The 71,191-nt window shown below is 40.9% G+C and overlaps 3 protein-coding genes, 1 non-coding gene and 3 pseudogenes across 11 annotated transcripts in view; 4 read left to right on the top strand and 3 right to left on the bottom strand.

The window, feature by feature from the left end:
- Window positions 1-5,217, bottom strand: part of LOC103724279 (two-component response regulator ARR2-like) — a 6,249-nt gene extending 1,032 nt beyond the window's left edge. The window contains exons 1-5 of the mRNA XM_008815493.6: window positions 4,699-5,217; window positions 4,434-4,586; window positions 3,943-4,341; window positions 3,452-3,528; window positions 1-1,278 (exon numbers count right to left, since the gene is read on the bottom strand). The exon at window positions 1-1,278 is cut by the window's left edge and continues 72 nt beyond it. Coding sequence (XP_008813715.3) covers window positions 1-1,278; window positions 3,452-3,528; window positions 3,943-4,341; window positions 4,434-4,586; window positions 4,699-4,864 — 2,073 coding nt within the window. The 5' untranslated portion in view covers window positions 4,865-5,217. The remainder of the gene's footprint in view (window positions 1,279-3,451; window positions 3,529-3,942; window positions 4,342-4,433; window positions 4,587-4,698) is intronic.
- A 15,531-nt stretch (window positions 5,218-20,748) lies between these two features.
- Window positions 20,749-26,137, bottom strand: LOC120104027 (coatomer subunit alpha-3-like; annotated as a pseudogene). Its single transcript, XR_015967895.2, has 3 exons — window positions 25,697-26,137; window positions 24,449-24,923; window positions 20,749-23,976 (listed from the first exon to the last, which is right to left on the bottom strand). The product of XR_015967895.2 is annotated as a coatomer subunit alpha-3-like (transcript).
- An 18,072-nt stretch (window positions 26,138-44,209) lies between these two features.
- Window positions 44,210-49,730, top strand: DPD1 (Polynucleotidyl transferase, ribonuclease H-like superfamily protein). 5 transcript variants are annotated; one of them, XR_015967894.2, is made up of 5 exons: window positions 44,219-44,582; window positions 46,296-46,939; window positions 47,628-47,833; window positions 49,054-49,195; window positions 49,331-49,468. XR_015967894.2 is itself a non-coding variant. In XM_039118362.3 (5 exons), exons 3-5 carry the CDS (start codon window positions 46,398-46,400, stop codon window positions 49,534-49,536), a joined length of 954 nt encoding a protein of 317 aa, XP_038974290.2. In that variant the 5' UTR covers window positions 44,228-44,582; window positions 45,444-45,531; window positions 46,296-46,397; the 3' UTR covers window positions 49,537-49,730. The 5 variants fall into 5 exon arrangements, 4 of the variants coding, with proteins under 4 accessions (XP_038974291.1, XP_038974290.2, XP_089780861.1 ...); XM_039118362.3 differs by lacking the exon at window positions 49,054-49,195 and adding an exon at window positions 45,444-45,531 and having other exon boundaries at window positions 44,228-44,582; window positions 49,331-49,730; XM_089924735.1 differs by lacking the exon at window positions 49,054-49,195 and adding an exon at window positions 44,673-44,760 and having other exon boundaries at window positions 44,228-44,582; window positions 49,331-49,730.
- Window positions 49,731-49,870: 140 nt separating this feature from the next.
- TRNAT-AGU (transfer RNA threonine (anticodon AGU)) lies at window positions 49,871-49,944 on the bottom strand. Its single transcript has one exon. It is a non-coding gene; the product is annotated as a tRNA-Thr (tRNA).
- Window positions 49,945-50,506: 562 nt separating this feature from the next.
- LOC120105683 (putative zinc finger CCCH domain-containing protein 21) lies at window positions 50,507-51,752 on the top strand (annotated as a pseudogene).
- A 2,850-nt stretch (window positions 51,753-54,602) lies between these two features.
- Window positions 54,603-65,219, top strand: LOC103720018 (protein DEHYDRATION-INDUCED 19 homolog 2-like). 2 transcript variants are annotated; one of them, XM_088702681.2, is made up of 6 exons: window positions 54,603-54,685; window positions 54,777-54,939; window positions 55,052-55,197; window positions 57,772-57,851; window positions 58,009-58,275; window positions 64,887-65,219. In XM_088702681.2, exons 2-6 carry the CDS (start codon window positions 54,864-54,866, stop codon window positions 64,987-64,989), a joined length of 672 nt encoding a protein of 223 aa, XP_088558807.2. In that variant the 5' UTR covers window positions 54,603-54,685; window positions 54,777-54,863; the 3' UTR covers window positions 64,990-65,219. The 2 variants fall into 2 exon arrangements, with proteins under 2 accessions (XP_088558807.2, XP_089780860.1); XM_089924734.1 differs by lacking the exon at window positions 54,603-54,685 and having other exon boundaries at window positions 54,706-54,939.
- A 128-nt stretch (window positions 65,220-65,347) lies between these two features.
- On the top strand, window positions 65,348-68,976 carry LOC103720019 (UDP-glycosyltransferase 91C1 pseudogene; annotated as a pseudogene). Its single transcript, XR_015967893.2, has one exon. The product of XR_015967893.2 is annotated as a UDP-glycosyltransferase 91C1 pseudogene (transcript).
- The last annotated feature ends 2,215 nt before the right edge of the window (window positions 68,977-71,191 follow it).

Raw genomic sequence — 71,191 nt, 5'->3', positions numbered from 1 at the left:
ATCTGACATGCCTTCAGACTTTAGTCTGACAGAATTTTCAACAAGAATGGTTCTATTGCGCTGAGCAATGCGCTCTCCTTTCTCATGTCCAATTTCTGTTCTTACTGAAAATATCTCCTTCCTAACAGTGCGCGTATTCCTGCTACTCCCATCTTTTACAGTAGCACTTGAATCTTGATGAGCCAATGATGGAGAACCAAAGGCAATATTGCTTTGCTTGGAGCCAAGGTGTTGGTCTGAGGGGTAAGAAACATTTATATTCTGTAGCTTCCAGTCTTGACTTTTACTTTGATGAAGTTCACTAAATAGATCATAATTTGGAACAAAGTCCTTCGCCCCTCTTAGGCCAGTGGAATTACCTAATGCTTCGACATCTCCCACTGGAGGCATAGCAGTTGAAGTGAGACTGGTTGCTCCTACACTACGTGCAAGAGGATAGCAACTTCCTGTTGATTCATTCATGCAGCTATTAGGAAAATCGGCATACAAAGCATGAGAAACTGCACCATATGAAGAAGCATTCATGTAGCCTCCAGGCAATGAAGTGTCCACATTCATATTACTCCCACTTCTTCCTGAGATATGACTTGAAACCTCATTTGAAAGAATTTGTCCGATGGTTGTCGGGAGCCTTGAATCATGTTCACCTGCAATTCCATTTAGTATCAGTCCCCTTGTTTGTGGCAGTTGTGGCATACTAGCATGTATTTGATTCCGTTGCTGAGATAGAGAAAATTGCTGTCCTCGATGAGTCATTTGCATAACTGAAGAATTACTCAGGTTTGCATTAATGGAGCCTCCAGGGAATGAGGTGCTTGTTCTTAGTAAAGATGGTAGGTTCAAAAGAACTGATGCTCCTTCACTGGCTTGCAGTCCCATATTTCCATATGATTGGATCAGTTGTTGTGACTGACCAAGCTGCCTTGACTCCATGCTGGTGGAGGGTCCAGAAGGGAAGTTCATTTGCTGCTTGTTAATTTGTTGCATCAACGGAGGCCTTATGTTTGAAGCATTAGATATTTGTGCACTAGAATTGAAGAAACCCATTTGATCAACGGAAGACATGCCTATGCTAGTATTTGTAACTCTTCTAGGCGCTGAATGTAGAGTAGTAAGACTTTGTGGTGAAAGCTGACTCGAAACAGCAAGAGAATGAAGATCAAACCCATCAAATGAATCAACTGAACGAAATGTTGCTTCTGAACTCCCTGTATATGGTGTATCAAGTCTGCCCTGATGTTGCGGTACACTTACTCTCCTCATATATAATCGGTACTTCTGTTGTGCATCATTAGATTTGTCAATGTACTATCGCTGAATGACTTTTCGTATAATGACACAAAAAAGGGAACTTTGTACATCAAGAAGATGCCATTAACTAAATAGACATGCTGAATATCAAGAATTGGTAACAAATGTATAAAAACGCTCATGCAGAATGAAATGATCATAAGTGAAGCATGTGACTCAACGTGCTCCGGATAGAGAATATCAAAGAGAGATTTTTTTAATAAAAAAAGCAACAATTTCGCACAAACAACACCAACCATCTATATAAATAATTAGCACAAATATTCTTGCAGTTCTATGGAGTTATCTTGATTGACCTAATAAAACAATTCAGTGTATATGATATTATCACTAGAATTCCGCCCTTGATACCATGATATGACAGGTTTCACTGCAAATATGAAGATAAAAATGAGAAATACACATCCAAATACATGATTGGAGAAAGAGTTCATGCTAAAGATTTTTTTAAAAAAATTGTCTTTATTCATATATTGGCGGCTAAAAGACAAGCATTCAACTACTGGTTGGATAGACCAAATGTACAATGGTAGCATGCTTTGCATATCTATATTTAGAAAGATGAATTATGAAGGAGGGGATTTGGGAGGTAAATAAACTTTTTATCTTCGATTACATCTACAGGGTCTAGGATACCAGAAATTGAAGGTGGGGAGTTAATGGTTTATGTTTTCTTATTCTTTATGAAGGCTCTTAGCATAAGAGGGGTCTCGATGTTCCTCACAGAAAAAGTTGGATTTCAATGGTATTGCGTAAGATCCAACTCAACTATTCTGGAAAGGATAATCCAAGCAGAAAACCTTCCAAGATGATGGTTGATCGAGAGTACGCCATTTGTCTTATCAAGGAACAAACAGAAAATCACTGATCTCTTTTAGAAGTCCACATAAACATTTAGGGTTTGTAAAATCTCTGACCAACTATGTATGGAGATATATGCGTGACTTTTTTCCTCAACCACCCCCCTCAAAGAAAAAACGAAAAATAGTCTAAATCATTGCAGCGCCTTTTCCAGATGCAAGCTATAAAATGTTTGGAAACAGATTAAATTATTTTTTTAGGGAATCTTAATGAATCAAAGTTTTTGGATATTCATCAGAAGAAGCACTAGTCTTACAGTTAATGGGTGTCCTCTGTATTCTCATTGGGATCCTTTCGCTACATTTGAAATTCTTTCTTGTCTTTCATTTTGTTCCTTGCACTTCTCTGTGGGTTTAAAGCGACTCTTTCTCTCCTCATCACATTAATAAGGTGTTTACCAAGTTTCCTTGATCTTAAATGTGCATATGCACTGCATCTCAAAAATATCAGAAAATCAATTGATCCACACCTATTTTCTTTTGATGTATCTAGAGAAACTCTTAAGATAATTACTAAACCAACCAAAATACCATTATAAGATGGTGAAAATTTTGCCAAACGGTCATATGAGCAATACCTATGGTCTCCTATAAACCTTTTGAGATTATTAAACAAATTTGATATAACAAGTAGCTTAGCACTATTTTTATGATGAGATTGTTCGGTGTCCAGGAGTGGAAGAAAATTCCTATATATCTTCATCAGAGAAATTAGTAAACCAATGTTGTTTCATGAACTAGAAATTGCTGATGGTATCTCTGCTATGCCTTCATTAAATGGCAAAAGATAGAACAGTTTATATTTTATGGGACAATAGCAGCTGGATTTTTCAATAAGTTCAGTTACAAACAGTCATGCAACATGCAAGAGCATTAAGTAGACGAATCTAGTTGCATCCAATTCAATCCATATGCCAGATGTTTAAAGTCATTTTTATGCAGACGACATTTGGCCCTTTTTTCATTAACTCTGTAATACTCTCTTATCAAATATCAGAAAAAAAAATATTGAATTTATACTGAATAGCAAAACATTACATCCACTGAATTCATAAAATTAGTTTACTGAAGGCACTTTGATGATTTTAGTAATCTTAAAATTGACCATATATGCAAATCAATATCTGCAAGTCAGAACATAAGCATCTGAAGTCCTACATGCTAGTCCATGAGAGAGATGCAAGTAAAGTCGAGCTTAAAAACAGGTAAAATATATGTGAAGAAGTTTGACTATCACATACAAAATGTATTAGTTCAAGCTTCTGAACTAGCTACTGTACCTGCAGGTGGCTCGCAACATTTTCTCTAGTAAGTCCATGAACATGCATCAACTCAAGGATTTTTTTGGGAACAGCCTCTGCATGATACCGGGCATGATAAAAAAGAATGTAGAACAATGAAGCCGGAAAAATTAGGAAGACTGAACAGTCACATGGTAAGAAGGGAAGCTTTTTAAGCATCTGAATACACTAATTAAACTGAAACTTGGAAAAGAATCTCTTTTCATCTTCACGAAGGTCTCCTCCCTATAAGTGCATTTAAGAGAACTTCTATTGTAGATTCTTTTCAAAGTTTCAGCTGAATTAGTGTATTTAAGAGAACTTCTCATTCTAGAATCCATAATTACCCTAATTAATTTCCAATGATGAAATCTAATATCACGGATAATTTAATAATTTTCACTATCTAAAATTGGATTGACCCGTAGAAAGGAAAACCAATTAGTACATCAAATGTCAAATAGGAACAAAGAAAAAAAAAAATTTCTTACTGTCGACGCCCAATTGGTTCACGGCAGCGACAAACTGTCGGTGGAGGTCGACAGACCAAACCACCCTTGGTTTCTTCAATGTCGAATGATCTTCGCGCTCCTCGACCTCCTCCTGCACCACCACTTCCCCCTCCTCGTCCCTCCTCCTCTTCACGTTCTTCCAACTCCCCTCGTTCCCCGAGGATGCATTGTCCCCTTCTTCCGGAGCTCTTTTCTTCCTGTCATTCTCCTCTGCACTTCCCGAGTGCTCCAACTCCTTCAACTCGTTCCTCCTCTTCCTCACCACGTGCTGCCATATATTCTTCAGCGCCTCCATACTCAGCGGCTTTATAAGGTAATCGCAGGCGCCGTGAGTAACTCCCTTCATGACCGCATCCTTCCCGTCATCAGCCGACATCACTGGGCATCGATGAAAACAAGAAAGACCAATCAAAAACCCGCCTGCGACTTCGCAAAAAACCTCGAGCTAATCCGCATACAAGGCTACTTACTGATAACGGGAAGGTCCATCTCCAAGCCTATGTGCTCGAGCAGCTTGAAACCATCCATGTCCGGCATGTACACATCGCTCAGAACCAGATCGAACTCTCCCTTCTTCTCCCGCAGCATCGCCAGCGCCGCCGCCGCCCCCGAGCAAACTGTCACTGCATCAAATCACTTCGAATCATAAAGAGAGCACAAACCATGTCGGCGCATAAAGTACCGAATCAGAGAATTAGATTGATATCGATGAACAAAAAGAGCCGGTAGCGATACCGTCGTAGAGGCATTTGCGAAGCATTCTGTCGATGATTTTTAGACAGGTAAGATCGTCGTCGACGACCAGCACCCGGAGGCCAGCCGGGAAGTCAGACAGAGGCCTGAGGGCGTTCCTCGGCCTCCCCGAGCTCGCCGTGGATGCGGCTGCTCTGCTGGGTTCCATCGTTCCGAATCCAGCATCCGAGAAACCCAGATTCCAGAGGATATCCGTGAGAGAATACTACGAAGAAGACTTTGGAGGTGGATTTAAGATCCAAGGAGAGAGAGAGAGAGAGAGAGAGAGAGAGAGAGAGAAAAGAGGGGCGCTTGTTGGACTGATTGCTCCGCTCGGTTGGACTTGTTCTGTTTGATTGCTCTCTCTCTCTCTCTCTCTCTCTCTCTCAGCTTTTTTTTTTTATCGACTCTCTCTCTCTTCTAGACTCCAACCTCTATCCCCGATAAGAGGGGAGGAGCCAGCTCGCTTCTCTCAACCGGCCAACCGTATTCGCTCTTCTCTCTCCCTTCTCTCTCCAATTTGTGAAACGAAACGCCGTTACTTTAGATAAGAATGGTTCCACCAAAAAAAAAAAGAAAGATAAGAATGGCTTAATATTTCCAATCCTACGGGTCGTCAGAGGTGGGAATTATTCGTTTCCATTTGCTCCCTACTCTACGTCTAAAAATATGCTTTTTACATTTAACTCCTTTATCTTGGAGGTGCCGTCTCCACTCGGATTCAAGCCTGAGCTCAGCTATTATCGGGCTCGAGTTCAAAACAAATAATTTTGATAATTTTTCAAGTCTAGCTCAAGCAACCAAATACTTAATTCGAAGGCTTCCAAACCTAATCAAATATATATATATATATATATATATATATATATATATATATATATATATATATATATATATATATATATATATGTATATATTAATAATAATAATAATATATTTTATTTTATATTATAATATTAATTTAATATTTTAAATATAATATTTTGTTATATTTTGTTTTAGCTGTATTTTTAATTATGGCCAAGAATCAAATTCGAGCAGCTTGGTTCGAGTCAAATCAAATCGATCTAGAGTATTATTTTTTTTTTATCGAGTCGAGTCGAGTTAAGTATTAAAGCTTGATCGATCTCGTGTTAAATTTTGAGCTCGAGTATTTTGAATTAAGTCAAATTTAAGCCTCTAGCTCATTTCAATTACATCCCTACCCTCGTGCACCATTTATAGCATGTGGTGAATTGACCATATCAGCAAATTTCTTGGCATCTTGGAGAATTGGCACATGCAGCCCCCTTCATAAATAATCAAATTTGTTATGAGCAAATGAATGCGAAAGAAATTAATAGTCATAAGAAAGTGTACCCATTGGTGATATCGTAAAAGCAAGTGAATCATGATGCATAGAAGGATGATATACTTAAATATTCTAATATTTTATTACTTATCTTTATTTTATAATTTTTATAGTGATATATATTTTTTATAGGGGATGCATGTGAAAACTGCGATAACATAAAGTTCCATGGTGCGTGCACATTTGGTAACTGATGCAGATTTTTTTTTAAAAAAAAGAGAGAAACTAATGCAAGTTTAAATATTGTAATTTCTAAGAGTTGGCTTATTGAGACTTTACATAAGAGCAAATTTCAATGGTCCTTGACATCAATTTAGGCAATGAGTTGACAATTAATGATTCTCTAAATGGTAATTTGCTGCTCAATTTACTTGTGGGTTGATAATTGATTTGGTCTTCATAAGACAAATTCTAGAACGCCCTTTCCCTTTGAACACCTCCAAGATAATTTTATAAGCACGAAGACAACTTTGTTTTATAAAACGATCTGTCAATATATGTTATTATAGGAAGATTGATAAAAATCAAAGGAATGCAGTAGTGGCTAAAATACTTAGCCCCATTTTTCCTTTTCAAATTGGCATAAATTAAGGAGGCATTTGGTAATCTCAACAGGATCACCACGATCATCTAAGTTCTCAAGTGATCCGAATGCTGGAGTGATTTGATCCCCAGTGATCTAAGATCAATGTGTTTGATAGGCCATAGTCATGTGATTAAAAATCTCCGAATATCCATAAGTAACTTATTTAGCATGGTACGGAAATCTAAGATCACCGACCATATAATATCACAAATACCCCTGATATATCTTAGATGGATTTTTTATGTGTTTTTAATTCTCATAAATCAAAAATATAAGTCAATATGCTAATTCCGCTTCATAGTTTTGTCACATATTCTACTTTTAGTATCCCTTATCATATGTTTATTAATCATATAAAATATATTATAATAAAATATTAATATATTTATCAATATATTAATTATTAATATATTCTATAACAATATATTTATTACTCCTATAAATTATTAATCTTATAAAAATATGTTATTTTTATTATAGAATTAATATTTTTATTTATACTTATAATAGATTTTTTTAATACTAATAATTATTTTGACTAGAAAAATAAAATAAATAGGAGTAATATATTAGATATTTTCATTATATAAATATAAAATATAATAATATATTTCTACTATAATTTAGAATTATCCTTCAATAATAATAGGATAATAATATGATTAGTAATATATTATAATATATATAACATTGACATAATATATTGATGGTATATTGATATATCAATTTTTTTGCTAAATTGAGGAGTATTTTTGTCTTTAATTTTCAACCTAGGATTATTGCCCTAGGATGATCTTGGATTTCTGACCTCAAGGACGGATATCCCATCACCGAGTTGAGCGGTGATTTGAGGAGTGAAGATGATTTAGGGTCGCCGCTGCATAAGATCACCATGGTGCAACCAAACGGGGTGATCTTATCACCTCCACCCATATCATCCTTGATTCTAGGACAATCACCCTATACCAAACGTCTCCTAATTGATGAGGCTTTCACTATGAGCTTCCATCTTAAGTTTGACATAAACAAACTACTATATAGTTTAACAAATGAATATGATATAAGTGAAAAAAAAATGCAATGCCAATGGGTTACGGCGGGCCAACTAAGTCTATTTTTTTTAAAAAAACTTGAATTCTGCTCCAAATCCGGTGTCCAACTCTCCCCTCAATGTCATGTTGATATAGTAATCCTTCCCTTAATATCATGATTAATCAATCTATTTTCCAAAATTTGAGTCCTCCATATATTTATTTACTTTCTAGAAAATACTTGCTTATAGTTTTAAACCATACAGGTTAGTCAATGGCAGCAATCACAAACTCGCTTTAGCTTTAGGAAACTAATTTAGCTTGTAAGCGTGGTAAAAGTGAAAGGAAGGTAAAAATTTTAAAATAAGAAAAAGTTATTACCGTGACGCCCACGGTGTCAACGGAACTGACCATATCCAGGTCCAGATATCCGCTCTCCTTTTTACGCCCCTCTCCACTTACCGCGGCGCACTCTAACGAACGACTCCGAACCTCAATCGCCGGCCTTGCGAGGGCTCGAACGCACCCGCGGCGACTCTAAGTTGGACACGTGGCACCTCCAGGGTTCCTCAACCCGAGACCAACGATTCGCCGCGGTACATCATACTGGGAGCAGTATATTCTCTCTTTTTCCTCCCGGCTCGCTCTCCGTGGGTTCTTGCGGAAAGCGCTCGCCATTTACACGTGCCAACATCTGACGCGCTTCATTTCCGTAAACTTTCCGTATATTTTCTGTTAGTTTGATAAGACGAACAGATCATTTATTTCTAATATAAATATATCCAATATATTGAAAAAAATAAAGTACCATAAAGCACAATAAAAATTCTAACAATTGGGTCTAAAGTATCCTTCCAAAATACTCCATCATAAAAATAAAAATAAAAATCACTTAATAGTACTATTCATTTTACAATAGACATATGAAGTCATCCAAAAATTATATTTTTTTAAATTTCTCGAAACATCAAACAAGAACAGATAAATTTATTAGCACCTAGTTAACTCTAAATCTAACCGATCATTATTACTGGATCTCTTTCAATGATAATATAGTCGACCTTCAAAGCTTAATATTCTATCAGAGATAATATGATCACCGTGTTTGGTATATTTGCTCAACTTATTTCGCGCTCAAACCTCCCTATGGAGATTGTAGTAGATTTAGTTTTTTAAAGGAAAAAAAAAAAAAGGAGGAATGTTTGGAATGCATATTTTGGTGTAGAAGTGGGGGTGTTTTATGGTGTTCGTTATATTTTGTTACTTTTTTACTGGTGCGGTGCAGGGGTGAACCTAAGGGAATCGAATATGTGCGAGTGTGCGCATTGATTCACGCGTGTACTGAATGATGGCTAAAAAACTGGGAGTACGAACTGACAAGGCTATCCAAGTGGGAACTGACGTCCAGTCGCAGGACCGTATATTGGGCTACTACGGGTGGGACCGAATTGGTTGGGAGGAGCCGATCCATTGAAGGATTGAATGAGTATGAGGGTGACCTTGGACAAAATCATGAGACATATGTGAAGGACATAGAAGAAAAATTTGTTCAGTTTGTTACTAATAAACTTTTTAAACCACTTAGGCTGCATTTAGTTTATAATTAAAAGCATAGAAATGGTAAAAGTCATGCTTGTGAAAATGGGTGTACATTGAACTATGCCATTGTTTGTTTGATTACACTTTCGAATAGCAAAAAAAAAATCATCTTTTGAAAATAACACTTTGTGTCCATGAAAAAAAAAAAGAAGAAGTAAAAGTATGCATATCAAATGCCTTTCTACCGACGAATGGCTTATGACAGCTACCTTCTACGATGGTTATGCCTGTCGTAAGCAAGTTTAGCCGGTATAGTTATTCTTTGGTTATGCTTTCTTGAATACTGTTTCATAGACGCAAGAGTTATTCCAAGCTTCATACCTATTCACACTTGATTGAAGATTTCTATAAGGTGTTTGGAGTGAGCTTGGATTGGTAAAATCAATAGAAGTTGATCATGGCGCTAGCTACCTCCACTGGAAGGTCACTATTATGAGTACCTCTAGGGGGCGTTTGGTAACCCCAACAGGATCACCATGGTGATCTAAGATTCCTGATGATTTGATCCCCGGTGATCTAAGATTAATATGTTTGGTAGGCCATGATCCAGTGATTAAAAATTCTCAGATATCCATGAGTAACTTAGTTGGTATGATATAGAGATTCAAGATCACTGACCACATAATACCACAAATACCTTTGATATATCTTAGATAAATTTTTTATATATTTTTAAGTCTCATGAATTAAAAATGTAAGTCAATATACTAATTCCTATAATAGCTCCATAATTATGTCACATATTCTACTTTTAGTAGCCCTTATCATATATTTATTAATCATATAAAATATATTATAATATAGATATTAATATATTTATCAATATATTAATTATTAATATATTCTATAAAAATATATTTATTACTCCTTTAAATTATTAATCTTACAAACATATGTTATTTTTCATTATAGAATTAATATTTTTATTTATACTTATAATAGATTTTTTTAATACTAATAATTATTTTGATTAGAAAAATAAGGTGAATAGAAGTAATATAGTAATATATTAAATATTTTCATTATATAAATATAAAATATAATAATATATTTCTACTAGAATTTAAAATTATCCTTCAATAATAATAGGATAATAATATGATTAGTAATATATTATAATATAATATATATCGTTAATATAATATATAACATCAACATAATATATATATATATATAACATTGACATAATATATTGATGGTATATTGATATATCAATTTTTCTACTACTTGAGGGGTATTTTTGTCTTTAACCTTTAACCCAGTATCACTGCTCTGGGGTGATCTTGGATTTTCGACCTCAAGGATGGGTATCCTATTACCAAGTTGGAGGGTGATTTGAGAAGTGGAGGTGATTTAAGATCACCGCCACGTAGGATCACCATGGTGCAACCAAACGCGGTGATCTCATCACCTCCATCCACATCACCCTTGATCCTAGGACGATCACCCCATACCATATATATATATATATCATGAAAAATCTGATTTCTTTGTCCAAATTGAATAAACTATGAGTGCCCGGGAATGTTGTATAAATATGAGGATCTTTTTAGGCATTTGTTATTGAGCTCCAAGGCCAGTTATAGAGACCGTAGCCATGTCAACCAGACAAAATTTAGTAAACCATTTAGGTAGCTAGAGTAGGTTGCTCTCAATGAAATCTAAGGACTCTCTTAATTCGTGAAAAAAAAATTCTCATTAGAATATTTTTAAAAAAATTTAATTTGAGAAAATATGATGCATGAAAAAATAATTTTGGCGTGTTTAGTTGACCATGAAAAAATGGTACATTTCAAAGTAGCATAGCATAGTTTGGTTGGGCATTTACTTTCGTAGAAAGTTGTCTAAAATATCTATTATACCCTCAATAAAGAAAAAGATCTTATTCATGATTTTGATGGCTAAATAGTAGTTTTGGAAAAAGAATCCTAATTCCTATCTGATGGAAAAGTAACTTTTCCATATCCCTTATGAGTTTTTTTTTTTTCATGGAACATGAGAATCTTATTTCTTGAGGAATACTACTTTTCCATCCCTCTTATTTTAAAACTTCAACCAAATAAGAAGCCTTTCTTTATTTTTTCATTGACCACACTTTTTTTTCTTCTTTGTCTGCGAACCAAACGAGTCCTAAATGTCACATATCGAACCAAGCAAACTCCAGTTGGCAATGGATGGCTAACCCAAACATTTAGGCTTAGTGGCTTGTTCCTTGGAATCATCCATTCTTATTTATCTCACCCTTGATAGACGGAGGGTTCCACTGGTGCTAGTGCTAGTATCCAATTAATACAATAGAGCAATAGATTATTTTGAATGGTTTCAACCTAAAGACTAGCATCATTTGAACAAAACAAAGCTTGTCCAAAGCACTTGCATAGTATGTGATGCCTTGCTTGATTAGAGTGACTCTTAGGTTGCTTCCCCGGAAGAGACAGGAAGCAGACCCTCCATCTCCCAAGTTCGAAGAACCTCATATAACACCCTGCTCCCAAAAAATTAAAACAAAATTTAAAAACCAAAGATCTTTTAGTAAATTGCATAAGCTCCGAGTAGTGCAGCAAATAAAAATCTGTTACTTACCTTGTTTGCAGAAAGTTTGGTAATTTATTTTAGAAACATAAAAATTTCTATAACTGATGAGATTGATGACAATAACTCTCCAAAAGTTGGACAAGGCGTGCTGCAAAGTCATTGATTATGGAATGAGTGGAACATGCGTATTAAATTATGGTGATAATTAACAATTTTAAATAGATAAACGAAAAATAACATGTTAAAAAGACTTTACTAATTAAAGTATTTGACACATTTGAAAGGATTGGTGTTTCCACAGTTTTTTGGGCAATACTACGGAAACCTCATGAATTGTTTAAAAAAATAATTTTTAAATATTGAAAGTGAAAAGGGTTTCATCTCTCATAGCATTCTTTCTATGGTCATTAACTATCAGACATACTTTTGTGTAGCATCTAAAGATTTTTTTTTACTTTTTCTGAATAAATCAATCAATGACAAATGTGATAACCATCAAAATACTTCACTAATTATACTCTCTAAAAACTGCCAATGTGTAAAAATTGTGCAACGGAGCAATCATACTCTAGCTAAATGATGAGAAATGATTTGGGAACATATTCCTAGTTAATCAATATCTTTCAACAAAAGAATTTAGAAGATAAAAATTAGCCATTCAAACTTGTTTAGTAAATATATAAATTTTAGTATACACACACACATAACATATCTATATTTATCTATCTATATATGTGTGCATGTGTATGTATATGCATGTATATATATACGTATGTATGTATATATGTATGTATGTATGCATGTTTATATTTCTCATTTACTGCATAGTTCGATAAGACTTTAAATAAATGATTAGATATCTATTAGTTAGGATCTAAACGGACGTGTGTTTAGTCCCACATTGATTATTTACCGAGAAGATCTTGGATACTAATATAAGACAAATAAACCTAAAAAAATAATTTCTAGGTAGCCTTTTTAGGTAAAGTCCTAGGTTATTACAAGTTTTCTCTTATATATTGATGATTTGATGGTAATTACAATATGGTAGTCAAATGAATTAAAAAAGGAATATTATCTTTTAGAAAGCAAAAGATACTAGGGATGGGAAATTATCATTTAAGTTTCTTTGTAGATAAAATATCCTTAAATTAGATGATTTAGGAATACCTAATCCATCTCGTGAAAAAGTATCTCAGCTACGCAATTTACACCAAAAGTAGTCCATAAAAAAACGTGAGTGGTATTTAATTTTTAGCTCTTGCTTTTACATTTGAGTGCGCTAGCTTACCACTAGCTTAGCGCCTTAGTTATATGACCCCAATAAATAGATAATATTGTAAATGATGAAATAATTAACTTATTGATTGAGGTGTTATAGGCGCATGACATAGACTCTAGAAGTGCTTTTATCAGCATTTTGAAAAATTGAACGGTCAAATAGTTTATAGTAGATCGACAAATAATTATTTATAAATAACCATAATTTAAGATTTTGGCAAGAAAAAAAATGTAAAAAAGTAATCAAATTTAACTACAAGAAGCACATATCAATATATATTATAGTCCGCCACACATAACCTCTATATACAAAGCAAAAGACACAACAATTAGATTGTATGATATGACTGGTCGCATGACAAGAATGGACATCTTTGGCAAAAATTCAGAAGACTTTTTTCTAATTATTTTTTGGAGTTCTTTATAAATGGGTTCAAAAAAAGAAGGTCGTTTTCCGGGAGAACCAAAAGGAACTTATGCTTCCATTTCCCAAATTGTAAAAAAACAAAAAAAAAAATTTAAGGAAAATGTCTTTGAGAAGTGACTGCACCAAAATTTGCTCAGCCTTATAATGGTTATGTAGGATACGCTCAACATGCCACATTTTCACACTCCTGTTAGGAGAACATAATCAATTGCTGCTAAAATTCTTACAACAAATGTTCATACAAAAGTTGTCAATCCCAATCAACACATGCAGTTTTACTCCCACCCTTTTGTCCATGAAGTTGACGCGTCTTTAGGTGCATGTATTGTAACAGAAGAAAAAAAAAAAAATAGAAGCAAGTGCATGCATGATCTTTATATAAAGCTATACTTTTAAAAATAACATACATGAATCCTTCAGCGTGTTCTAAGGGAGAAAACTAAGAAGCACCCTTCCAAATTACTAAAAAGAGAGTAAGTTAAAGAAAAAGGACAGAGAAAGGAACCTAGTCACATCCGAAAACAATGCTATCTTGAGTAATTTAGCACAACTCTTCCTTAGTTGACATTCATAAAAAGTATCAAGCAAATTATGTGTTCAATAGATTCTATTTAGCAGAAAAATAGGTATTGCTTGATCATTATCAATAATTATTTATTCATAAACACCTTATACGGTGATAGTAGAAAAGTCTTTTTTCTTTTTTTTAGCCCTATCCTTTTATAGAAATATTTTAGTTATAAATTTTATAGAAACTCGACGGCTGTGTTTGGACAAATACATAATGACAAAATTCTATGTTTCTTCCAATATGGTATTTATAGACAAGTTTCTAGATGATAAATCTAATATACATATATGCCTGCATGCATGCATGCATGCATGCATGCATACATACATACATACATACATACATACATACATACATACATACATACATACATACATACATACATATATATATATATATATATATATATATATATATATATATATATATATATATATATATTCATGCATACTTATATATCTATATACATATATACATGCATGCATGTATGCATCCATACTTGTATATGCGCGCGCGCGTGCGTGCGTGTGTGACGTTGTTACTCAACGCCCACGCGGTGCCCGCCAGTACGTCGCCTCGAGGGCGGGCCAACCACTGGGTTGGTGGGTGCCCCACGAACGGGCTTCGAAGCCACTAGGGTTGCTCCACGCGACCATGCAGGCCGGCATGTCTTGAATGGACGAAAAGTAGGTGCTAATTAGGTTAGAGTGGACAAGTAAATGCAGGTCCCATGGGTTGGTGTCGACCTTCTCTCCAGTTCTCCCACTTGATTAGTTAGTGTTTTGAACTAGTCTGGATTAGGCAAGGATAAGAACTGCCCACCTAGAAATTAGTCAAGATTTTCGGAAACTAGAGGTATCAGTTATCTGGGTGGGTGATCCAAGACCGAGATGGATTGAAATTTTGGTTTACCAAGTTGAGAAGGAAAGCGAGGATTTTTTACAAAGGATCAAGAATTTTTAAGATCTCTGCCTATATGATGAACCCAAATATCAAAATCTAGGCCGATATGACATTAATGATCACTGTTAGCCATCAATATTAAATTATGTATTCAAAAAAGTAGAAAGGGACGATCGAAGAATGGTATCCAATGCATTCATATTGTATTAGTTGATATCACAGGATGTATTTATATACATCAATTGAGATAATATATCTTTACATACGAGCGTGATACGAATACAAATAGAGATCTTGAGATTCATTCAAACTATATAATTTGGTTGGACTCATGTTTGCAAGCACCAGATAGGTATATATTTAAAAAAATATGATATAGTATCATCATTCTGTGCTCACCTAATGCCATAAAATAGGGCTATTTGTTTGCTTGTCTTTTTTTTTTATTTTTTAAAATAATTTTTTTGATAAATAGAAGATTTGTTTTCCTTTCATGAAACTTTTTTTTATTATTATTTTCTAAGTTACCAGAATTAGCAAAACATATTTCCGAGAAATAACTAAGATACTTTTCATAAATTTATTTAGTTAATGTATAATCTTTTTAAAACCCCTTTTTTTAAAAAAAATAATTTTACATTGAACCGATATATAATTTAAGACTTTTTAAATTATTATAATTAAATTTAAAAGATTGGCTGGCCAGTATAGACTCTGGAAATCATGTCATGAACGGCCCCAGCAGCCGTCACCTGCCATTCTAAGTCTTCGGAACATTGAATTTGAGAACATTATGATAGGTTTCAACTAATAAATTATTTTATATAAAGGGAAGCTTCTAACTTCTTGCATGAAAGCTCCATATAACTAGCCATTATTTTAAGCAACTAGTTACAATGCACGTATAGATCAACGTGACTGCTCAAAATTTTAAATTTAGAATAATTTTATTAAATCTAAATTCTTAAAACCTAAAGTAGTTAATTTATGATTATTTTACATTTTCTTTCACCTACCGTTCAAAAACTAGCATGCAATGAGTGATTCTTTTCCCTACAATTAGTCTCTACTTTTTCTTTTCTTATTCTATTAGAATCTTTCATTTATAGAAGTGTAGCACGTCTCAAATATTTTAAGAAAGAAATCTAATTAGAACTATCATTATTCATAAAGTTTAACCGTATTAGAATCCATATCTTTTATAGCAGTCGAGCATATTTTAAATATTTTTTTTTAAAAAATCTAATAGAAGTTATCAGAGGAAGATTATTTTTGAATATTAAATTGTGTTTATATAGTTTGAGAATGATAATGATAATAGTGATAATAATAATGATAATGATAATAGCAGCAGCTACGCGGGTGAAATATAATTTCTAGTTTTTTGTCTTATCCAATTTGTGGAAGAAGATTTGCTTCTTTGCTCTAATTATTTTTTCTAACATTATATAGTGTATTGGTAATGGTATATCTATTGATGTGCTTCATGATTTATGGTAAAAGAACTTATAATTACCAGAGAAAGGAGATAGAATCTGCCATTTATCTTTCAGCTATTTGCAAAAGGATTAGAAGATAAAATCTTGTCTATTGCAATCTCAGGCAACAATAGTAGTGACAGATTGGGATGGGGTCTATATTCTATTATGTGAAAGTTTCTGATTTTTATAGACTCTTTTTATTTAAACTCCAACTAAATCATAGCAATGTTTGAATGTGCATGATAGGTGGGATCGCTCTATTTATATAAAAAATTGCTTGAGATATTTTACATCAGTATGAGTTTCAAATACCGAGCTATTGTGATTTATACCTTGGTGTGGAGGAGTGTGCTCCTCATGTCATACTTCAATGTAGAATAGCAGCCTAGAAATGGAAGCAAGCTCCTCTCTAGGATCTTCTACCTTCCCAAATCTCTCATTGGATGCCAAACTATTAGAAAAAAAATTTCTAGTAATAATAGTAAAAATGAAGCAATTTTGATTTATTACATTGCTTATCATATCTAGGTGGCTAGAGATGACCATATTTTCCAAAGTATAAGACAGAGTGGTAAATTGATTATGTTAAAAGCTTCTACCTAAGATCTAGGTTTGCAAGTTTCTCCAGCTAACTATTTCAAAGAGTGTGTTGATAATAAGGGCAACCTGTAATTCTTTTTATGCAATTTCTGCATCTTTATAGATGACTTATGTTTTTGAGAGCCACTACCTTTCTGCTTCTTCAAAGTCAATTTTAATAGCATCGTACAAGCAAAAGGTGCATTTAGTGGTGCATGCTTTATTATTAGGAGTGCTAATAGTGCCTTATTACATAGGTGATGTCAGAATCTTTGATATGACAATTCTAATAATGTAATTACGTGCGAAATGGGAGTGGTTAACTTTCACAAACATTGAGAGCTTTCCACATTCGGTTGGAGGGAGACTTTCCGATAGTGATTAGATAGCTTTCAAATCCTCTTCTAGAAGCTTGCTAGCTAATGATGTGCGCATTACTTTCTACCAAGACTTTACACACACACACACACACATATATATATATATATATATATATAAGCTAATAGTGTAATCAATTAGATGGCGTCTTATGTGGCTAACCACATTGGAACTGAACTATGGGATTTGTCCACAAATCTTCCCATTCAATTGTCAAATATTTTATTTTCTGATTTTCACGTATGCATCTATACTCCAATGATTTAATCTATCTATTTTACCAAAAAAAAGAAAATAAAAAATCAAGGCAGAATGAAGCCAAATAAGCCCACACGCTCAGCAGCCGAATTGGTTCAGTATTTTTTTTTCCAACACTGGTGGCACCAAAACCTGTCCCCTTGATGAGATTCTTCGCGGAAGCAAGCTGTTAGAAGCCGGAAGTGGGCTTGCTGCTCCCTCCCATCCGACCTCCCATATTACAAAAAAGAGAGGCCCCACGCTCCTAAGGACGGTGAGGCACGGAACTTGTGATGTAGTACTTGGAATTGGCTTATTTTAATTGCTTCGGGTGACGTTATCTCTTAAGTGCACACGGAGCCTATCTTGTCGTCGGCCCTCTGTCTATACTTTAGAACTGACGTGGATACATGGATGGAAGCCCACATGAGTTACCTCATCACTGATCTAATTGGAGCTCTTCTATTTGACTCCTTCCAACCGAGGGTTCTACCACGCAAGGGTAGATGGAAACATCAAATGAAAGCAAACCAAGTGTTAGGTTAACTTGGGATGTCGTAGAACTTTGATGTTTCTATAATATTAAATCAAAATAAAAGGAGCAATGCTGAACCCATGCACTTGGTTGTGATTTGAAAGAGGGCTTAAGCATATACCACAAAACGTAAGTTTAAGTTCTTTAAAAACTCTTGGACCCTCGAGCAGCATCTTTAGGTAAATTATAGTTTCTTATGTGCATCATGGCCTCGCCAAGCCCTTGTCAGGATAAGGTGTGAGAATGTATACGAGTGTGTGTTTAGTTTAACATCGACTATGCATTAGGTAGATTTTAGGCACTTATATAAGACCAAAAGATTTAAATAATACCTTTTGATTAACTTTTTTGAATAAAATTCTGAGCTGTAACAAATAGTATTAGAATGTATCCAGCCTATGACTTATGCGGACTAAGAGTACTACAACACAGGTTCATTAGGGATAGCCATTGGCCGATTATGGCGCTTGTAATTAGATTGAATGAATTTGAACCATTTGCATGGCAAGGATGCCGGAGCTTAAATGGAAGAAGTATGTGAGAATCAATGCAATCGTGTATTTAGTCTCATATTGATTATACACTAAGTATCTACATTGGGTATTTATATAGAATCAAGAAATACAAATAATATCTTCCGATAAATTTTTGGATGAGGTCTTGAATTATGACACAGAGCTTGGCCCATGAAATAGAGCCGTGATTTACCTCCCGGTACTTGTAAAATTAATTGCATCTTCTTGCTAGGTGGCAAGGGGGGATTTTTGTGGAGGTCACCTATTTGATGCCAAACACATACCTGCATGCCATTCCCACTTATCTGAAAGTCGGATCCAAGAACTATGAGCATTAGTCAGCTTCACATAATAGATATGTAGGGCTTTTCCCATTTGGTTCTGGAAAAAGAAAAAGAGAGGCGAACTACGGCCAAGCATTGAAATATGCAATCTTCCTTGCATAAAATTATCATAAACTTTCTGGAGAAGAAAGATGCAACAAATCAAACAACAGAAGCAATCGACAATAATATAAAGATTGTCAATGCTCTACATGGATGAGTATCGCAAAGACTACTATTTTTCAGTAAATTAAAAAAAAAAATAGAGCATTACTTAAGAATTGTTCATGTCATTAAATTTGTTAGATGTTGGATGCCAATGATTTAGCTTTAAACCCAACCTCATCTAATTCAAAGATCTCAAAAGAGCATGTCCTCCCCGCGTAGGAACCGCTCTAAACTTCTCTACATCATTCCAATCAAAGATCCCAAATTTACTTTAAGACCTAAAAAGGAAATCTCAGTAAGGGAGTGTTTGGGTCATCCCGCCCTACAGGAAGATCTTCTAGGATGGGCCCCAATCAGGGAGACGAGCAGAATTTAGGATTCGTACATAGGCCTGGGCCCATTGGGTTTTGGACCGTGCCACCGATTCAAATTTTATAAGATTTCCATGTAGCAGGCTCCAAAATATGTCATACTATCAAGTTATGGCCTAATGTGATTCCTATTGCAACTAAATGTATGTTAATAACTGAATTAATTGTGGCAGTAATCTCACTCGACTTTGCTCCAGAAAAAATATACTTCATTCTAGAATACGCTTTTAGTCTTCTTTGGAATTTCAAGTCAAGGATTTTCATTTAGTCGCTGTGATTACGGTTGTCAGAAGAAATATATACTCTAGACCAATGTTATACCTAAAACTTACGCAATGCTCCATGACGAAGCATCCTCTACCTAGTGGCCCATTTACCAAGTCTCAGCATTTATCATGAATAGGTAGGATTAAGAGAGAAAATTGTTCGTTATTTTTTAAACATAAATTTTTATAGGTCTTTTTCTTTTTTTGTCACTATCCACAAGAAAGCTTTAAAGTAAATAGCTGTTGCCTTAATAATCCTAAGTTGCAGCATTTGAATAATAGAAATAGGTGACCATATTTGGCCATCACAAGCATCTAAGCTTTAGTCTGATATTTTTCAACTTCCACATTTTAACTTTTCTAAGTTCCTAGCTCATTTTTCATCAGAAAGACAAAAAAAGGTGCCTAATTAATCAGAGTTGCAGGGACCCATCACTCGATATAGAGGAAGTTGAGGCTATAGGAGGCACGAGCCCCAATAGCACAAGCCATGTATCCAAAGTTCAACTTGCTGGAAAACAAAACTCTAAATTTATTTGTCAAGCTAAGAGATAATAGCTATGAAGCCAGGAATTCAAGTTAAGTAATGGATTGGCGCATCACCTCTACTGCTATGTGAACACTCACAACTAAACCTGAGCAACAGTGGAAAGGTACACAGCCCAATTAGATCAGGTCAGGCCCAGGCTCAAGGATGCAAGAGCCTAATACATTGGACCTTAAGGAGCCACCACACAAGTTGTTCTGACTGAAAATAAAGCCATGTAATCTAGAAGTTTACTTGAAATGAAAAGTATAAGCATCTATTTCATGCACGACACAGTAACTAATTTACCGCACAAAGCAAAGGCAATTTTTTGTGTTGTTTCGTAGAGGCAGCGTGGCAGAATCAACTTCTTTCAATGAAACCTGAATAAAAATCACTAGTATCACTTCCAGTTATTTCCTCACAAAATTAATGAGCCATGATTGCATTGTCTTTCATTTTTTAGCCATTGTTTAGTCATTCCACCAAACATAAGAATTTCAGACAAAATATATATGGTGCTTGAACAAGAGTTGTAACATGCCCAAAACAGGTCTTCACTAGGAACTTTAAACAAGTTTCGCCAAAGACCAAATGTATTCCTTATTCCATCTCTAAATCAAATGAACCTTCTCTGCACAGATTGCCTACACGGAAGGGAGCCCAGGGGGCTCAAAGAACCAGTGGAACCAAAAAGAACAACTTAAGATAGCAACATTTCCACGTATCTTATTGCATTACTTTCTACCTAATCAATATTCCAGCCAAAGACAAAAGCTCCAAGATAAAGGCCACAGTGAAAAAGATTATGTATAGTATGATAAATACCTTTCCTCATCTTGTCTGAGTTGGAGAACATAACAGACCAGATGCGTCAGCTCACACCTCAGCTCACACCACTGCTAGTTCGCAGACAGCACAAATTTGCCCTTCAGTGGCTGGAACAAATCGTGCCCCACAGTAAAGGCAGGACACATCCTCCTCCCCTCGGTAAATTGGAAAAAAAATTGCCCCACAAACAATACAAGGATTCCTAAAATCATAATTCGGCTGGCTTGTATCTTTCCTATCACCACATGCCTGCAGCACTTGTCTAGCCTTTTTTGCATGAGTTTTGGTTGGGCTGTTCTCCAGAAGCATCCTTGCAAAGTTGGCTGCAGTCCTGTAGTTCCCTCCCTTGAAGCAGGTGGTCATGGCACTGGTTAGCATAGCCCCATACGAATTTTCTGAAGTTTGCAGTTGGTGAAAGAGGCCACCAACTCCTGCAGCCGAACCGAGTTGTCCTTCATTTCTTTTCTTTTTACCTCCATCTTAAAGCCCAACACATACTCTTTGTCTATTTCGATCAGCACTTTGACTTCATCAACCTCTCTCCTGGAGTCCACAACAATAAGTGGGATAGTATGCAAGATGTTGAGAAAGAACCATAAAGCTTCTGATAACTTCCCTTCTGTTGTGGCCCAATATGCTGTTTTAAATTTCTCATCCAGCTGAGATAATTCATACACAAGTCCAGGAGGCCCTCACATTCAGGCTAGCTGACTCACCCCAACCCTTCTCAACAGCAACCGATATAACAGGAGCTGAAGTAAAAGCATCTAAGTCCATGTGACTTCTGATATCTAGATCCACGAACAAGGGCTTCAAGGGAGCAAAGTTTTTGATGCCTAATTGTCAGCTAAGCAAGGTATCAAAATTTCCAACTGCTGCATGCTCCCTAGAGAGAGATGATTTTTGAATCCAGATCTGGCTCACAGGCATGCCTGGAGTAGGGGCAACAAATAAAAAGATGTGAGCATTACCTGTAGAATTTGGAGTATTAACATCGGGTGGTAATGCCAAATCTTCAAGGTCCCATCAACCTTCCTCATCATTCCTTTCATTTGCCTCACCGTCCTCAACTTCCAAAACACCATTCTGCATCACAACCACTACATCAACCAGTTCCAAATCATCATCACCCCAATCAGCCCCAGTAGCTTCCTCTTCTTCCTCCTGTCCTGTTCTTCTTCCACTATCTAAACCACCTTCAAATATTCCTCTCATGACCCTCAACAATAGCCAATCACCACTGCACGTGAGGGGACTAGGTGGCACTAGAAAAGAATGGCCTCTACCTTCAGGTAGAGAGGGAAGAGTGAACATTATCTCCAAACTCAGTTGCAAGCCTATCTGCAACCCCCGTAAGACCATGAACAGTAGCCGTGACATATGCTAGAGGCAAATGACCTGCATTCTCCAAGAGTTTGACACATTCCTCTATATCACCCAGATGGCATTGTGGAACTGAACCATCACAGCATTTTTAATCTTGGCAATCCTGGCATTTTGGAAAGCTTTTCTATACTTACTGTTACAAGATACAAGAAAGATAGTCTTTGAAAGTTCTTTGTTCTCTCGTATGCATATTCCACAACACTGGTATTTCCCTACAGAAGGGCCTCGATGCCTAGCCTATGCCAGTAGTCTTTCTCATCTATCTCATTTGCAGAAGCAACAGCTATCTCGATGTTTCCACTTTCAAGAGCCAGACTGAACCATGTCTTCTCATCTTCGACAGATTGGAGAGCAGCTTCTGGAAACCCTTTCTGTTGCAAATAAGCAATCACAGCCTGTCCACACAGCATTGAACATATACTCTGTTTCATCAATTGGTATGACCCTGTTCTTCCCATCACGATCCAAACAATAGATATTGTTCCCAGAAACCTTGGTTAAGTATATTGGGACATCAAATGTTCTGACGATTCCATTGTCCCCATTTGGAAGGCAATTCTTGATGTGGTTCAGGGTTGTATATATGAATACACCATTCTCATCCCACGCAAAAATGTTCACACGGATAGTCTCATGCAAAGTACATCGATGCACAAGTTTCTTACTAGCAAGAACGATCACATGCTTGCTGAGCAATGCAACAGTCTCCATGTCACCCGACCAAATGACATACTTAACAAAAGGAGTCTGAAGTTCTCCAAGAATAATCCTCTGCTGGAGATTGAATACGACCACCCTATCCTCAGCCCTGCAGAATATATTGCCTATCCCAGCATAATAGATAGCATCAGTGACAATACGAAGAAGAGACTTCTTCACAGTTTCATTCTTAAGATTTATTGCTACTCCTATCGAGACTGCAAATCTATTGTGAGCAACAAAAACTGCTGATCCACCACTACCCTTTTTTGCTTCGATAAAATCACCTTTTCCAACTATATAATTTGGAATCATATAGAGCTCATAAGACCCACCATAAGCATCAGACAGAATAATACAGCATTTTCTGTGGGACTAAATGACAGTGTTCTAGGTCCCTGATTCAAGATAACAGAACCAGGTATTCTTATAGGACACACTTGATTTTCCTTCTGTGATAAAAACTCATAAAACCGCAGGACGTTCTCTCTCCAATTTGAACAAAATCATACCACTGTCATGACCTGCTGCAAGAAAGTTCATCTCAGGATGTACAGCGAGAATCTAGAAACTGTCATGCTCATGCCGAATTGTCTGAAGAGCAGTACACTTTGCAGCATCCCAAATGCGAGTGCTTTAACATAACACAAGATACATTACTTATGTGCCCTCTTAATGTGCCTACTTCCTAAGCCTTTGCATCTACGGAGTAAAAGAGCAGATCAGGTTAGATCCCTTGTATGTGTTATTCCTTCAATTGAAAATGCTTCTAAGTTTCAAGAACCAAACTTCTTCATGCAGTTATTTATTTAGGTAGAAAAAGTGTAGAAGATGCTGATTGCTAACATGCACAGAAGCATTCAACAAATGAATATGACAATTCTAGTTCTATGATCTTTCAAGCAATTTTTGATTCACTTAAACCTAACCAAACAGAATTGGTAAGGCCATAAGTTATCCAGCCATTGCCATGCAAAATAACAAATGATATTAAATTTTTGGTACATCCAAAAGCTCATACCAGTTGTTTTAGAGCTGAAATTCCACTTCTATTTTTTTTAAAAAAAGGTTGAGCAGTCTTCTTTTACTTTACTCATTTTAAATACGAATTATCAAAATCATCATATTGACACGGTAAAGGCAGAAAGATAGTCATAGAGGATTTTAGAATTACCATTCATCCGCCACAACTTCACTTGCCCATCATCAGCTCCAGAAACAATAAGAGGAAGGATTGGATGGACGATCATGACCTTCCAACACATACTTGACTATAACTTCAACTCCCCCAAACAAATCTGTGTTCATCTTGCTCAGACGCAAGACATCATCGACTGGAGCCACCATCTTCTTCCTCAGTGCACTGATATCCCAAACTCAGATGATCTGATCCAAGGAAGCTGATACAACCAAGTCCCCCATTGGATGGAATGATGCACACATGTCATAGTGGTTGTGCCCAGTTAGCACTAAAATGCAAGTCCTTGACAGTCAGTTCCAGATCCTAATTATCTGGTCATCACTCGCACTAATGATCCAAGGGTATTCATCATGGTATTCAACCGTACGGATGTAATCAAGGTGTCCGAAAAGAGTAAACAGGCACCGGTGTGTCTTATAATTCCAAACCTTGATCTTGCAGTCAACTCCTGAAAATTGCAGCTTGAAAAATTACATAGGACTAAAACAAGAAAAAATCAAAGTTTGGATTCCATTATTTATGATATATGACTCATCAATCCAGTCAGATCCAGTACAGATACAGAAAATTATTTCACAAAGAATGAGAGATGCCAACCACGTATGCATGCATGCATGAATGTAATTAACCGCATACTGACCCATTAAATCAGTCACATCAAATGTAATATGCTGAAAAAGTATAATTGTCGAGAACCACCACATTAAAAAAAAAAAAAACTTTATAGCAATTTTCTTAAGGCCGTGTCATCTAAAGCCATTTTTTATGCACACATGCAAAATCTGATCAAGTACTGACCAAAAGTTTCAAACTTTAAACAAAAAAAAAAAAAAAAAAAGTACCGGCAAGAAATGCAAAGCATCACATCGCCAATTGTTATGATATTTCCTAAGGGACGCATGGAGATCTAAAGCCAATATTTTAAGAAAATGAAAACTAAAATGTAGTGCAATAAAGAAGAAAAAAACATACAGATCTGAAAAGCCAATCATTTTCAGGCAGAATTACAAAATTCTACCCACCACTGACCAAAAGGCTTTAAACCTTAAAAAAAAAAAAGGAAAAAAAAAAAGAAAAAAAAGACAACTAAAACGAGAAGCAATGCATCGCCAATTGGTATGATATTTCCTAAAAGATGCTCATAGATCTAAAACAATCTCCTAAGAAAACCAAACTTAGAAAAGATGAAGTGGAAATCGGAAGAGAGAATGAAGATAAAACCTCGGGAGACGAAGAGGGGTTGAGAGTTGGGGAAGTGGACACCGCGGACGGGGCCGTCGTGCTCATCGAAGCGGTCGAGTAGGGTGCCCAACCGGCAGTCCCATAGCTGAATCACGCCGCTGTGAAGGCTGGCGGGGATCCACAACCGCTTGCTGTGGAAGCTCAGCCCCTTCACCCGATTGCTCTTGGTGTCGAACTTGGTCAGCATCTCTCCTCCCTTTCCCACCGACGGATCTCTCTCCCAACCCTAGGACGGTCCGGCGCTAGGGTTAGGGTTCAGATCTCGGAGGGAGAAATCACGAAGGGATTGGTGAAGAATAGTTTGGATCTCGGGGTCCCAGATATGGGGAGTGTTGCTGGAAATTGGACCCGGGGGCGATCTTCGGTCGAAGAGAGGGAGCAGCAGGTTCTCACAGGGGAGCGGCGATCCGTCGGCGGGCGGCGTCCTCCGTCCGAGTGCCTGCAGACAGACCGGTGGCCGGGTTTTCCGGCGCCGGCCCTCCGACGCTCAAGTCAGAAGGGGGGCAAAATGTATGAGAAGAGGAAGAACAGTGTTTGTAGAGTGCTGAATCTCCCCCCCTGAGAAGCAAAGCCTCCCTTTTATAGGGGGGTCGGTTTACCTGTGATGTGATGGGGCGAGGCCATAGTACGACTCGGCATGTTGTTCGGATCGGCGTACGATCGGATGAATTATTGTGCTGATGTCGGAGGTGAGGTCGTCGTACGACCCGAGCTGGCACGCGATCGGGCGAATTATTGCATCGGTGTCGGAGGTAAGGCCGAGATCAGAGACTTATCATAGTCGATTGGACTCTGCTGGGCTGACTTGCCGTGGAGAGCTAAGGGTCCGTAGATGACAGGAGCCATGCGCATTAATTGTGGAGTAAGCCGGAGATCCGCATTAATTGTGGAGTAAGCCGGAGATCCGCATTAATTGTGGAGTGAACTGGAGGTTTGCAGGGGTCATGCGCAATAAATGCTGGGGCAGTGGCAGGATATGGGCCTTGGCCGGACCTCGGAGGGGTACGGTCGTAGTAGGTGGCTGACAAGGATAGACCTCGGGTGTCAAGATTTTTTCAGGTCGGAGGTTCTGAGGTCGGATGTCTTGAGGTCGGACGCCGACTCCGACTATCCAAGGTCGGCGGTTGTGCGACTTCTTAGGGGTACTTGTGTCACTGGGGGAAAAACCTTATTCCCCCAACACTACCCCCCGACTTCCGAGTTCGAGCGGCTCGCAGGCTCGGATGTGGGAAGTAGAGACTATCATTAAAGTTGGAGGGAATCACGTCCGCACCCTTACGCTTCTCGGAGCCTTTATGACGGAACCTGCGCCCTTTGGTGCTTCGAGGTCGCTTTATTCAGCGAACTTATGATGGGCTTGTATCCTTACGTTTTTCGAAGCAGCTGTAATGGGGGTGGCGCCTCTTGGATCTCCGAGATCGCTTCGTGCGGCGAACCCATGATGAGGGTCCCTGGGCCCGATGAGGCGGCGCCTCGATTTCGTGGTCGAGGCTCCCTGCTCATCAATGAGTATGCCGTTCCGTGCTTCAAAATGGACACGCGGCATGATCTGAGGTCGGACGTTTCTGATCTCGTATTAGCGGATCATTGATCTGGGGAGGTGGAGGCTACATCGGTGCTCCACGTGTCCCAGGGCCTTATTAAATGAGGGGAGCGGGGGTGACGTCCGCTCGTTCTTCAAGGTGATCTGATCCTGCGGACCCATAATGAGGCCCCGAGATCCGATGGGACAGCATTTCGATTTCGTACCTGATTCATTGATCCGGAGTGAATGTGGTGCCTCGGCTTCCGAGGTCGACACGTGGCGCAATCCGGTCGGGAGATGGGAACCGACCCTGTCGATCTGGGCTGTCAGGGGGGTCTATATAAACCCCACGAGTCTGCCCTAAGAGTTCTATTTGGTTGCCTTGTTTTTTCGCCGTCTCCTTCCTTGCTCCACCCTTCGACCAAATTTTGCCGACGGTGCCCGGAGCGATTTCCGGCGATGTCCCGTAGGTTCCCACCCTATACTAGCTAGGGTTCCTTTTCCCCCTTCCTCCTTTATCTTTAGTTTCATTTCATTTTTCTGTAAGAATGGGTCTCGGTTCTGAGGAAGTTGGGTCGAGTCTGTCAGGGGAGGAGTTGGAGTTAATCCGCTCCCGGTTCTTCTTCCAGCCCGGGTTTCGTCTTGAAACGGCGGGACCGGAAGATAGGACGACACGGCCGCCCCCAGGTCGGATCGCGGTTCACCGCGAGACACTCTGGGCCGGCTTGCGGTTTTCTGTTCACGAGTTCGTAAACAACTTGCTGGTCGAGTACCAGCTCGTCCCGGCACAGTTGGCTCCGAACTCGTGGAGGACCATAATCGGATTTCTGTCCCTGTGTCTCGGTCATGGAATCTCGATCACCGTGAGCGTCTTCCGCCGGTGTTTTCTATTAAAGAAAAACCCGGCGGACGCAGGGTGGCTATACTTCGCCTTTCGGGGCGGTATGTCACTCTTCCAGGGTGCTCCTTCCTCTATTCATGAGTGGAAGGGGAAGTTTTTCTTTCTTGCGTCCGAGGCACCGTAGGGGTTCAACCCGAGGTGGGGGAACCCTCGGTTGAAGACTCTCAACAGGCTTTCCGAGCCCTCGGGGAGGGAGTTGAGGGTCTTGGACTCTTTATGGGCCCTCGGAAAGGGGTACGACCTGACCGAGCTCCTACGGGAGGACGCCCTGGCGAGCGTGGGTCTGAGTTCGGCGCGCCCCGAGGGTAAGAGTAGTTGCATTACCTTCTTTTTTGTCTGTTTTTTCTTCTTACTAACGTTGATCTGATACTTAGGAGAATTTTTGATTTCAGATATTCCTCATATGCCGACCAGCAACGTGTCGCCCTTCTCCCGCCTGAAGAGGCGGGAGGCCGAGGCCGGGGGGGCCGTTCCCCAGCCTCGAAAGAAGGCGAGGTCGGCCGGTGCTTCCACATCGGTCGGGACGAGAGGCCCAGAGGTGGGGGCCTCCGCAGCCGACCTGGGGCGGACGCGGGCCGCCAGTGACGCGGGCCCAGCGGCCCCGCTTTGTCCTACCCCCATCGCCCAGCGGGAGGAGCCGGCGGTGACCCGACTACGGCGCCCGGGGCCTAAGCCAACCCGAGGCCCTGAAGCGGGCGGCCCCGCAATCCCAAGCTCGGGCGAGCCAAGCTCTTCTAGGGCTTTCCGAGAGGAGTCGGCCGAGCCGGACTCCCCTATTCCCGAGGGGAGTTCGGCTATCCACGACGCCGAAGTCGCACGCGCCGTATTTCGTCGTGCGATGCTTCCAGCGGACCGGGCCGAGTTTCGGAACTTGCCGCTGGAAGAGGTCGTTGACGGTACTTACCGCAACACCGCCCGGGTAAGTCCTCTTCTTGATTTCCTTGAAGTTATTAGCGAACCTATATGTTTTTCAACTCACGATCATTTTGTTCCTTTCTTTGCAGCACATTCATGAACTTGACACCCTGGTATTCATCGCTCAGGGGTGTCAAGAGGAGGCTCGGCAGCTCGGCCAGCAATTGGAGCCGGCTAAGAGAAGAATTGCCGAGCTGGAGGCGGCTCTGGCCGAGGCCGAGGCACGGAGGGAGGCCACTGAGGCCGGGCGTCTAGCTACGGTCGAGGTGCTCGAGGAGGAAAGGGCCGCCCACGCCTTGACCAAGTCGGCTTTGCGCGCTTCGGAGGCGCACCTGGGGGAGGCCCAATCCGAGGTCTCGGGCCTCAAGTACGAGTGCGGGGTCTTCCGCCTCAAGATTGAGCAGCTTGAGGCTCAGGAGAAGAAGGCACTCGAGCGGGCCGAGAATGCCGTGGATCTCTTCAAGGGGTCGGAGGAGTTCCGCGACATGTTGGAGGAGGAGACTGTGGACGGGTTTCTCCGGAGTTTCGATAACTTCCGGAAGCAGATGGCTCGGATCTGCCCCCAGTTCGATCTTTCCATAATTCGTCCGAGGATGAACCTGGGCTACGGGTCTGATACAGACGACATCCCCGCCATCCTGACATCCGAGGCGGGGTTGTATGAGTCGGACGCCGCCGAGCCTGCAACGGCGGTGGCCGAATCGGAAGCACCCGCCGAGGCCCCCGCTACAGACCCCGAGCCCGCGCCTGCCGAAGGTCCCCAGGTCATCACCGTGGACGACCCCGAGGGTGACGCGGATGCCGGTGCCGCCCCTTAGGACTTGGGTGTGTATATATTTTTTTTCTTTTTCATTGTAACCGAGGTCGGCACTTCCCAACTTTTGGAGGGCCGACCTTCAATTTTGTACTTAGCCTTTTGGCCTTTTACTAATGAAAAATCTCTTTTATCACATTGTGTTTATCTTTCCTTCTCTTGTCGTAAATGAAGCCGGAATCTTGAATTCTCCGACTTTTAATTTTATATCTTGGCTTTCTCAAGTTCTGGTCATACCAACTAGAGGGAGCTCCAAGCTTAGGCTTTTAGAAAATTTCTCTAAGTCCTACAGCTCGGATCTTAAAATTGCAGAAATTGCCATGTTTGGCCTTTAGGTTCTTAAGGCATCGAGGTCGGGCCTTAGTCTTTCGAGTAAGATCGCACTAGATTTGTATGTGCCGCTATTCGAGGGGTCTAGTCGGGTTTCCGAATTCGACCCCCGGATCCTTCGTAGGGAGCGTGAGCTAATAATCGAGTTGTCGCCAAGGGTTTCCATAGTTATCGTTCTCGGACTTTGCCGAGGTTTCGGTAAGCAGGACCGGGACTTTTAAGGAATGCCTCGGCATCTTTGTGTTCGATCGGTACGCCCGCGGCCGAGGTCATTTTCACAGCTAGACATCGGAGTCCACGTACGGGGGCCAAGTTGGGCCTTAATTTATGAGGACTTGCATAAGTTGTGGAGATTTAACGGACGGAGTATGCATAATGTTGGTGGGAGATCGGTCTTATGCCGACTCATAGGAGTAGTCCGACTTTGGGCGAAATAAGGTTCCGACTTTGACTGAGATTCCGCTAGCAGCGCGTAGATAAAATTTGACAAGGAGGACGTTGAGTTAGATGTACCTTTTGTATTCCCAGAATTGTGTCCTTCATAGCGGAGCGGGTTGCTTCGTTTCCTCGTCGGCTTTCGGAGTCATTCTTTGACTTGTCAGAGGGCTCGGGCTTCTCACGAACCCGATGACGCCCACCGAAGTTGAGAGGATCTGGGAAGGCTTCATTGATCTGCGGCCCTTCTCGAGGTCGAGGGAGTTTGAGACTCTACGGTCGAACCTCGGGGCATCCCGACCTCGGTCGAGGGATCTTATGCCAGGTCGGTAGTTCTGGGAACACTCTGCTGACCTGCGATACTTCCCGAGGTCGAGGGAGTTTGAGACTCTACGGTCGACCCTCGGGGCATCCCGACCTTAGTCGAGGAATCGTCCGTCAGGTCGGTGGGTCTGGGCACGCTCTATCGACCTGCGACGATTTTCGAGGTCGAGGGAGTTTGGGACTCTACGGTCGGCCCTCGGGGCATCCCGACCTTAGTCGAGGAATCGTTCGTCAGGTCGATGGGTCTGGGCACGCTCTATCGACCTGCGACGCTTTCCGAGGTCGAGGGAGTTTGGGACTCTACGGTCGGCCCTCGAGGCATCCCGACCTTAGTCGAGGAATCGTTCGTCAGGTCGATGGGTCTGGGCACGCTCTATCGACCTGCGACGCTTTCCGAGGTCGAGGGAGTTTGGGACTCTACGGTCGACCCTCGGGGCCTCCCGACCTTAGTCGAGGAATCGTTCGTCAGGTCGATGGGTCTGGGTACGCTCTATCGACCTGCGACGCTTCCCGAGGTGAGGGAGTTTGGGACTCTACGGTCGACCCTCGGGGCATCCCAACCTTAGTCGAGGAATCGTTCGTCAGGTCGATGGGTCTGGGCACGCTCTATCGACCTGCGACGCTTTCCGAGGTCGAGGGAGTTTGGAACTCTACGGTCGACCCTCGAGGCATTCCGACCTTAGTCGAGGAATCGTTCGTCAGGTCGATGGGTCTGAGCACGCTCTATCGACCTGCGACGCTTTCCGAGGTCGGAGGAGTTTGGGACTCTATGGTCGAGCCTCGAGGCATCCCGATTTTAGTCGAGAAATCTGAGGATCATAGACGACCCAACATTAGAAGAGAGTTATAATCATTGAAATAGGCAAATCACTTGCAGAAAAGAGACTTGAGTCCATAATCCTGATTGTCTTGAACCCCTAGGAGTTTCATTGGTAGTACATTCGTAGATTCTCGGAGTTCCAGCTTCGCGGAATTAGAGTCCCCTCTAGGGACTTCAATTTGTATGCTCCGGGTCGTTGTACTCGGGCGATTTGATACGGCCCTTCCCAATTTGGGGCGAGCTTTCCTTGATCGGTCGGTTGAGAAGCCTCGGCTCTCCTGAGGACGAGGTCCCCTACTTTGAAGAGCTTGGGCTTGACTCTGGAGTTGTAGTATTGGGCCGTCCTCCGTTGATATCTCGCCATAAGGACCCTAGCGACCTCTCGGGTCTGCTCAACAAGGTCCAAGTTGTTCCTGAGCCAGAAAGAATTGGTGTCGGGGTCGTAATGCTCCACCCTTGAAGAAGGGAGGCCAATTTCCAACGGGATGACAGCTTCAGTGCCGTACGCTAGGTTGAAGGGGGTCTCTCCCGTGGACAATCGGAACGTAGTCCGATACGCCCAGAGGACGTTGTACAAGTCCTCGACCCACTGTCCTTTGGACCGATCAAGCCTAGCCTTGAGCCCCTACAAAATAGTACGGTTAGTTACCTCAGTTTCTCCGTTTGTCTGGGGATGGGCAACCGAGGTGAAGCGGTGGTCAATGCCGAGCTCAGAGCAAAATTCTCTGAAGTGGACATTGTCGAACTGCCGACCATTGTCGGATATAAGAATACGGGGTAGTCCGAATCTGCAAATTATGGACTTCCACATGAAGTCCCGCATCTTTTGCTCGGTGATCCGGGCTACAGGTTCGGCTTCGACCCATTTGGTGAAGTAATCGATGGAGACGATCAGGAACTTTCTTTGTCCGGTGGCCAGAGGAAAGGGCCCCAGAATGTCGATCCCCCATTGGGCAAACGGCCAGGGGGCGATGATGGAAGTCAGCAGGGCTGAAGGTCGGCACTGGATATTAGCGTTCCGTTGACACCGGTCACACTTTCGGACGAAATCCGTCGCATCTTTCTAGAGCGTGGGCCAGTAATATTCTTGCCGCAGGATCTTATGAGCTAATGCCCGACCCCCCAAGTGATTTCCGCAGATTCCTTCATGGACCTCTCGGAGGGCATAGTCCGCCTCAGAGGGGCGGAGGCATCTGAGAAGAGAAGAAGTAAATGATCGACGATAAAGTCTATTTTCGTACAAGACATACCGGGGAGCTTGGCGCTTGATTCGACGAGCTTCTGTCTCATCATAGGGTAGGGTTCCGTCCTGAAGGTAGCAGACGAACCCGTCGATCCAACTCGGTTCAAAGTCGATACACATGGTAGGTTCTGGTTCCTCCGTACTGGGAGCCTGTAGATACTCGAGCGTTGTCCCTTTGGGAAGCTCGCTCATGCGGGAGGTTGCCAGCTTGGACAACTGGTCTGCCTTGAAATTCTCCGCTCTGGGAATGTGCTGAATATCAAAAGAGTTCAGAGTAGACGTAAATTTCCGCACCTTTTGGAGGTATTTCTGCATGGATGGCTCTTTTGCTTCAAAGTCTCCCTGGATCTGGCTTACCACCAGCTGGGAATCGCTGAAGGCTCTCAGGTCTTCCACTTTCAGTTCTTTCGCCAGCTTGAGCCCGGCGATGAGAGCCTCATACTCAGCCTCGTTGTTCGAGGCCGGAAACTCGAGGCGCAAGGCTTGCTCGGCCACCACCCCATCTGGACTGGTGAGGATGAGTCCGGCCCCACTACCTCCCGAAGTTGAGGACCCGTCCGAGTGTAGGACCCATGGTGGCCTTGGTGCTTCCTCCATGGATACGGATGGCAGCTCGGGGTCGTCCGGCAGGGTACACTCTACGATGAAATCGGCGAGTATTTGAGCTTTGATAGCCGGCCTGGGCCGATATTCGAGGTCAAATTCCCCGAGCTCGACCGCCCATTTGGCGGTCCTCCCCGCACGATCCGACCTTTGCAATATTTGCTTCATAGGCTGGTCGGTCAGTATAGCTATTGTGTGGGCTTGGAAGTAAGGTCTAAATCTCCGAGCCGAAATGATAAGAGCGAAGATGGTCTTCTCGAGTTTGGAGTATCGGGTCTCAGCATCCCTGAGGACCCGGCTGATGTAGTAGACCGGCTTTTGGAGCTTGTCCTCTTTCCGGACGAGGACTGAGCTCACTGCAACTGGGGAGACGGCCAGGTATAAGTAAAGGACTTCGCCCCACTGTGGCTTGGTGAGTAGCGGGGGAGAGGCCAGAAGGCTCTGGAGCTCTTCAAAGGCTCGCTGGCATTCTTCTGACCACCGGAAGTCCTTCGGCCATTTGAGGCTCTTGAAGAATGGGAGACATCGCTCAGCTGATCGGGAGACGAACCTCCCCAAGGCGGCAACCCGCCCTGTGAGCCGCTGCACCTCCTTGACTGTCTTCGGAGGCGCCATCTCTTGCAGTGCTCGGATTTTCTCAGGGTTGGCTTCAATTCCACGCTGGGTTACTATGAAACCCAGGAACTTGCCCGAGGTGACTCCGAACGCGCACTTTGCTGGGTTGAGCTTCATTCGGTATCTCCTGAGCTTGGAGAACGTCTCGTTGAGGTCAGCTACGTGGTGTTCCGCCGCTCGGCTCTTTACCAGCATGTCGTCCATATAAACTTCCATATTTCGGCCGATTTGGCCTTTAAAAATTTGGCTGACCAGTCTCTGATAGGTGGCTCCAGCGTTCTTCAGGCCGAAGGGCATCACCTTGTAGCAGTAGGTACCCTTGTCGGTGATGAAGGCCGTCTTCTCCTCGTCTTCCGGCGCCATTCGGATTTGATTGTACCCTGAAAAGGCATCCATAAAAGTCAGCAGTTAGTGTCCTGAGGTGGAATCAACGAGTTGGTCGATGCTTGGGAGGGAAAAGCTGTCTTTTGGGCAAGCCTTGTTCAGGTCGGTGTAGTCCACGCACATGCGCCACTTCCCATTGGCCTTCTTTACGAGGACTATGTTGGCGAGCCAGTCCGGGTAGGAGATCTCCCGAATGAAGCCGGCTCCGAGGAGCTTATCCACCTCCTCGGCCGCAGCTCGTTGTTGCTCGATTTTAATCTTGTTCTTTTTAAAAGAGAAATTAAAAGTAGGATACCCCAAGTATAGGGTGTAGCAAAGTAATATTCTCGGTGAGTCCGAGATCGAATCCACAGGGATTTGACAGTGAACAAAAACTAAAGGCTAAATAATATTCAGATTAACAAAAAAATATAACTAAGGCATTAGGATTTAGCCTAGCACTTAATCATGCATTTCTTAAAATCATCTATTAATCAGAATAAAATAGATTTAGTTTTATGGGCAGCATTACAGTAATTCTATTTTAAACTACATGGATTTCTAAGCATCTGTTATACCCGGGAAAAATAACAAATCAAAGAAAATATATAAGTTTGAAATAATTTCTATCAATCTACTGCACCATAAATCAAATCAAAAACATTAAAATCCAATTGATGATTAAAGGAAATACATGAAGAAAATGCTAGGCTTTTCCCTAGCCTTAGCTATATTAGATTTAGCTATCCATATAAGATGCAAGCATTTTTGTAAAAAAGGGATTAGTATAGAACAAATAAAATAAAGCATAAATCCCCTTTTTTTTTCTTTTCTTTGGTTCAGAAAACAGGGCACTCTGTTTTCTCTCCCAGCTCCCTTCTTGCCTTCACCCGATGATGCCTTCTCCCCTCCGTGGCCTGGCTGGATGGATCCGTGCGGCTGCTGGCTTCCGAATTCCTCCTCCTTCTTTCCTCCTCCGTCGCGGCTGCTGGCTTCCTCCTCTTCCGTCGGCTGTCTCCCCCGTCGCGGCTGCTGGCTTCCTCCTCTTCCGTCGGCTGTCTCTCCCCCGTCGCGGCTGCTGGCTTCCTCCTCTTCCGTCGGCTGTCTCTCCCCTGAATCCCCTCCTTCCTCCCTCCTTTTATAGCATGTTAAGCCTGTTGAAGGTGTGGCTGGGAATACGGATCGGGTCGCAGCTGAAACGCATGGATTTGAATGCAGAACCCGTGGCCTCCCTCTGTTTGCTTGAGATGCGGGATGAATGAAGTTGAATCGACTTTGGGACTCTTCAGCTGGGAGCGTTGCAGAAGTTTGGGAGTTGCGCACATCGCCACAAATGCAGGGAAACTCCTCACGGATGCATGCTCTGTTTTTGGGAATGTGCTTCACGGGTAGATGAGAAGCTGGGAAGAGAAACTAGGAAGACATTTATGTTGGGAAGTTGAGAAGACTCCTCACAGCTGCTGGATTTGTGGATGAGCTGGGAAGAAATGGGGGAGACGGAAGGACTCTGAGGAGATGCCACGATCGGTTGGGATGCTCTTCATGGCTGGGACGGTTCTCTGTTGCTTGGAAGCCAAAAGAGCTTGGGGAGTTATTTCATGGATGAAAGAAAGAGCCGGTTTGGCTTTCGATTTCCCTCGCTGCCGTTGGGAATTTGAAGATGAAACGATTGGAGATGACGGACGCTGGGAAGCTCCTCACGGATGAATCCTGCTCGAACGGAAGGGGAGCTTTAAATGAGGCGGGTTGTAGACGTTTGATGCCACAACGCGGGCACTTATGCTAGCTGAAGCATCTGGATACAGTGAAATGGATTGCGTGCGGATGATGGGCGGCGTGAGGCTCAGATGAGACGCTAAGGATTTGTTGAGCTCGGAACGCCAAGCATTGGGCTCAAACCCAGTATTATTGGATCTTTTAAATTACTTGCACTCAAACACAAATAAAGCATTAATTAATTAATTTTATTAATAAAGATTAGCTATAATACTAATTAAGATAATATGAAAATTTCACTTTTGTACTCTCATCAGTTGTCGTTCCGGGGCAGAGCCCCTTTTCTTCTGCTTTACAGGTCTGCTGGTTGGCTTCACCTGGAGTCGATGGACCATGACCTCAGGGTCAATTCCCGGCACGTCCGCAAGCGACCAGGCGAAAACGTCAGCATTGTCCCGTAGGAAGCTGACGAGGTGATCCCTCTCGCAGGCGCCAAGGCCGGAGCCAACCTGCACAGTTAGTTCGGAAAAATTTTCTTGCAGTGGAACTTGAACAAGAAGCTCACCGGGCTCTACTTGCTTCTTCCAAAGGGTGTCCCTCGCATCGAGGGTTTCTATGGGTAGTGAGGGGCCTGTTGGCTGAATCGGCGCCTTGGTTGGTTGCCTTACTCTGTGGGCCGCCATGTAGCATTGCTTGGCAACCAGCTGGTCTCCGCGGACCTCGCCTACTCCTTGGCCAGTGGGGAACCGCATGAGCAAATGGCGGGTTGAAACCACGGCTCGAAGGGCGTTTAGCCCTGGCCGCCCAAGGATGGCGTTGTAGACCGAGGGCGGACGGACCACAAGGAAGTCCGTCCTCACAGTGCTTTCCCGGGGAGCGAGGCCAACTGTGACAAGGAAGCTGGCCTCACCTTCAACTGGGACCGAGTCTCCGGTGAACCCAACCAGTGGGGCATTAATTTTCCGGAGATGTCCTTTTGGCAACCCCATTTTTTGGTAGGCATGATAATACAAAACGTTGGCTGAACTTCCATTGTCAACTAGGACACATTTTACATCAAACCTATTTACAATCATAGAGATGACCACAGCGTCATCGTGAGGGGTCTCGACCCCTTCCAAGTCCTCGTCCGAGAACGAGATGACTTCATCAGTACGCGGGCGCTTTAGGGGTGCTCCCTGGGCGGCTGCTCCTGCCGAGGCTCTTCCAATCATATTGATGGTGCCGGCGATAGGCATATTGTCGTCCGGATTTTCGGACGGTACGGCGTTCTCCGTTGGCCTCCTTTCCTCACGTCGGTTCCTCACGAATCGGTTGAGTACTCCCCGACGGATGAGCGCTTCTATCTCGTCCCGGAGCTGGAAGCAATCCTCCGTATCGTGCCCACGGTCTCGATGAAAGCGACAGTACTTCCTGGAATTACGGGGAACCCCCGTGTCTCGCATAGGAGGCGGGGGTCGGAAGAAGTCCCGACCCTCGATTTCCATCAGGATCTCGGCCCGGGGAGCATTGACAGGTGTGTAGTTCTCGTACCTCCCGGGGTACGTCCGAGGCCGTGGTGGAGACCTCGGTCGAGGAGGGGTCCTCCGCTGAGGTCGTCCCTACTGCCAGGGCGGGCTCCTCAGTTGGGGGAGATTCTTCTCTCGACGGGGGGATCGGCTCCTTTGTCGGCCGCATTCCTCGCGGCGTTTCTTCTGCTTCTTTGAAGCGGGCTCAATTGCTCCCCGCCTGGAGGCGACTGCCTCCTCGGCCTTGGCATACTTCCGGGCTCGGGCCAGCATTTCGGTGAAGTCGACCGGGAAGCTCTTCTCGATGGAGAAGAGGAATCGGTAGGAGCGAACCCCAGTCTTTAGAGCCGACATGGCTATTGACTGGTCTAGCTCGCGAACTTCCCACGTGGCGGCAGTAAAGCGGTCCAGGTACTCCTTGAGGGATTTCCCCTCCTTCTGTTTGATGTCCAAGAGGGAGTCTGACGTCCGTCGCTGGCGCCGGCTGGCAGTGAAATTGGTGGCGAACTGCCTGCCGAGTTGCTCAAAGGAGGATACCGTGTTCGACTTTAGTCCAGAAAACCAAAGCCGAGCAGTCCCTCGAAGAGTCGCTGGAAAGGCCTTGCAGAGTACGGCCTCTGAGGACCCTTGTAGAGCCATAAGGGCTCGGTAGCTCTCCAAATGGTCGAGGGGGTCAGTCATTCCGCTGTAGGGCTCTACTTGAGGCATTTTGAATCTCGCGGGGACCGGCTCATCCTCGATCTGGCAGGAAAAGGGGGACTTGGTAGTGAACTCAAAGTCTCCCTCCTGCCTCGCCTTCTTACTGTGGAGCGCTGCAATTTGGCGCTCCAAATGCTCAACTTTCCTGTCGAGGTCCCCCACCCGTGGGATTGTCGCCGTGGTCTGCGCCGGCTCACGGTGGTCTGGGGCTGACTCAGCCTCAGAAGGTTGGGGTCTTCTGTTGAAATCTTCCCCCGGTAGCTCTCTCTGGGGAGAAGTCCGCTATTCATTGTTGGCTCTGGAGGAGCCATGCAAATTCTGGCCTGGAAGAACCGGGCCGTTGGGAGGAAATTCCGGCAGGACCTGGGCCTGCGGGGGGAGCGTTGGTAAGGCCTCCTCGCGCCGCAGGCCTTGAACGGCAGCGGCCAGGGCCCGGACTTGCTGTACCAGGGCATTAAACTGTTCCGGCTGGACCTGAGAAATCGGATCAGCCGGAGTAGGCGAATTCCGGACGGAACGTCCAGGACTCTGTGGGGGACGCCGGGAGATGTTGGAGGCTCCCTTGCTTCTCAACTTCATGATCGCTACTCGGGCCCTTCCTCTAGCACCAACTGTTGCTGGAAATTGGACCCGGGGGCGATCTTCGGTCGAAGAGAGGGAGCAGCAGGTTCTCACAGGGGAGCGGCGATCCGTCGGCGAGCGGCGTCCTCCGTCCGAGTGCCTGCAGACAGACCGGTGGCCGGGTTTTCCGGCGCCGGCCCTCCGACGCTCAAGTCAGAAGGGGGGCAAAATGTATGAGAAGAGGAAGAACAGTGTTTCTAGAGTGCCGAATCTCCCCCCCTGAGAAGCAAAGGCTCCCTTTTATAGGGGGGGTCGGTTTACCTGTGATGTGATGGGGCGAGGCCATAGTACGGCTCGGCATGTTGTTCGGATCGGCGTACGATCGGGTGAATTATTGTGCTGATGTCGGAGGTGAGGTCGTCGTACGACCCGAGCTGGCACGCGATCGGGCGAATTATTGCATCGGTGTCGGAGGTAAGGCCAAGATCAGAGACTTATCATAGTCGATTGGACTCTGCTGGGCTGACTTGCCGTGGAGAGCTAAGGGTCCGTAGATGCCAGGAGCCATGCGCATTAATTGTGGAGTAAGCCGGAGATCCGCATTAATTGTGGAGTAAACCGGAGATCCGTATTAATTGTGGAGTAAGCCGGAGATCCGCATTAATTGTGGAGTGAACTGGAGGTTTGCAGGGGTCATGCGCAATAAATGCTGGAGCAGTGGCAGGATATGGGCCTTGGCCGGACCTCGGAGGGGTACGGTCGTAGTAGGTGGCTGACAAGGATAGACCTCGGGTGTCAAGATTTTTCCAGGTCGGAGGTTCTGAGGTCGGATGTCTTGAGGTCGGACGCCGACTCCGACTGTCCAAGGTCGGCGGTTGTGCGACTTCTTAGGGGTACTTGTGTCACTGGGGGAAAAACCTTATTCCCCCAACAGGGAGAGACAGCGAGAGAGAGGGGGATTGATCCAGACGAAGGGATCGCGGCCGACAACGACAAGATCGCCATGGCCAATGCCGGGATAGAGATGAAGTAGAATGAAATCTACGTTACAGCAATGCGATGGCCTTCTCTTTCTCTCTCGGATGAGATCTCGTTATCGCGTTCTGGAGGTTTTTAAGTCGGCTTTTTTTTTCTTTTTCTTCGTCTTATTTTTTTATTTTTTATGTTTTTTTATAGCGGCAACTCCCACCAGCTGCAATGTAAGATAAAAAAACCCAAAATATATATCCAACCGTACAGTAGTTTTTTAGATGAAAAATTATGTATTTTGTTTTTGGATTTTATTAAATACATTCATACATAATGTATAAATTACGTGCTTTAAAAAAAAATTAAACTTTCAAAATAAAATTATCCCTCACAAGTCAGCAGCATTATTTATCTTTCACTAAATATGGATAGCTTAAAAGAATACAAATTATTCTATTATAAATAATTTTTTTTTTATGCCTCCACTGTAGTCTGTAGGTTTGTGAGCTAGACCACGAGAGATACAAGCCAGAAATTGGGATGAGGTTTTTTAGTTTTATTTGTCATGTCCTTCTTATCATAGAACATATTTTTAGGTATGACCGTTTTGGTGTAATATAAAACAATGTTCCAATGTAGGATTCATTCTATCAAAAAAAAAATTCAGCTGTTTCCAATGGAGAATAAGTGCAAAAAATAATATTGTAATTGAAGAATGGTGACTTGAGAATTAGGCAATATTTATTTTTCTACTAAGTTGAGGTTTTAGGAAATAAATATTGCTCAACTCTCAAGTCATCTATTCATCAAACTAAATGTTATTTTTTCACATAGCATGGAGTTTTAAATTTGAAATCGTATATTAACTTTATCTAAATAAACAGGGAAAATATCCAGTAACGATCATTTTAGCTGTTATGTAACCACCAACTGAGTAGAATAACAACTAGATAATAATTCTTTTTGAGCAGCAATAAGTGTAATTAATTCTCATTATATTTGTCTGTTTCGATCTTGAAACAAGCTGGTGCTTAAGACTTATAAGATCAAGCAAACCACCATGCTTGATTTGTTACTCAATGATAATGCATCGGTTTCAAAATAAGAATTTCCATTGGTTTGCTAGTACAAGCAGTTCAACGGCTCCAATTATTAAAATGAATGTCTAAGATGACTCACAAGTGAAGGTGTCAAGTGTTTACAACAACCTAAGCTCGGCTTAAAAAGAAGCTTGGCTTGGGCTTGATTCGAAACTAGACAAATCAACCTAAGCTTGCATTGAGCTCGAAACTGATTTCAACCTCAGCCAGAAACTGGCCCAGTTCGATCAAGTTCAGCTCAATAGTCCACGCTATCAAGATCATTTCGAGTTTGAATTTTTATTTAATTTTTGAAAATATTATATTAACTCAGATGTCAACCAAGTTTGAATCAAGATTGTACCGAAGTTCAAATCAAGCTTGATTCGATCTTGATTTGATTTTTGGCTTAGTTGAGGATTTTTAAGCTGATCAACTGAGCTTGTATTGAGCTCGATTTAAAATTGAGCTCGAGTCAAGCTTGAAACAGTGGTAAATGAATCAACCTTGATCTCAAATTTTAAGCTCAAAATTAATTTCAAACAAGCTTAATCGGATCCAGGCTCATTTAAGCTCGGCTCAGTTACATTCTTAGAAGTAAACCTTGTTATAAACTAAAGAAAAATAACGAACAACCACTCAAAATCTCAAATGCAATATGATAGCCCATTTTCATGCAAAACTTTCTACCTTGTCCTTGTGTATTGAGATATCAAAGAAAGAAAACTAGAAGGAGGTCACCAAGTGAGGACACTATTGGGAAATGGTAAATATGAAGAGGTGATATTTTGGATATCTTTGTTGTTTCTTCTTCCCCTACCTCATCTTCTTCATCCTCTTTTTCTTCTTCTTATTGTCCATTGGAGGCCGAATCTCCTATTCCTTTGTCTTTCATTTTAAAAAAATCTTAATCTTCGTCATTTTCTTTTTCTTGGTTAGCCATTTTCTAGATTTGTCCCTTTTTTTGAGTTTTGCTAGCTACTATGGCGTGGGAAATAAAAGGTGTGGGCATGGGACTCAGAGAAATTTATGAATCTATAGTATTTTTTTATTTTTTTTTTGCCCAAAATATTTGTTTTATTGAATATAACTTTGGGATGTTCTCCGCTCTAGAAAAAAAAGGAATTGAGCTAGGAAAAGATGTCATTGAAATAATAATCATGACACGCCACATGGGATCAACCAGCGTAGAGATCCATTCTTTCAAAAATTTTGAGTTGGTTTCAATCCAAATTTTTCTCAATCCGAAGGTTCGATAAAGATGCAAAATTTCCATCAGTATAAGCCCCAATTCTATAAGGTAAATATCTTTCTTTAGCAAGTGCTTGGAGTAAGAAAGAACAAGATCATCCCCACTTATTTCTAATGATACTGGCAATGCCAGAACAACTTCTAGATGTAAAGCCGCCGGTGTAAAGCTTAAGCCATTGGGGAGGAAGCTTTTCCTATAAACAAGGCTTAACAATGGAGCTTTTAGGAGTAGAGCTACAACCCTAATGTTCTATAATATCCTTTGAATTATGGTTCACCTTATCAGACAGATTGGAAGTATTGATTTTGGAGTCATATTTGCATAATTTTTATATACAAAATTGATCAGTCCAACATGATATTTATTTTGAATTTAGTGAAGAGCTCTTTATCATGTATTCAAGTTTCTTCTTGGTTAACATGTACGTGGGGAGATTGTGGGCGTTCAGTATTATGCAAGCTAGGCTGTCATACTAATCGTTTTGAAACTAGAGATATCCTTGGTCCAAGCTCGCCTGAGGTAGTGTCAGATAGCCATCTCATTTAGAAAAGTTGCTACAGTTTTTGTCCTGGTCCATTATGCGACCCTCCCAAGCCTAACCCCATACAACTGGTCTAACCCCAAAAGTTAGGTGGCTGCAACCTAACTTATGATATATGCTAATTTAGGATCAGATATTTGTTTCAAGTTCAAAATATTGATTAGAATCTGATAATCTCAATACTTTCATACTTCTATAATAATTATAAAATAAAATCAATAAATTTTATACAAAAAAGGAAGGACATGAAAAAACCGTATACAATGTATTGGAGAAATTGTTAGTTTCAAGTTCGAGTTGGATGTCTTGGATTCAATTCAAAATGTCAATCTCAATCTTAATGTATGATTTAGTATTCCTTCGTTTCTTAGAGTAGCAACTAGTATAATTTGCAAAGTAATTAGAGGTTTGTGTGAATGATCATCCAATTGGGTCCTGCTCTCCCTTGATCTGGGTTTCTAGGTGTCCTAGTTCTCAACAGATATGGTTCCACTTACTCAACTATCCTATTAGTTGCATTGGATCTAAATCAAATATATGTTTATTAGACTCAAATTTGGACTCAGAATATTCAGCACAAGTACGGATTTATTTTTAAGTCCATGTGCTGCCGCATGTCCCTTAAATTTAGAGATTTAGATTGGATCCTAACGGAAGCAAGTAAATATTCGGAAACAATGGCAAATATCTTTTCGAGTCCATGCACGATGACACAATCCATAAAATCCTAGATTCAGATCGGATCCTAATCAAATCATCAAGTGGGGTCCTTCATGCAAGTAGTGCCATCAGCTTAGGGCCAAAATCGGATCAAATACTAGCCTATTTATATCCATATTTGTTTTATTTAACGAATACGGATACGGATGTTAGTCGGATGCAAAAAATTATATCTATATTTATTTTAAACAGGTATGGATACAAATTAGATGCTGAAAATATGGATATAAATATGGATAATTAAACTTTATGACCACAGAATAAAACATATTACTAAATGGATGATAAATCAAATTAATAGCATTTCAATGTGGTCATTTATTTTTTAAAAAAATTTATAAGTGCTATATAAAATTAAATAGAATTATAAATAGAATATTCGGATATTTATGGAATAGCTGTCCATCCATATTCATATTTTTTTTTTGGATGGATATGAATATATATTAGTCGGATATTCAAATTTTTATATATATTTTGATAAATTTAAATTTAAAAATAAATTTAAATATTATTCAATCCACTTTAATCCCTGCATCAGCCACTCGATCTATGCTATCCGGCTATGCCATGGCATCGACCCTACCATGTTCGGAAATCACACTTAAAAATGGGAGTTTGATGCGCATATTTTAATCCGCCAACGGTGTTTGCGCGTGGGATTGCTTCACGGCTCCGGCTGGAAGACCCAAGCGCATGATCCGAGAAAAGAGGGCTCCATCCCCGCCCCACTCCTCTCTCCGGTCTCCACCCGTTTGGCCCGGATAGAACCGGTTCCCACTTCCCCTTCTGGTTTTACCCCTTCAAGGCTTCGGTAACCACCACACACCAAAAACTGCCCATTTTACTTGATACCTTTCTTCTCCCACCCTCCTACTCCACGGCTATTGCTATCACATTTCTTTCTCCCCCCAGAAATAAATCCTCTCCAGGTACTCCTAATCTCTGTAAGCCTTATTCCCATGTTTTCAGTTTCCTTGTTTAAGCTCATGGTTCAGTGCTCAGTCTGATGTTTTATGTAGGCGAAGGAATTTGGGACAGCAAATGATATTTCTCTTTGAGGAATATCGTCGAACACGTAATATAGATCCAATGAATTTGTTTTTGCTGGTATTTGTGATATTTTCTTTTCCCTTTTTCGAGTTTCATATTTCGATAGTGATTATGAAGAGTTTTTATGAGGCCCAGGACTGAACCTTTTTATTTTTGTTTTTATTTGTTCTTTGCTTTTGCTGTGTTTTGCTTCGTGAATATTATACACGTTCTAAGGTCGTTCGTGGAAATTTTGTGGTTTATCTAGTGTAGCGAGGAATTTAGTTGAGTATAATGCCGTAATGATCCAATGGGTATGACTCCCCCTCCCCCACCACCAAATCAAAAAAGAAAAAAAAAATGATGGTGATTTGATCAGTTTTGATGATATCCATGAGAAAATTTTTCTTGATGTGCTTACTTTTGTGGTTTGAACTCTCTTAGAAATTTTTGATGAAACCACTGCGATCCCTTTGCTTTTTATTGAATGTGTGGAATTTCAACAAGCAGAAAGATTATAGATCAAATGGGCATGGTTTTAGCTAGTGTCATTTGTAGTTGACCTATGCTTACTTTAGTTTTGATAATACCTATAACAGAATTATACCAGTGTTTAATTCTGCAAGCATAATGTGTGTTTTGAACGCATATAATTGAAGTCCTTTTGTTTAATACGTGTAAGATACCATAGCCCACCGTTATTGATTCATCCACTTTGTTATCAATGTTCTTCTGTTTACTTGCTCAATTTGACCTTACAGAAAAGAAACTGTGTTGTTGTGCTGCCAGACCAGAAGGAAACAAATGAGTAAACAGATGGTGCTGGATCTTTAGGGGCTGACTTTTGATGTATGATTAAACTCAAAATCGGAGCATTTGCATTTTTAATTTCTGTTTAAATTCTTTTTTGGGAGCAACAATAGAGCTTTATCACTAAGGAGTCAAATAGGATCACTCGTTCTTCTTTCATGTCAGTGATACCATCTCCTTCTACATTATTAATACGTCTTGCCTTGTATATCATTGCATTCCCTAAGGAACTGCCTCCTCCTTTTGTTGTGGAAGTCATCTTAAAAGACTTGCTCTCTGCTGATCTTCTTCCCAGGCTGTATTCCTATTAGTGTTCATTCCATGGTGCGAGGTGGTACTTTTGGTTTTATATGATTATATGATTCTGACTTATGACTTTGTTAATATATATTCATGGTGGCATCATTGAGTTGATATGAATTAGGTGATGTTTCTAAGTTGGCATGAAAAGTTTTCGGGTCTTCCAATGCTATAGCATGCAAGAAATCCCTCAGCCTATATAGACAAATTGTAGATGACTTTGATCATTGTGAATTAGAATTTTTGTGTATGCATAGTTGATAAATTTGTTTATGTTATATGGGAAGATGCAACTCCAAATCCTGAAAAATATAATGTAGTATGGGATCTGGGAAAGGAAAGTCATGATTTCACAAACATTTTTGTTATAAAAAATCAATCAAACCCATAGAAAGTTCCTAAAGCTTGGTTAAGTCTCGGGTTCTAATTCTACTGCCAGATTTTCGTATAAATAAAGCTCAGCTCAGATATTAACATGAATTTGTTTATGCTTGCATTTTCAGGATCAAAGCTTATGACCTTGATGCAGAGCCTATGATGAGGGCAAGTTTCATATGATTTCTGTGACCCGAGATTCTTGATGCTGGATCCACTGTCTTCACAGAATGTCCTTAGCTGCTATGTGGTCGGGAAACTTTCATCAAATAAGGAACAGTCTTGGGTGCAATTGTTGTTTTAGGTTGTTCAGGCTTCATACTGAATTTATTCCTGGAAAGGTGCTTGATGCTGGAAGATGCAACCCACGATCTTTCACGACAAGATCAGAAGGGAGGAATTGGAAATCACAGAGCAGCAAATCAAGCAGCATCAATCTGAAACTTCATGATGGAACTGTCGGATCATCAACAAATATTAATACAAACCAATCACAGCTTCATGAATTTAAAGCCATTCAGTGTTATGATCTCCAAGAAAAGATTGCTAACCAAAAAGTCATCATCGACCGGTCTGCAACTATTCTTGTGTTCGATATTGAGACTAGTGGATTCAGTCGCAGGAATGAAAGAATTATTGAGTTTGCACTTCGTGATCTCATAGGGGGCAAGAATAGTACATTCCAAACCCTTGTAAATCCTGAAAAAGATGTACTGAATGCATATGTTCATGGCATTAGCACGTGCATGGTCAACAGGCCTGATGTCCCAAGGTATGGTTCCTCTTCATACTGAATTTTCTATCTTTCTTTTCTTCTCCTTAATCTTCATGGTTCATCATGGAGGTTCCAAGCCTCATTAAATGGTCCCCTGTATTTGCAGTTGGAGTTCCTAAGTTGGATGATGAATAAATTTAAATATAATAACTGGAGCTTCATGAACTTGTTTAACACCATGATCCTACACTACTTTTTATTTGATCATGGACTGCTCTTTTTGTTGATGTTAAAATCTGAAAAATCTGGTTCTATTTTCTGAGAGAGCGAGCGAGTCAGAGCGCTGCCCTTACCTTCTGATTTAAGGTGCTTGTGATGATAAATATGGCCTACTTATGACATATAACATTAAAATATAAATTGACATGCTGTAAAATCTGAATCAGCGAAAAGAAGAATTTGTGAGAGGAAAAAAGAAGAGCTGAGGATTGAGAGAAAATTTACTCTTATTTAATCGACATTTGGGGATGCTGCATATAATCTGGGACAATGATTCTTGCAGTTGCTTTATTGCAAGGAGATTGGCCCTGGAGTTTCATCCAGCATGAGCAAGCTTGTATGTTGCTTGTCAAGTTTTGTGATTTCTTTATGTGTACTTATTTTGGTTATCAAGTTCTTCTCATATTCTCGTTGGTATTATACCTAGTTGTAGTTCCTGAACATTACCTTCATGATTTTACAATAGGTTTAAGGAACTGGTTCCAATCCTACTCCAATATGTTAGGAGCCGCCAAATGGCTGGCAAACCAGTTCTATGGGTTGCTCACAATGGGCGCCGGTTTGATGTACCTTTCATTATTGAGGAATTTCATCGTTGTTCTGAGGAAGTTCCTGCAGATTGGCTGTTCGTAGACACACTTCCTCTTGCACGCCAATTAGTCAAGCCGGATGGTAGGTAATTGTTTCTTGTATTCGGTTTGGTATTTTATGGTTAAGCCTAATGTCCGTCTACTGCTTGGTTGTCTTGGTTATTTTCAGTTTTATGTTGGTTTTTATAGTAATCTTTAAAAAGCTACTGCTACTGGAGATCACACACAACACACACATGGAAAAGGAGCATCACTTGCAAAAAGCTGCATTCCTTTAATATTTTATTGATGCAACTATGAGGAACTTAAAAAGTCACTGTGTATGGCCGGGTAAACATAATAACCATAACTATCAAGCCTTATCCGGCTAAACTACAAATTTTATGGCTTTCCGAGAAGCCCTTTTTTCTGAGTTCATGGTTAAATCTGCCTGAACCACGTGGAGATCTCATGGTATCTGATTTATGTAGTTGCTCTTATTTAACTGGTTCTTTCCCGTTTTCCTTATAAGTAATCTTCTTTATACTGCATAAGAGAGGTTTATTAGGTCTGCCTTAACCACATGGAGATATTACTGCATCTGATTTATGTAGTTGCTCTAATTTAACTAGGTCTCTCTAGCTCTCCTTCTAATTTATCTTCGTTATACGGCATAAGAAAGAGAAACCAATCACAACCCCTTTTCTTTACTTATGTTTTCCTTTATAAAAGTAATCTCAAGTGGAAATATAGAACTGTTCAGGTCCGAGATCACTGTTTTAACTCTTGAAAACGAGGTAGTCTTATAGCTCCATCAAGTTCTTTTGGGTATGAAGACCAGAAAGCCTGATCTGCGTAACTTCCAAGTGTTTAATCTTTGTGAAGCTTCGATCTAGTTGCTCTTCCTTCTCTATGAACATGTTATGATTGTATTACTCCTATAGTTCTTGGTCAATTCATCTCTTTTGTGCTCTTATAGTGTCAAGATCATTCTTTGGGTTGTTTTTCGTGCGTAGTTGCCTAAGAAGTTATATAACAACTTGAGAAAATGGAAGGAAACAGAAGCAAGCACGGGCTACTTCAGTTTTTGAGCCGTGATTTAACTGGATTCAAGTGGCAGTACGTGAAATGAAACCAGAAATCGACAAAATTTCTGTCAATTCTTGAAAAAATTAACCAGTGGGTAATGGGTTTGTTAGTAATAATAAAATGAATTACCTTGATGGTCAGATATTGTTTGGTCAAACTCAATCAGTTTATCTTAAAAGTACCTAATTTTGCCAAATCTGAACCTGATTCTGACATAGGACTATATTAATTTAGAGTCGAAAAAGGTCATGGTTTAACTCCTGAGTAGAGACATCCACTGGAGCAATTGATATGTGGCAAAGCCTAATGGTTATACATGACAATTGAACTGGTTGATTTCAGTTAATTCACACAATCAGCATCTCTGACTTCAAAGGTATTTTCTGTCATATATTTCATCATTTCTTGGCTTCTAGTTAACTGTTAATTTGGATAGAGAAAGTATTAAACCAAAGGTATATATCATCAGCTCAAGCAAGCTAAACTCTGGCAATTTCCATTTCTGTTGCAGGATCAAGACTTACCTCCTCGTCATTGAAGGCACTACGTGAGCACTACGACATCCCTTTAGTTGGGCCTGCACACAGGGCAATGCAGGATGTGACAACATTATGCTATGTACTCCAGAGAATTACTTTCGATCTGAAGCTGACTGTTCCAGAGCTAATAGATATAGCTTTCCGGGCTTCGGACATTATCAAGGTCCCTCCTCCCTGACAAGTGCTGCTGCAGTTCTCTAACTTAAAATTAAGTGTAAAAGCCAAAAATCTCATTCATCTCTCAAGTGATCATTAAGCATTGCTGTATCACAGTGTTCATTCTTTTCGGCATACTATTTAACTTATATATTGGACTGTAAACTCTGAATAAAGTTCAGTAATCTACCATCTGCTCTGAAGTTTTCAACTAAATGGAGTGTTCTAAACCTTTGTAATTGGGAATATCAGAGTGTTAGTTGCTGAGCGAGTTCTGACAGGATAGGCACTGGAATTTCCCTTTCCATTTTTGGTTTTTAACCTGAAAGATAAAAAAAAGCTAAAAATTAACTGAGTGCTTTCGTTGAGAATCGAACTCAAGACCTCCCGCTTACTAAACGGGTGCTCTAACCAACTGAGCCACGAAAGCACGACGCGAATCATTGGCTGATCTGCCATTTCTCAAAGCTTAAGGGCAGGGAAGTCTTCTTGTGCATTTTGCAACCCAGATCTCTTCCCTCCATTTCCAACTGCTCGTGCTGCCGCTCGCGGCGATCTCCAAGTCGCAGGCGCTCCACCGCCTCGAAGGTAAGCTCCTTCCGACCCAGCTCCCATGGCGATCGATTTGAATTCCTCCTCCGATACTAGGGTTTTCTCACGATCTACTAGTTCATCTCCGATCATGTTACTGTTTTCCCCAAATTATTGGGATCAAAAGCGATTTGGCCGCAAAAATTCAAGCCGGAACTCCGAGAAAGCCCGATCTCGGTTCTTGAATTCATCACTGTTGTTTCAATTTTCTTCTTATTCCGATGAAATTCGTGAAGCAACGAGAGTTCGTAGGATTCGTGGCTGTAGAAATGGAGGGAGAGATCAACCCGTCGGCATCCCAGAACTCGGTGGAGGCGACGCCCAGCTCGTGCTGCTCCTTCGACGACGATGACGGATCGACTCCGGAGTTGGCCGGACGGATCCCCGGCCACTGATTCGAGATGCAGAAGCACCAGATCATCCGGGAGCTCCAGCAGATGGTCAACTGCTACAACGACTACTTCCGCCGCCTTCAGGCCGCCCTCTCCGACCTCGACCTCCTCCGCGCCGACAATCTCCAGCGAACCGCCGACCACCTCCACCTCACCTTCCTCCTCGAGGAGCTGGAGGCCTCCGCCGCCGCTGCCACGGCCGGCCGTGAATCCGCGACTCCGGAGGTACAGGGGAAGCAAAAGATTGTCGGAGCAAACGGTGCGAAGGACGTTCCCAATCCGGATCCGGAGCCGGCACCACTGGGGGGATCGGACGGCGGAGGCTGAAGGGCGCGACACGTGGCGGCCTGCCGAAGAGCATCTCGATCCGGTCACGCGGGTTCTTGGCGGTGAAGCAACCGCTGGCGGGCGAGGGCGGTGAGGCGACGCGACCCCACCGCCTCCGCCTCCGCCTCCTGTCGTCTCCGGTGCAAAAGGTTAGAAGCAGACACTTGATCTCGCCACGTGTCGTAATCGGATTATTATCTCAATCCTGACGTCGGATTCGTTTGATTCAGGGGGAGGAGTGGGGCGGGGAAGTGGAGGTCTATAGCCAGGGGATGGCGAAGACGGAGCTGTGCAACAAGTGGGGGAAGAAGGGATGGTGCACGTACGGGGAGCGGTGCTAGTTCGCGCACGGGATCCAGGAACTGAGGCCGGTGATCCGGCACCCTCGCCACAAGACCCAGCTCTGCCGCATGCTCGGCTCCGGCGTTGACTGCCCTTACGGCCACCGCTGCCACTTCCGCCACGCCCTCCCCAGGTCCTTGTAGCCCCCATCCCGACTTTCCTAAAAGAACAAATTTGATTGATGCGGGCTGGATGAATAGGAGAAAGAGGCTTTGTTATTATAGGTTTGGATTCTACGGTGATTGTGGTTGATGGCTAGCTGCCAAATTTTCTGGCACCTCGGCCCCGGGGGCTAAGTTTAGGGCGGTATAGACCGGTCTAAATTATGCTTGGCGTGTGTTGCTTGATGGAGATTTGGCTACTGCTATTGGATAGGTTCAATGGATTGTTGGCGGTATGGATGTGTATCACCTCATTCTAGTTATGGTCGGTGGTTAGGTGGCTTTTCAGGTTAAGCACATCTATAGAGAGGCTAATGAGGCTGCAGATTAGGTGGCCAACCATTCCGAAGACACCATTTAAGTTAGAAAAAGTGATCTGCCTAGTGCGCTCTGTAATATACTATATTTTAACTATTTTATATGTATGCATATTTGAATAGCATGAATCATTCGGTTCAGCAATATATATATATATATATATATATATATATATATATATATATATATATATATATATATATATATATATATATATATATATATATATATATATATATTTGAGGAGCATTTTACTATTACGTCCAGTGGGTAGCGCAATGGGCCAACTGGGCCCTCTACATATTCAGAGAAGTCGTGAAAAGATGATGGATCGATGTCCTAACTGAAGTCCAAGAAGTTTTCTATAATGCATATGCCTAGTTGTACGGGACGATTGTTGTGTGACACTCCGCATTTTCTCTCCAACTGAAACATCATGACAACTGGAGGATTGTGGGCGTTGTGTGCAATGATTTTAAGCTAAAATCAGGTAAATTGAATTACGGTCAAATAGCAAGATAGGCTTCCGTGTGGAAAAGATATACTAAACTCGATGAATGAAATGTTTTTAAGATATGAAACGAGCAATAGGGTATCAAAAGTCACCTAGATTCTCGTGCATGCACAATCAAGGGTGAAAAGCAGAATAGAAGAAGAATTGCATGATATGATTTTCTTAAAAAAAACAAAAATATATCTATCGGTTCTATTGGACCGGAAGCCGATGAACCAAGTCCCCAGAAAGGCAGCTCAATTATTTTGTAATTTGAAAAATATGTAGTGATATAGGCATGGCACCTCTTTTGAGTGTCTAGAATGCGTCCTCCTCTATATTATTAGAGCCCTCTCCCATCTCGTGGGAATGGGGAGAATGGTTTTATGCTAGGATTTGAGTTGTTGCAATTGTTTGCGGCTGGCTAGAAGCATCATCCTTTGGAAGCTTCTATGTTGGGTAAAGCGGTCTTTTTCTTCTTTTAATAAAGAGCTATCACTGATACTACTCTAAATTGAAATGGCAATTTATAATCTAAATTTTCAATGTGACCTACAAACAATATTCTGTTTTAAATAGATGTAGACCTATCTATTAAATAGATTGGATTCAAATTTAGTCCTTTGACCTATTTAATCTAGTTTGACTCATTTAATAATTAAGTCGAATCATAACCCGCCAATTTAACTTGTTTAAAACTTCTTAACATATTTTTGTCACGTTTAATCCAACATGCTTAATCTATGTAACTTGTATAAATTTATTTAATCTATTAAAAATTTTCTTAACTTAGTGCAACTTGATTTATTTAATAAATGAGTTATACGGGTCGGATATGATTACCTATTTAATAAATAAGATCAATTTAGATTAATGAATTTTTGATCCGATGGGCATCCAATCTGACCAATTGAATCCTATTGCTCCCCTTAACTTTAAACTCTTTTTGCAATGCATAAAACCAAATTAGGTAAGCATGATTTGCAAAAAGATCTGCATTTAGGTGGTCTGAGTCAATGGCGTTGTGCACCCTAATCAATTCTTTTTTTTTTTTAATAGCCTCGCCGTTGGCAGAACGCAACATACAAGACACCAAGGAAGACATTAAGGTTTCATGACTTCTTGCAGCATTTGGGCGCCCTGTTTGGGCCTAATTAGCTTTACCCTCTAAAAAAAAGGTAGGAAGGGGGGTTGTCCTAACAACTCCACTCTTGTCCGGCCCCACTCTTGCACGTGAACTGTTTGACCCACCCTTTTTCTCATTTCTTATTTGAAAAACATTTCACCTCACTATTCTACTCCCTGCTCATAGCATCAGTTAGCTTGGCATACACGATATCATCTCGTGTATCGTATTAGTCTCCCACGGTCATGGACGACTGGTGCTCGCGGGCACGATAAGCTTTAAGATCACATAATCGACGGCGCCCAGCTTCGGCAGCGGGTCCAATAAGCTTTTAGATCACATAATCCACGTGTACCATCAGAAACTCTAACAAGCGAACCACCATAGAATCGCGTGTCCGGCACGGCTCCGATTCCAAAGATCGTACGAAGTCTCCTCTTGCATCCTCCGGACTCCTTAAAAAGTAGGCTGCGCTTGATTTGCGTTGTGTGCCGGCTTTTTAAACCACGCAATTTTTCTGCCTTTCGACTCAGGCAAAATATTCAACTCCTCGGCACCTTCAAAAAGTTTCTTTGATTACTTTTATAAAACTAAAATAAATATTATATAAAATTTATAAATTAAATTATTTATTTAAATATAATTCTGCATCAATCAAACTTCATCTAGATCCAATGTTATGATTTTTTTCCTAAAGACCAGACATTTAAGTTGAATCTGGATAGTCTTTTAAAAAATATACATTAGATGCCCCACTAGACATGATTTTTATGAAATTTTTAGTAAAAATATCCTAATAAACCTCTAATGTATACTAGAAAAGTACAATAAGAAGATGACACATCCAAATCTCATGGGGACCATCCGAAGAACACATCGTTGGGTCGGTACCGGAGTTACAGAGCCGCCACTGGACAAACGGGACTCGTAAATCAGGTCCCTCATTTCTCAACGCAAATTTTCTTGAAAATTTTCTGATGCACGTGTGAATCACCGATCCGAACGCTCCTGGCCATTAGTTAGTAGAAGAGGATGTGTGCTGTCCGAGACCAGACAGGTTATCCTCAAGCTCTGGCTCCAAGTTCCAACGCGGATCGTCTCATCAACTCCGCCCATAAACTCCACGTGCCCTGCGCCTCGTTCGTGGTCTGAATGGTCTGCGGCCGCGTGATTTTCTCCATTAAAAAAAAAACACCATTCCTTGAGATCGGATGCCCGGAAATCCAGCAAACAGCATAAGGAGATCCAGCCACCGCATTTTGTAGTGGGCCCCATTTCTCTTCAACACCATACACGTCATCTATGATCTATCTCGAGGCTAAGGCCATTTCGGTTATTCCGACCAAAGGCTGTGTCCGGTTAGTGGCCCGCATGAGTGCTGACCAGCGGGGTCGGTCGGTGGGAGCGCTTTCGCAGAAAGGGTTATCAGCACTCCGCCCCTCTCTCGTCCTCATTTCCTCTGCTTATTATTTGTAAATTGTTATTTCTAATAACTATTTCTGGGGTTGGCAGTCACTGGCCGGGTTCTTGGATTAGGGTTTTCCGGGCAGGAATCGCATCATCGCATCCAAGCTTCGCTAGGAAAAAAAAGAGGAATCCATGGAGGCCGATTCTTGGAGCCGCTTCTCGCTCGCCGCCTCGAAGCGCCGCCAGTCCGCTCACCAATCGCGATACGGTGAGGCCTCAAGATCCTGATTCCTTTTTGGGAGTTATTTGAGGGGGCTGTGATTCTTGTCGTTGTTTTTGGGCCTCTGGGAGTGGGTTTTAATGAACATTCTGGTTGCCAGATCTGTACCTTGGGTTCGAGGAGATTGATGGCGGTGAGGACGACTCCCGCGCGGAGTTTCCCTGCCCGTTTTGCTCCGAGGATTTCGATATCGTCGGGCTTTGCTGCCACATCGATGATGAGCACCCCGTGGAGGCTAAGAATGGGGTATTACTTCTTATCCAATCTTTCGTTTTAGTTTTTCAATGTTCTGGAATTATCCGATCTTGAAATGGATGAGCTTTATGTTTTTTTCTCTATAATTGTTGAATAAAAATACATTTTTTGGGATGGCGATGGTTATTTTTGTTGGGATTTTTTAGGTTTGTAAGTCTTTCTATTTTCTAATGGTAGATATAGTCTATGCGTTTTCTAACTTTTTAGGTGTTTTCTTCACTTTCTGTTTAGCTAAGTTTATTAGCTTGGGGGAATGCAGGATTTTTATAGCTTTATCGGCTGCTGATATTACCTACTTACGGGAGTTCTGCTGGATTTTAATCTGGGATTGGAGATGTTTATCTTTACCTTTCTATGGTCAAAATTTTGTATTCTCAGATTTTTATTCTTTTCTTGTTTAATTAAATTACTTAGGCTTGCTGTTCCTTTGGTGCAGAGTTGCCACCCTCTAAGTAAATAAAAAAATTGTAGGAATTTTATGATATTCACTTGCTTTTGTGGCTGTACTCCATGTCACACCTGTTCTCGTAGTTGATTTTTGGTTGCCATTTTGTAAATATAGATATTCTCTTCAACTATAATTGTCAAAGCTGGCATTTTTCCTGAAATTAGATGTGCACACATGTAATTTGCTTGTTGTGTAAACAATCTCTACAGAAATTGTGATTTTTCTTCAAGGATCCTCTCTTCCCATTTTTAAACACCTATCTATTTTATGTGAAGTGGGTGATAACAACTAGACACGAGCAACTGCCTTGTAAGTACAGCGTCTTAGAATTCAAGTTGCTGGGAATGTTTGAAATGCGTGTATCAGCATTGTCTTTTGGTTAATATTGAGTGCCATTATATGGTGATGGATCTGTAATAAGCTTATTCTTTGTTTTTAGATTTTCCATGTTATTGGTCAATATTATCAAAGTGATGTGCTTAGTTGCTCCATCTATTTTGCCTCCATCAGGCATTGTAAGTGGGCTTAAGCATTTAACTTCTGAGAAAGATGTGCTTTCGTACGACTGAGTTTTGAAAGCGCGAGTATTTTTACTGTGCCACAAGATCATATCAACTACAAATATCAACCTACTGGCAGATTCAGGAATTTTGTTTAAGCGGCTCCAGTCATCTATACAAGCTTTCTAATTTAAAAATTTTTGGGAACTAACTAATAAATTTGCTTACCTGGTGGAAAGTCAACTTAGACGATTAAAAATAATAAGCATAAGGCAGTGAAAAATGAATAAAAGAAGGGTGCAGTTTAAATCCATTGTACAGGGGCCACTGGAGCCTGACGCTTGTCAGGGGGATCTTGATATTTGAGCACCACAGATGGTCACTTTGGATATATGCCCACCAACAGCCTTATTGGCATCAGTTGTCAAAAAGAAGAAACATGTCTTTCCTAAAATAGAAATAAGAAGAAAAGGAAATTGGTAGACACAAATATGTTGCTTGAATACAAAGACAGAAATTCATCATTGTCACAAATGAAACTGAAACCTTAAATTGAGAAATAGTTCACAATCATATCTGTAAAAGTGAGTATGTATAGAATGAGTTCACGAGAAGGAAAGCATGCTTGGACAGATACAAACAATTTTTTCATCACAAACAAATACAACCTGATACCTCTGTAATGTGGCTTCTAAGTTCTAGTGGATTTGCACTGCATGGGGGTATCAGAAGTTTGATATTCCATGGGTTCAGTGGGTCCTACTCTACTTTTGATCAATAACAGGAAGCGTGAAAAGATAACTATAGCAAAGCTCTTTGAGTCACAACTTCAAAAATTTTGTGCCATAAATCTTGCCCCCTCCAACCAAATTTATGCTAAACATGATTTGCCTCTGCCACACAGGCATGTTATCAATTTATTCCTAAAGGGGTTGCCTTGGTGCTAAACCGATCTTGCAAAGGGACCCCAAAAGTGTAGGTTGTGATATCTATGGAAATTATCAATACTTAAAGATCTCATTTGGAAGATGACCTTGCAATGAGCTTGGATCACATGTGAATCTGTAGGTATATATCCAGTTTTTGACACTTTAGAAATTCCAGGGTTGCAAGCACCCCTCTTGCCCCTGGATCATGTTAAGTCAGACCAGGAATACGATCCAAATCAGTATAGCTATATCATGAACTAATACAAGAACTATAATAGAAAATCCATGAAATTGAAGTAGATTACTTGTATCAAAGTGAAGTACATATTTATGTTGCATCATACAGCTTAAAATGGATTTCTTCATTCTTTTTTCATACGCAGAACTATAGATAGATACTTTAAACACAAGAGAATGTAATATTGTACCATGCATGTGAAATACACCATAGATGCTGTCAGCTTTAAGTTGATTTTTTTTTTAAAAGTATATCAACCCACAAGTAGTGGTGTTTTTGGTGTTCAGAAGTCTCCAATTTATTGAATTTATTGAATAGTTTTTCTTGGATGCATATGAAAGATACCATTACCTAGCATATAATACCAAAATTTTATGATTCATGTCATGTAATTTTTATGTTGAAAAATACTATTAATGCTTAGAGTTGGGATGAATTATGCAATTGCAGGTATGTCCCATTTGTGCAGCTAGGGTTGGTTTGGACTTGGTTGGGCACATAACAACACAGCATGGAAGTTTCTTCAAGATATCCTTTTGTCTTTATGAATGACTATCATCTTTTTTGAAGTTTAAACTAATAATGTTATGCTTAGAAGGTTATTGTATTTCTTTATATATTTATAAAATGGTCATGATTGGTGTTTAAATAATTTTAGCAATTGAATTCCTTAATAGAAAATCACATGCAATATAGAAGGAGATTCCGCAGAGGTTCACCTGGGTCCCATTCAATGCTATCTTTGTTGAGAAAGGATCTAAGGGAAGGCAATCTACAATCTCTTCTTGGAGGATCTTCCTACATGGCTGGCCCTTCTGCTGCGGCACCTGATCCCTTTCTGTCATCATTGATTTACACTTTACCTGTGGCTGAGGCATCAAGAGATGTACAACCTGAGTCTTTGGATGAAGGAAGTCTGGTTAACAAGAGTTTAGATGAAAAGGTTGCAGAGAGGTATGATGTGTTGGATTCATGGTTTAATGTTCCCATCTTCCCTATGTCACAAGAATTTGGTGTATGCTAGATGATTGAAACAGGTGATATTTATGGTAATTTAATGTTCCCGTCTTTCCTATGTCTTAAGAATCTGGTGTCAGCATGATTGAAACTGGTGATATTGTTTATTTCTTGCAACTTATCAATGGTTCAGCAACTTCCCTTTTTTTCAAAAAATGTTCTTTTCAGAAGTCTTAAATACTTTAATTATCACTTATTTTGTAGTGAAGATAATTATCATTTTGGACAAGCACATGATGCATGATGTTCCGTACTAGTTATAAAAAGTAAAATCTATGAGGACAATAATGCATATTAATCACCAGAATTATTACTTTGTAAGTTAAAGTTTAAATTAGGTGGAGTATGAGATCAAGAAATGCAGATAAACTTATGGATTATTGTACTATAATTTTCAGTATTGTATTTTGTGTTGAATCATATGGTGGCCTCAAGTTATTCTTGATGCTTTTCTCTATCTCTACTATATGGATGTTATGCAATTTTTTCATACTGTGGAAGGAAAAATTGTATTGCATCATGCTATGCTTTAACTTGCATCACAATGTATATTCAATTAGAAGTACATCAAGATTTGCTATACCGGTGTGTATCGTTGTGTATCGGATGTAATGTACCGTACCGTTACCGAACTGAGGCTCGATATGGGGGGCGTATTGAGTCTTGGTATACTGAACCGATCCTCGTACCGGGCATACCGACATTGTACCAGCATGGCAACTGGTACGACACTGGTACCAAAATGGCGAACCTTTAAGTGCATTGTTTTGCCTGATCACAACTAATGGCCCAAACATTCAAATGCATCATTTAACCTCTTAATTATGTTGTACATCATTTATCAATTCTGATTCAATTTAAATGCGAGTTAGTAGCAAATGTTTGAATGATTCAATTTAAGGTAATGCTCATGGACGGTGGGATTGGATTTTTGGGATGGCAACATTGGGAGCTTGTGATGTCGGATATCACTATCATTCCTAAAGCTTGTAATAGTGAAAGCATGATTTATGGTTTTCCCTCGAGGGATATCATCGAAGCTTTGGGGTGACAACCAAAATTTAACTCTATCATCTACAGGATGAACCTATGCTCTAGTCAACTGCCATCACTCCAATATTAATATAATTGAGAAATTTATTGGTAGGAGATATAAAAGTTAGTCTTGAAGTTCTAGAGGCTTAGGACAAGATGATAAATGTTTTTTTAGTTACCACTGATTATGAATTTATGGCTGGTTGATGTTAAATGCGGAATCACCTGGTTAGCATAGGGACACTTATGCTGATAGTTATTGTTATTCTCTCTTACTTCTGTTTGAACCTCAGCATTTGGAATGTTGTACTTAGAATCTTGTAGTCCTAATGTGAGCTTGTGGTGCATAACTTAACTACTGCTTATCCTTTAGTTTGTCATGGATCCATGACATCTAGTGCGGACTTCATTTTTATTTAGTCGTATTATATTTAGTCATGTTATTAGTTCTTGTGGTTATTTTATTGTATCAGGAGTACTGTAACTTGTTATTAGCTGCCTCAAGAGTTCTATTGCTTGTTTTAGTTATTTGTGTTATATGTAAGGCAAAGAGCAGATTAGTAATTTGCATGTTGATGTGTTGCACTGAAGTTGATACTGGTCATTTATTTCTACTACTATATTAGCCTTATGGACATAATTTGGGTATGTATAGGCCTGTTAGAGTTCTGTCAAGAATCTTAATTAACAACTAATATCAGTCATTTCCAAGCTTTTACCGAAGCGAGATTTTATTGATGACTGAAAAAAATTGAGATTCTAAATTTTATTTTTGCTAGCTATTAATTGCCTCCAGTGATGTTTAAAATCTCAAGTGTACCTGGGTTTTCTAGCCTAAAACCAGTGCCTGGCAACCCTTGGGACAATTTCTTAGGTTAGCCAGTCTGGACCATCCTGAACTACGATGAACCAGCTCGTACCAGCCCCCAATCTACTCACTTAGTGCCAAGCTTAAAGGTATTTTCACACCCTCTTTTTTCCTCTCTGGTACTAACTGGTACCCTGTCTTGTAACTGATATGCGTACTGGCTGGTGTGCAGTACAGGACGTATTGAACCTTAGCTTCAAATTATTTGAATCATCGGCAGAAAGTATGGTTTGTGTTTTTTAATCACCTCCTTTGTAAGTTCAAAAAATTGAGGAGGCATGATTTTCAACTTGAGCTGTTTCAGTTACCGGCATTGGTGGAAAACTGTGCAAGTCAGTGATCCTAAGAAATAAGGAGGATTACAATACTGGATTTGTATAGCGAGGAGTCGTATTTACCTCTATATAATTCAAAAGACATGAATATGTAATGTTGAAAGCACATTTATCCATATAGGTTTGGAGATTGATGGAAAATTCCATTACCGATAACATTGGACCATCTGTTGAATTTTGGTGGAGGATTGTTAATGTAACAGAGGAAACTTGTTATTAAATTTCATGTTGAAGTTGTAGGAATTGAATGAAATTTCATGAGCATTCAAACAGAATATGAGGAAACCTTTGTGAGAACTGAGAATTGATCAAATGTCTCAAATGTTTAAAAGGGGAGGGGCGGACCTAAGTTATGGAATCATTGTTTAAAGGATTGGACTGGTCGGTTGTGGTTGAGGATATAGCCCTTAATAGGAACACTTGCTGAAGGACACATAAAATCAAATCCTCATTTGGGGTAAAGCTTATTGTTGGATGAACTTACTATCCTTGGTTGATTTCTTGTTGGAGTCTCTAAATTAAGAATTTTCCTTTATATCTGGTTTCGGTTGGTCTTTGTGTTTGTTATGGTTTCTATCTTGGTTTCAGGCATTCGTAGCTTTGTTTATACTTATCTTTTTGTTGGATAATATTTCTTCGAAATAAGTTGGTTTTTAACTTATTATGTAAATAAGTCAAAGTATGTTAAAGGTCAATACTGAAGGAAGCAGAACCTTAAGCAACTTTTAGATACCAAAGAACAATACAAATGAATAGGAAACTATTTTAAGGAGAGGATATGAGTCAAAAATTACCCCTATCAATATTTTTTCTTAATGAGAAGTACCACTTTGGATGGATGGAATTGAATGGAACTGGATAATTGTATCTAGAAAGAATCGCATAATGTTAACACCTTGTTCCAGCACAGCTATCCCTCTATCCACAATAAACATCTGAAAAGATCTATACATGATGGTCGACTCCAAATTTTGCACTCCATCCTTCAGCTACCTACAATAGACATCACTCAGCATGCATTTATGATTTCTGCCATCCTTTTATCCAATATTAACCTTACTCTATCAATCAAATAGAAGAGGAGTCCTTGCACCTACTTTGTTTCCTCATGTCTCGAGTTCTTTCCAAAAAACAACTGCCTGCACACCATATCCCTGCCATCCAATAGTTCACGATTTTAGTATCTGGCTGACATGCAATTTCCAGAAATATGCATAAGCAATTATTCAACTGTCTCTGAATTTTTTGTAGTAGTGACCTTGCCCATTATAAAGTTGACACCATTCCCTTTTCCCTTTTGCCTCATAAATCATTTTCTCCAAACTGCAGATGTATCATAATTGCTTTTAACATTCTGACATTTACCCCTTCCGCCTCTACAATCACATTTCAGCTTTTCCGCATACTTTGTCATTGTAGATAATCTTTGCAACTATTTTACTGAAATGCTTTATCATCCTGTATGATTCTTAAGTTCTTTTTCCTCTCTCCCTGCTTTAGTTAAACATCATGCCATCTAACCTCATGATTGCTCCAATTTCTTATTATTTTTTGAGTTTTCCAGGGAAAGCTGGCTGAGATCCTCGTTAACAGGTTATTCTCCCTTGACTTGCATCCGTGATAAAAGGGAAACATTTATATCAGCCACATTTAAACAGTTCTACATTTCTGTGAGTAAACACAGAAATATCAAATACAATGTAGAATTAGTTTAACATGATTTACTGCCAACGAATTGAATCCGTGGCTGACTCCCTACCAAAATATGCTAGCCAATCTTTAACTTGTTTGGCTTCTCTGTTGACATGCTCCACCTTGTTGTCCTTAAACTGTAGCAGCAAATGGTTGATGTCTTCTTTAACTGGGTAAATTCTCCAAGACATCCTCCATGTCTCTTACAGTGGTGTAAGTTTGAAAATAAGTTTTTCATCCATTCAGATTTTAATGAGCTGAGCAGCTGTTGGACCTCACCCACTCAAGGTATATCAATAAGATCTTGAATCTTCATCAGTAGCTAAAGATCATTACTTCAGGATGATCTGCATATTTCTGATCGACATTTAAATCTACATAATCCAGGCCTGAAAAATGGGTTGGATATCAATAATATTAATATATGTATCCAATTTTATTTGGCGAATATGAATATAGATGCAGAGACTAATTGGATGCTAAACTTTGTATTGATATTTGTTCTAATGGATGTTAATATGATTGGGTATTGACAGTACGGATACAAATGCAGGCATAGTTGGATAGTTAAACTCAATGTATAGAATGTTATTTGACTTTATTTTTTGTTAACTCAAAATAGGTACCTGAGCTTCCTAACTTCTATTATTATTCTAAAACCAAAATGATCTGACATAAGACCAAAAAAGAAGTAACTGCATCCACTCAATCACCTTTTTCTTTTGGTGGATCCTAATATTCTGTTGAGTTACACACTTTGGATTCAAATACTGACCGTTAAGGATGCAATACACTAATGCATAGACATAGCTATTTGGGAAAAAGAAGTTTAAACAATAGACTTGTTGATGTTATTACTTATTCCTTTTGGAGTTCATGAGAACTATTTGAGGAGACTAAACAAGGATGCAAACAATTATCATGAGAGATAGCAACTAGGATAGGACATTTGGATACGGATCAGAAATTCATGTATCGATATTTGTATCCATTTTCTTTGACAAATACAAATATAGATCTGGATATTAGTCAGATGTAAAATTTGTGTCCAAATCTGGATAAATTTAGATATGGAAATAGATCTGGATGGATATTATGTGATCCATTTTGCCTTAACAGGATCACAATCTCATTTTTCATGATACATTCTGCACTTCTATGAATACTATTCGTACGAATTTTGAAAAGAACAAGGGTAAATCGGATCTGTTATTGTCGAGATTGTGGCCAAATACCTCTAGACTGTGGTTAGTGTCTAGAATTGCAAAAGATTAGTGAGAGTTCTTTTGATGTATGTTGTAGCTTTATTGAGGTGATGGATTATACCTTATATTGGCTAGTTTTATCTTGAATCCTGGAGTTGATTTCTCTTGCCAATGGTACTATTTTGGCACATTTTGGACAACTTGTATGTTCTACTTTGAAAATGCTGCAAATTCCGCCCGCCAATCTAGAAGAAGAGTGAAAGAATTCCTATTTCAATGCCTTTTCTTGCTATATATTGTTTGAGGTCAGTCCTATGGCATAAGAAATTCCAGCAGCCTGGATCTAGATGTTGTGGGGACCGGTAAAAGAATGGAAACCTAGTAATATATGATTGATGGTAGTGAGTTGTACTTAAAAATGCACATTTTTGTCATCAAGTTGGATGTCCATGAGCCAGTATTTATGAATAATGACAGAAGTTTGCCATTAATGCTACAGGATTTTGATAATCTTGCATTATTTGGCAGCTTTAGGTATGCAGCGTTGTGCCAAAAGACTTGCATAAATGTAATTAAATCGGAATAGATGATTATGTTCGTTTTGGGGGTTTGGAGATTTTTTAAACAAATTTTGATTCCTTCACACTCTAGACAAATTGAGGATGAATTTGTTTTCCAAGTTTGTCTGCTTAAGAAAAAAAAAAATTTAGGTACTAGGATTTCTGGGGACGTGGAATTTTAGCTGATTTTTTCCCTCTCAGAAAGAGGTGATACCGTGACAGTGTAATCTGGTCAATCAGAATTTTTTTAATAATTTATTTTTTCTTTGAACTGAGTAATTCACAGTAAAACAACTCCTTTGCTGAAATCTATCTCATCTTAGGATTATTGGTGGCTAAATTATTGTTATAAAGTGATTTTGTGATGGCATGCTTCTTGAAGTGGGGTTTGCTATAATAATAGGGAAAAAGCTTAGGTTGCTTTTTTTTCCCTTTAGTTTCTAATTTTTAATTTTGTTCTGATAATCCGATGAGACCCATTAGGCAACTAGTTCACCTTTCAAAGTGGTCTGCTTTTCTGGATGATCTTGTTTTGGCATATTGCCCATTTATTATCAGCAGCTGAATTCATTTTACGTTTAGTTTTAGAGAAAATATTGGACCAACATTTAATTAACTTGTAGTGCGATAGGGGCCTGTGCACCTCTACACATTCATTTCTACTGTGAAGTTGTTGTCATGTTCTTGATTCATGCAACCATGTAATTATTGTTCCTTCCTATAATTCTTAGTCCACAGTAATCTATTGCATTGAAGTATCATTATGTTAGTCTATATGTTTGTTGTAGTTTTCTAAATATTTTCTGGACTTCTTTTATCCACTTCATTAACCCTTTGATGTACTTACTACCAGGGTGGAACCATCTCTATCTGACGAGGACCAGAAGGAGAGAGCTCGAAGGAGTGAATTTGTACAGGAGCTTGTGCTCTCTACAATATTTGATGACACATTATGAAGGAGTTCTCTACCACTATGGTGGCTAAAGGGGCCGTTGAGAAAACGCCAGGATCATCAGCAAGCTGCGTCATTGTTGTAATTGTTGCTTATCATCTCCTTTGGATCAGTGGGAGCATTTATTTGATGGTTGTATATTTATAACTGCCTTAAGAGAGGGAGGAGCATGGATTGTATTTATACATTTAACATTAGTATCAATATCTGAAGCGACTATTTCTACAACAACAATCTATCTATTTGCGTCATGTCTGATTCCTCATCGAATTACAGGTTAGATTGATTGCTGATAAGGTTCATTCTGTTGCTAAGACATGGTGTTACAAGTTGGAACTGCCAAGCAGCCTTGCTCTTTTTGCTATTTCTATCATCATTGATCTCCTCGAGCTCGAGTTTGGGTACTAAATGTTAGAACTTTACAAATAGTAAATACAAGAGCTTTATTCATGTGAAATATTACTGGATACGTTAGCTCTCTAATATATGATAGATCAACTACTAATGTAGTTTATAGCATGTTAATCATGGACCTCAACCATTTAGTTCCTTTCATGTTAGTGATAGTTTTTTTATCTTTAACTGACTCCCTTTATTGATATGGCCTCCCAATTGTTAAGGATGTTACTGTTGCCCATCTCAGTTTTCTATTGGGTTTAGAACTCCAAGCTGTTTTTTCTTATACTTCAAAATGCATGCTTTATATTATTCAAGAATGGATAATAAGATAATTATATTATTCAAAAATGCTTTATAGAACTCCATCTCGGCACTTAAAACCCTTAGCCAATGTTATAAATTCTAGTCTTACAGGGGTGCCCCAACCATGTATTTTATTCTTGTGAAAAAGTGGATCTGGATGGTTAGAGGACTCCAAAACCCGTTTAGAGATAAAAGAGGAAAGAATGAGAGGGTGGGGTGTGTGGTGGGAAGGAAAGGAAGGAAGGAAGTGAGAAGTAAAAAAAAAAAAACGAGGAAGGAAAGAAGAAAAAAGAAAGAAGGGGAGAAAGAAAATATAGAAAAAAAAATAAGAAGGATATGAATGAAATAAAAACAAAAAACAAAAATGAAAGAAAAAATAAAAAAGAAAAAAATGAATGAAAGAAAGGAAAAAAGGAGAATAAAAAGGAAGGATATGAATGAAATAAAGAAGTATGGAAAAAAAGAAGAAAAATAAAAGAAATGAAAGAAATGCAAGAAAAAAAAGGAAACAAATAAAGGAAAGAAAGTATGGGACATTGAATTTAAAACCTACCCTTAACATTTGATAGCCTTTAAATTAATGCATGCCGATAAACATTGATTTGATAACATATCAAATAAATTCTCTCTCAAAAAAATATATTAGATCAAGTGTTTACTTTTTTAATTTAAGATTAAATTAAGTTCCTTTCATTTTATTTTGGGATTGAGTTCAAGATATCTCATCTATCCACAATAGCTATCCATGCATAATGTGTGAATTGTGATTATACATGCTCCCCGTGACGGTGCATGCAGCATGTGGCATGCCAGCACCAAATTTAGTAACATCTCGGGCATGTTTGACTAATTGGACATCTCCAATTTCATTCCAAACGAAAAAGTGAATCCTAACTATTTGTTTTTTTACCTCCTTTTGAATTTATATATAACTAGCTAGCATCCAGACATAGCTGACCCTACTAGCTACTTAGATCTTTTCCCAGAGACTAATTAGAGGCGGCAATCAGATTTGGCTTGAATATTGGTTAGGTCAAAATTCTTTCAATTCGAACCCAATATTTTTATTAAATAGGTCAAAATTCTAAACATAAATCTATCTATTTCACTGAACCCATGTATGAAACAAGTTAAACGGGTGAGAAGGTAAAAAATTGCCGCCCGTGCATAGACTCGATTTGTCATTTTCTCCAAACCATCCACGTGGATATAGAGGAAGCCATGCGAGGGTTGCCATGGGAGAGAGAAACCTCCGAACATGCAGCAATGGAGGCATTTCACAGGCAGCTTGCTTAAAAAACCGGCACCTAAAGTTCTCAACCGTCAAAAGTGGCATACATGCAATCGAGCAGTGGGAATATATATATAATAAAAGCAGATTCACCGAAACCAAATCGAGCAGTTATTAATAAAAATAAAAGCAGATTCACCGAAACCGAATCGAGCAGTGGTAATAAATGTAGTAGATTCAGTGAAAGCATGTTGAGAAGTGAAAGCAGGATTGATGGTTATATACACTTTCCTGTGGTCGCCTATTTCTGGTCAGCTATCACCGCATTGCGACACCCAAACTGTTCCAAGGCCCAGAAGACAATAATGGCGATGGGTGAACAACGCCTCCACATAGCCATGCTCCCATGGCTCGCCTTCGGCCACATGATTCCCTACCTCCACCTCGCCTTCGCCTTGGCCACCGCCGGCCACCGCGTCTCCTTCCTCTCCAGCCCTCGTAACAACCGCCGCCTTCCTAAAATACCCCCTCACCTGACGCCGCTCATCGCCTTCGTCGACCTCCCGCTGCCCCGCGTCGACGGCCTCCCCGAGGAAGCCGAGGCCACCGTCGACGTCCCCGCCGACAAGGGCCCTCTCCTCAAGATCGCCTACGACTTCCTGCAGAACCCCGTCAAGAAATTCCTCGCCGACGAGTCCCCGGACGTCATCCTCCACGACTTCCTCCCCTACTGGGTCCCCGCCGCGGCGCGCGACTTGGGCGTGCTCCCCGTCCTTTTGTTCGCCTTCAACGCTGCCTCCACCGGCTTCACAGGCCCGCCGGAGGTCCTGGCAGAGGAAGGCCGGAGGAGGCGCTGGCCGTCGCCGGAGAGCATGACGTCGCCGCCCGAATGGTTCCCCCCCGGCTCCACGGTGGCTTTCCGCCGCCGGGAGGCGGAGCAGTTCTACTCGGAGGTCTTCACCACGAACACCTCGGGGATTGCAGACGTCGAACGGTTCCGGCTTGCCGTCGAGGGGTGCACCGCCATCGCCTTACGGACCTGCCCCGAGTACGAGGGGGAGTACCTGGATGTTCTCCGGAGGATCTACCGGAAGCCGGTGTTTCCCGTCGGCCTAATCCCTCCGGCTACGTCTCCAGCGGCCAGCGCCGATCGGAACGGCAGGTGGGGCCAGATATTCGGGTGGCTGGACGCCCAGCCCCCTAAATCGGTCGTTTTCGTGAGCTTCGGGAGCGAGTACAAGTTGAGCGAGAGCGAAGTCCGCGAACTCGCCTATGGGCTTGAGCTCTCCAACGTTCGTTTCTTGTGGGCCCTACGTAGGCCCGCTTGGGTCACGGGCGGTGACGAAGAAGCTCTTCCGAAGGGGTTCGCAGCCCGGACCGAGGGCCGCGGCGCGGTATGCTTCGGTTGGGCTCCTCAGTTGGAGATCTTGGCCCATCCTTCTGTAGGGGGGTCTTTGTTTCACTCTGGGTGGGGGTCTATAATAGAGACTCTTCGCTATGGGAATGCATTGATAGTTTTGCCAAACATATTTGATCAGGGCCTTAATGCCAGATTGCTGGTGGAGAAGGGCATTGCAGTCGAGGTGGAGCGAGGGGATGATGGCTCGTATGACAGGGATGGGGTCGCCAAGGCCTTGCAAATGGTCATGCTTTCCAATGAAGTGGAGGGATTGAGAAGAAAAGCAAGAGAGATGGCAGCTGTATTTGCTGACAAAGAGCTTCATGATAGGTATTTGAAGGAATTCATCAACTTCCTCCTTGGGGCTCGGCTCGCAACAAATCATTGACTTGAAGCCAAGCACTTACTGTTTTATGATCTTATTGGATGTATCCTATCCGTACTAGAACTATATGAATCATCGTCTTAGCAAACCTTTTTTACCTAGGAGGATGTCGGGATGCCCAAAGAATATCATAGCTATATCAAATATGATATTACCAAATATTCTCTTTTGAATGGCTAAGTAGGTTGAATTTTGCATGCCCATGCGATATCTTGGCCATCATCTTTGTTCATCAAGTATCGGATAATAACAAAATATTTCTTGGTTGTAACCACTGGTTCGGAATAGAATACTCATTTACTATTCTACAGTTGTAGTCGTGTGATCATAACATTCCCCTCCCTTAGGAGCGGAATGATTTTGTAACTACCGAACAGAATACTCTTATAGTTGTGGCTATGTGAACTTTTATATATATATATATATATATATATATATATATATATATATATATATATATATATATATATATATATATATATATATATATATATATATATATATATATATATATATATATATATATATTTGTTACTGGAAATAATAATGATAAGTAGCCTAGCTTTTAGTTCCATTCTTCGCATGATATCGCCCGGGGGTTGGGAGGAAGTTTTGAGTGACAGCACCTCATTGCCGTGGCTGGAGCCGTGTATGTTTACTCTTTAGGTGCCTTGCAAGGTCAACAGAATTCTATAGTTTGTTTGGATTTTTTTTGTTTGCTGTTAATAGTTATTGCAACTCTACGTGCAAGATTTTTATAGGCCTAATCTACGGCTGAAGCTGGTAGCTAGACCGAGCCTAATCAATAATTTCTTATGATGAGGCAGTATCTTAGGAGAGATTTGCATCAAATAAATTATATTTTTTGTTCCAACACAACAAAGAAGCTATGCTACTGAATTTTTTTTTATCAAATACTCTGTTTCATTTTCATTTACATTACTACTTTTCTAGAAAAATCTTATGGTACGTGAGGCTATATAAGTGTCCGCACGGATCTTCGCATACGTTCTCCGTTCAAGTCCTGACGTCTTCGTCCGACTAAGGATTTAAATCCATTCAAATCTATTCATAAACATCATGATTGGCCAGGTCAACCCCAATGGAATGTGCTGCAGTATTCCTTAATTCACATAGGTTATAAGCTAGGTCCGCTTTGATATCATTTATCACAACATAGGACCTCACCCAAAATGTCTAGACAAAAGATATTATTTGGGTTGCTTAATCCTGTATAAGTACACATAAAATATTCAGCAAATAATTGATATGAGACTAAATACACATCTGCACAAATCCTTAAAAGCCAGCACTGTGCCGTAGCCGGTTACAGAAGCATGTGCGTATGTGAAAACGACCCGCACATGCATGATGTGGAACATGTGGGGTGCCTTCGCTGTGCAAGCTCACTTGGTAAGTTAGCGTACATTTATTGGATGTCTGCATCAAATAAAGCCGTAATGTTAGACTTTCTTTCTTTTCTTTCTTTTCTTTCTTCTTTTTTTTTTGCTACAACGAGTGATTTATACAACACGTGTACGGATGCACCCAATAAAGTCGGAAAACAAAATATCACGGACTCCCGAGGTAGCTCCCCATCCCCTGCCCACGAGGTGCTGCTGTCAGCGTGGTTGGCCACGTAGGTAGCCACCTAGTTCGCAGCTCCATTGGCTTCTCTAAACACATGCTTAACCTGGACAACTCCTCTATCTCTCATCATCATCTAGATATCACAAAGCAGTGGATGATCACCAGCAATGACCCTCAGACCCCCTGGATCTAGCCGATGACCGTAGCTGAGTCACCCTCCAAGATGACCGAACTAGCTGATAGCACATGCTGAGCATGTTGGAGACCTGCTCAGGCAACCTTAGCTCCGCACCAGAAACCATGCAGTCAAATAACTGGCAGCCTCCCGCTGCCACAACCCTAGAGTTTGGGTCCGTAATAACGAAACCCGCTCTGCCTTTTGTGCCTTTATCCAGCACCGACCCATCGAAATTGACCTTGAGGAAGTTAGGAGGTGGGAGCTCCCAGTGAAGAACACCATACAGAAGGTTGCCGAGGCAGAATAGGAACCCCAGATATCCCGAGCTGTCAAAGGCCCTTCTAAGAAGGAAGCATAACTAATCTCTACCATCTGCACCCGGGCGGTCTTCGCCACGAGCCTTGGCGACATACGATGCTCACCGAAAGTTCGAGCATTTTTTGTCAGCCAGATATGGTATACTGTGCAGGTCGCTCTAACCGCCTCTTGGCATGTCAGTGGGTTGCCCGACTGCTGACGGATGGTCTGTAAGAACTAGTCCCCCTCGGACCCCCTCCTGCAGCAACCCTACAGCACGCTAGGTCACCCTTACCCATGTGCACTGAAACAGTGCATGGTCCACCGTCTCATTGGCCCCGCAAACCCCACACTCTGAGGGAATCCTTAATCCTCGTCCGCTGGCTCTCATCGGAAGCCGATCCCAGACCACCTTACATAAGAA

Source organism: Phoenix dactylifera, chromosome 8 (assembly GCF_051530095.1).
Source record: "Phoenix dactylifera cultivar Ajwa chromosome 8, Ajwa_hap1_PhDact_Kaust_v1.1, whole genome shotgun sequence".
Taxonomy (NCBI): Eukaryota; Viridiplantae; Streptophyta; class Magnoliopsida; order Arecales; family Arecaceae; genus Phoenix; species Phoenix dactylifera.
The sequence above is the reverse complement of the archived record's forward strand: the minus strand, read 5'-3'. Positions and strand labels throughout refer to the sequence as shown.

What these genes read in the sequence shown, in the direction of transcription:
- DPD1 (XM_039118362.3), top strand. Translation starts at nt 46,398, where the DNA reads ATGTCCTTAGCTGCTATGTGGTCGGGAAACTTTCATCAAATAAGGAAC. An exon ending in AACAGGCCTGATGTCCCAAG is followed by an intron (nt 46,940 to 47,627) that starts GTATGGTTCCTC and finishes ATTTTACAATAG; the next exon opens with GTTTAAGGAACTGGTTCCAA. An exon ending in CCAATTAGTCAAGCCGGATG is followed by an intron (nt 47,834 to 49,330) that starts GTAGGTAATTGT and finishes TTTCTGTTGCAG; the next exon opens with GATCAAGACTTACCTCCTCG.
- LOC103720018 (XM_088702681.2), top strand. Translation starts at nt 54,864, where the DNA reads ATGGAGGCCGATTCTTGGAGCCGCTTCTCGCTCGCCGCCTCGAAGCGC. An exon ending in CCGTGGAGGCTAAGAATGGG is followed by an intron (nt 55,198 to 57,771) that starts GTATTACTTCTT and finishes ATGCAATTGCAG; the next exon opens with GTATGTCCCATTTGTGCAGC. An exon ending in CATGGAAGTTTCTTCAAGAT is followed by an intron (nt 57,852 to 58,008) that starts ATCCTTTTGTCT and finishes AGAAAATCACAT; the next exon opens with GCAATATAGAAGGAGATTCC.